Genomic DNA, 72,089 nt, shown 5'->3' with positions numbered 1-72,089 from the left:
TCAGCTTCTTTGCCACAGTAAATCAGACCATTCATGCCATAATATCTTGCAGAATCACAGATCCAGAAAATTTTTATGCCATACTTGGCAGGTTTACTGGGCATGTACTGAATGAATTTGCAACGTCCCCTAAAGGCAAGAAGTTGCTCATCCACTGTCACATTATCATTAGGATGGTAAAGCTTTGTACAGTTTTTGATGAAAAGATTCCAGATTTAGCTAATAGGGGCTAATATATCTGTTCCCAACCTCACAGGACGAGTTCTCTTATCATCAAAATGAAGGCTTCTCCGAATTTTCTCAAATCTATTGACTGACATTGTAGCTTTGTAGTGTGGATCTGAAAAAGGGTTCAGAAATAATTCTCTGATTGGAACATCGTACGATTTTGTACACCCTGCCAGAAGAGTAAGGGCAATATAACCATATAGTTCCTCTTTTATTATATTTTTCCATGGTTTTTTTTCTTCCTTAAGCGATATGTTTTCCTTCTAAGTAACAGTACAGACAAAAAGACTGAACATCACATGTAAACCAAGTACAGGCCTAAAAGGCCCCAGGTATGTGAATATGGGGCTGTCCCAAAAAAGAGTTGTTTTACCGAAATGCCTATAACATAAAAATATATGAACAACTGGAAATTACTAACAACTATATACCTGAGGAATACCTAGAGTTTCAAAATTCTAACTAAAGTAATCTTGCAGAAAATAGAAAACAAGTAACCTAGCAGGCCTGTGAGGCCCCAGGTATGCGCTCTAGGTTTAATCAAACTTAAAAAAAATTCCTGATTTAATGTGTCCACTTCAGAATGCTCTAATGCTTTGTTTCCATCCATTTCTGAGTGCTTCTTGAAGTACCCTGTGCCTGAGTCAACAATCCAACCCCTAAATATCTTTGGACCTCTACCATATTTGATTAGAAGACTATGTTCTTTTATTTGTAAGCCACATTCCACTTACAGTAAACAGTTGAATGATGTGTATTACCAAAAAACTGTATCTTTGTCTCATCTGTCCCCAAGACGCCTGCTTGCCCTCTAAAAATAGTGGAGGCAGCCTGCTGGCACTCTATAAATTGTGAGGGCCGCCTGCTGGACATCCAAATTTCAAACTTTACAGAATATATACGAAAAAGAAAATTTGACCACCTCAGATAGATATGTTATATTGCAGTAGCAATACTGGTGAATGTACACTGCTCAAAAAAATAAAGAGAACACTCAAATAACACATCCTAGATCTGAATGGATGAAATATTCTCATTGAATACTTTGTTTTGTACAAAGTTGAATGTGCCGACAACAAAATCACACAAAAATCATCAATGGAAATCAAATTTATTAACCAATGGAGGCCTGGATTTGGAGTCACCCCCAAAAGTAAAGTGGAAAAACACACTGCAGGCTGATCGAACTTTGATTTAATGTCCTTAAAAATAGTCAAAATGAGGCTTAGTATTGTGTGTGGTCTCCACGTGCCTGTATGACCTCCCTTCAATGCCTGGGCATGCTCCTGATGAGGTTGCGGATGGTCTCCTGTGGGATCTCCTCCCAGACCTGGACTAAAGCATCCGCCAACTCCTTAACAGCCTGTGGTGCAACGTGACGTTGATGGATGGAGCGAGACATGATGTCCCAGATGTGCTCAATCAGATTCAGGTCTGGGGAACGGGTGGGCCAGTCCATAGCTTCAATGCCTTCATCTTGCAGGAACTGCTGACACACTCCAGTCACATGACGTCTGGCATTGTCCTGCATTAGGAAGAACCCAGGGACAACCGCACCAGCATATGGTCTCACAAGGGGTCTGAGGATCTCATCTCGGTACCTAATGGCAGTCAGGGTACCTTTGGTGAGCACACGGAGGGCTGTGTGGCCCTCCAAAGAAATGCCACCCCACACCATTACTGATCCACTGTCAAACCGGTCATGCTGAAGGATGTTGCAGGCAGCAGATCGCTCTCCACGGTGTCTCCAGACTCTATCACGTCTGTCACATGTGCTCAGTGTGAACCTGCTTTCATCTGTGAAGAGCACAGGGCGCCAGTGGCGACTTTGCCATTCCTGGTTTTCTGTGGCAAATGCCAAGTGTCCTGAACGGTGTTGGGCTGTGAGCACAACCCCCATCTGTGGATGTCGGGGCCTCATACCACCCTCATGGAGTCTGTTTCTTATCGTTTGTTCAGACACATGCACATTTGTGGCCTGCTGGAGGTCATTTTGCAGGGCTCTGGCTGTGCTCCTCCTGTTCTTCCTTGCACAAAGGTGGAGGTAGCGGTCCTGCTGCTGGGTTGTTGCCCTCCTACGGCCCCCTCCACGTCTCCTGGTGTACTGGCCTGTCTACTAGTAGCGCCTCCAGCCTCTGGACACTACGCTGACAGACACAGCAAACCTTCTTGCCACAGCTCGCATTGATGTGCCATCCTGGATGAGCTGCACTACCTGAGCAACTTCTGTGGGTTGTAGAGTCCGTCTCATGCTACCACGAGTGTGAAAGCACAACCAACATTCAAAAGTGACCAAAACATCAGCCAGAAAGCATTGGTACTGAGTTGTGGTCTGTGGTCCCCACCTGCAGAACCACTCCTTTATTGAGGGTGTCTTGATAATTGCCAATAATTTCCATCTATTGTCTATTCCATTTGCACAACAGCATGTGAAATTGATTGTCAATCAGTGTTGCTTTCTAAATGGACAATTTGATTTCACAGAAGTTTGATCTACTTGGAGTTATATTCTGTTGTTTAAGTGTTCCCTTTTGTTTTTTTGAGCAGTGTATTTTTCACTATTGAAAGCAAGGCAAAAGTACAAAAACGTATCAAAAGCACTACGTGTGAACACAGCCCAAGGTGTGGAGGAGCATTTTTGTTTTTGGTTATTTATTTTGCCTTATATACAAGTCATTACCCTGGAAATAATGTTTCTTAACTTTTTTCCAGGAAAATCCATTTTAGCATAGTTTTTGTATGTGTTATTGTCAGTCCGTAAAAGAGGCGTAATACTTTGACAACATTGTTCAGAGCAGTGACCTGGGATTCAGAGATACTTCCAGGGGTCTTTCCCATGCTGTTCCCATGTCATGTCAGCACTGTTTCCATTGATTTGACCAATTTTTAGGCCCCCTCCAGAGTCCAGACCTCCAGGGGGTCGCTGGAAAAATGCTCGGGTTTCCCATTGACTTTCATTGAGCTCGTTATTCGCGTCAAGCACCCGAGCATTACGATTTACTCAGCCCGAGTAATGAGTACCTGAGCATTTTAGTGCTCGCTCATCACTAATCTTAACCTAAAGGTATGTTCACACTGTGTATTTTTCTGTTGTTGTTTGAGAGAGTCAACTCAAATAAATGGCAGAAAAAGCACTAGCAATAGGATCAAAAGAATGATCCTATTAATTTTATATGGGAAAGCAACTTGCTATTCATATTTTCTGGCTTTTGAACTAGAGATGAGGGGATCTCTTTGTGCAACCCAATACAAGTCAGTACACTCTGGCCGTGCAAATTTCCTAATCTGCCGGGATCCTATGCTCGTCTTATGATTTGCTGTGCTGGAGCGTCTTCACCTGTGCACCACACAGTTCACAGATGACATCACTCCAGGCCAGTGAATCAAACCGAGGAGCTTGGAAGGTCAGAAAATTCTGCTTCTGCCAAAGGCCAGAGTACATTAACCTGGACCATGGAATGGGGTTGCACGAAGCGATCCTCTCATCACAATTTTGAACGTCATTTAAATTTGTCAGGCTTTCAAAGATGCAAAGAATTTAAAAGAAGTTAACTGTTACATTCTTCTCATATTTTCTGTTATAAATACACTCAATACTTTACAATACAAGTCAGTGAGCATTTTGTCAGTGTTTTTGCTTCAAAACAGTAGCATTTTCTTAATTGTTTAATGGATTACATTTCATAAAATTTCCAACAATTACCAGTAAGAAGCATCCCCAAAAATACTAACAAAAATCCTGAAATAAATGGTGAAGTGAAAAACTACTAAAAAGAGCTCAGAAAATGACCAAACAACACGAAAAAAATACACTTCAGATTTACAAAGCTCCGGAGAGAAGGAGTGATTCCTGAAGTGTCTTCGGCTTGTTAAAGTGATATTTTTAAACACCAAATAAAAACAGTGTGAACCCCCCTCCCCAAGGGTAAGTTTCCACGTTCTGATTTTTTAGAAAGTTTTGAAGTGAAAGCCATGTATAGATCATAAATATAAGACACCAGAGACCTGTTTTCTTGAACCCACTTCTGGTGTTTGCCTTCAAAAACTGCATAAAAAACCTGCATGTGTAAATGTAACCCAAAAGTTTAAAAACATGATGCCCTAAGGTGTCACCCCTAGTAAGTTATTATCCCTTAAGCCACCTTTCTTAATGCAATACACAGAACACTGCAGTGGAAAGATTTAAAATGTTGGTGACTAATGAACAATAAAAAATGGAGTAAAAATAATCAAATAATGAAATCTGATGGCACTTTGAAAATATCATATAATTTAAAATATATCTCATATGTAATAAATATATTATCGAAAAATTGTACAATTAAAAAAATATATACAGTACAGACCAAAAGTTTGGACACACCTTCTCATTTAAAGATTTTTCTGTATTTTCATAACTATGAAAATTGTACATTCACACTGAAGGCATCAAAACTATGAATTAACACATGTGGAATTATATACTTAACAAAAAAGTGTGAAACAACTGAAAATATGTCTTATATTCTAGGCTCTTCAAAGTAGCCATCTTTTGCTTTGATGACTGCTTTGCACACTCCTTGGCATTCTCTTGATGATCTTCAAGAGGTAGTCACCGGAAATGGTCTTCCAACAATCTTGAAGGAGTTCCCAGAGATGCTTAGCACTTGTTGGCCCTTTTGCCTTCACTCTGTGGTCCAGCTCACCCCAAACCATCTCGATTGGGTTCAGGTCTGGTGACTGTGGAGGCCAGGTCATCTGGCGTAGCACCCCATCACAGCTCCTTCTTGGTCAAATAGCCCTTACACAGTCTGGAGGTGTGTTTGGGGTCACTGTCCTGTTGAAAAATAAATGATGGTCCAACTAAATGCAAACCGGATGGAATCTAATGCCGCTGCAAGATGTTGTGGTAGCCATGCTGGTTCAGTATGCCTTCAATTTTGAATAAATCCCCAACAGTGTCACCAGCAAAGCACCCCCACACCATCACACCTCCTCCTCCATGCTTCACGGTGGGAACCAGGCATGTAGAGTCCATCCGTTCACCTTTTCTGCGTCGCACAAAGACACGGTGGTTGGAACCAAAGATCTCAAATTTGGACTCATCAGACCAAAGCACAAATTTCCACTGATCTAATGTCCATTCCTTGTGTTCTTTAGCTCAAACAAGTCTCTTCTGCTTGTTGCCTGTCCTTAGCAGTGGTTTCCTAGCCGCTATTTTACCATGAAGGCCTGCTGCACAAAGTCTCCTCTTAACAGTTGTTGTAGAGATGTGTCTGCTGCTAGAACTCTGTGTGGCATTGACCTGGTCTCTAATCTGAGCTGCTGTTATCCTGCGATTTCTGAGGCTGATGATTCGGATAAACTTATCCTCAGAAGCAGAGGTGACTCTTGGTCTTCCTTTCCTGGGGCGGTCCTCATGTAAACCAGTTTCTTTGTAGCTCTTGATGGTTTTCGCAACTGCACTTGGGGACACTTTCAAAGTTTTCCCAATTTTTCAAACTGACTGACCTTCATTTCTTAAAGTAATGATGGCCACTCGTTTTTCTTTACTTAGCTGCTTTTTTCTTGCCATAATACAAATTCTAACAGTCTATTCAGTAGGACTATCAGCTGTGTATCCACCAGACTTCTGCACAACACAACTGATGGTCCCAACCCCATTAATAAGGCAAGAAATCCCACTTATTAAACCTGACAGGGCACACCTGTGAAGTGAAAACCATTTCCAGTGACTACCTCTTGAAGCTCATCAAGAGAATGCCAAGAGTGTGCAAAGCAGTCATCAAAGCCAAAGGTGGCTACTTTGAAGAACCTAGAATATAAGACATATTTTCAGTTGTTTCACACTTTTTTGTTAAGTATATAATTCCACATGTGTTAATTCATAGTTTTGATGCCTTCAGTGTGAATGTACAATTTTCATAGTCATGAAAATACAGAAAAATCTTTAAATGAGAAGGTGTGTCCAAACTTTTGGTCTGTACTGTACATAGACTTATAAACATAGCAAACAGTGAAGGCAAAAAGTTAATTGCAATCCATATGCAAGGGGAAGAGATTGGAAAAAAGAAACCTCACGCATATCACCAAGTGAACCCTGACTTATCCAGGGGTGATATAGTTTAATTATTTCATTAATTTAAAAAAAAACACTTGTAGAGATAAGCAGATCCCTTTGTGCAAGCTGAGCCTGGGTTTCTGGAAGGTAAGGAAATTTGAGCATTACCTATTAGTGATGGGCGAGCACTAAGATGCTCAGGTGCTCGATGCTCGGGTCAAGCACATTGGAATACTCAGGTGCTCGACCCGAGCAACGAGCCCAATGTAAGTCTATGGGAAACTTGAGCATTTTTAAGACGGCTCCCCCGGTGGTCTGCAGGGGGCCTAAAAATTGCCCAAATCGATGGGAACAGTGCTCAAATGACATGAGGACAGCATGGGGAAGACCGCTGGAAGCATTTCTGACTCCCAGGTTACTGCTGTCAACAACGTTGTCAGAGGTATTAAGCCACTTTTACAGACTCACAATAAAACATACAAAAACAAAAACAAAATGGATTTTCCTGGGAAATAGGTTAATGAGCATCCTTTCCAGGGTAATGACTTGTATATAAAGCAAAATAAATAACCAAAAACAAAAATGCTCCTCCACACCTTGGGCTATGTTCACACGTAGTATTTTTGATGCGTTTTTTCACTTTTGCATTGCTTTCAACCGTGACAAATGCATTCACCAGGAAATGTAATTTTAACATTTTACAACCTTATCTGGCCATGTGGTGTGTGAGATATCATCAGACACATCAGGTTTCATTTATGAAAGAGGGGCTCTGAAAGTCACAAAGCCTATTTTTATAGGGCCATCAGGCGGCCTTTACTATTCTTAAAGGGCCAGCATTAAGCCCTCACTAGTCTTAGAGAGTCATCAGCCGGCTATGTTTTATTGTTCCCATTAATAAAGAGTGTGTCTCCTATACTGTTATTGCGTATGTAGTGAGTGGCAGGGATGCCCAAAATTTGGACGCACCCCAATAGCACTTTGAAAATTTGGACGATCCCCAATACCCCTTTGAAGAGACTTAGAGGAGGGCCTCCTGAAAACAATGTTCCCATTATTAGGAAGTAGGTCTCCCATTGTGTTTGCCTATGCAGTGAATGCAAGGGTTGCCAAAAATTTGGAGGCACTCCAATGCCCCTTGGAAGAGACGTGAAGGTCAGAGGGTCTCCTTAAAACAATGTTCCTATTATTAGGAAGTGGGTCTCCCACTATGTTTGCCAATGCAGTGAATGCAAAGGTTGCTAGAAATTTGTAGGTACTACAATGCCCCTTGGAAGAGTCGTGGAGGTCAGAGGACCTCCTGAAAACAATGTTCCCATTATTGGAAAGTGGGTCTCTCATTGTGTTTGCCTATGCAGTGAATGCAAGGGCTGCCGAAAATTAGGAGGCACTCTAATGCCCCTTTGGAAGAGACGAGGAGGAGGGCCTCATAAAAAAATGTTCCCATTAGAAAGGAGCAGGTCCCCTATACTTGTAATGCCCATGCACTAAGTGCATGGGTTGACAAACATTTACCACTGGGGGGTATACATGAACATACTGTCTAATTTTTTTTTTACGGGCATCATAAACACCCTTTAAAAAAATTATGTGGGTGTTGCATCACGGACCACGGTCACCCCGGTGATATGGTGGTGGAGGAAGAGGATGAGGAGAAGGAGGAGGACAAGAGCAAATAGCCAAAATCAGGAAACGTATACCCATGTGTTGGTGTGAACAGGTGCATGGGAATACACCTCCCAAAAAAAGACACTGGATTTGAGTTTATGTTACGCTGCTATCATTCGGTAGTATTGAGAAGTCTGGCCCAATCCAGCCCTTGTTCATTTTTATAAGAGTCAGTCTGTCAGTATTTTCAATTGACAGGCGGATGCGATTATCAGTTATAATTCCACCAACGGCACTAAAAACCCGCTCTGATAAAACTCTGGTAGCAGGGCAGGCCAGGACCTCCAAGGGATAGAGAGGCAGTTCATTCCACGTATCCAGCTTGGATACCCAATAATTATAAGGCACACGGAGGATGTTTGTGAGGTCGGCAAGGTACTCCCTCAGCATCTTCCCAAACTTTGCATTCCTTGTGAGAGTACCCTCAGGGCTTGTGCGATGGGAGGGCCTGAGAAAATTCTCTCAGAACTTTGACAGTGTTCCCCTGCCTCAGCTGGATTGAAGCTGTGTCTCTCTTGCCTGTACTCCTTGGTTGTCCAACGAACTGTGACCTCTGCCGCCAGCATTTTCAGATGGGAATTTTTTTAATAGTTCAGCAACAAGGGCCTTCTGATACAGCTCCACTTTTGTAGACCTGTCCGCCTCAGGAATAAGAGATATAAAGTTCTCCTTGTAGCGTGGGTCTATAAGTGTCACCAACCAGTGATGACTGTCAACCAAAATTTTGAGAATGAGAGGGTCATGGGAAGGGCAGCGTAACATAAACTCAGCCATGTGTGCCAGACTGCTAACAGGCAAGACTTGTGTGTCCTCACCAAGAGGATGACTGACCATGCTCTCCTCCTCCTCCTCTCTGTCCTCTGGCCATCCATGCTGAACAGATGGTGTGACAGTTGTGCAGGTAGTACCATATATAGCGTATGAAACTAGCTCCTGTCCTTCCTCCTCCTCCTCTTCCCAATTGTCACCCAATGCACTTTGGGATGAGATGAGTCTGGGCTGTGTGCAATCATCCTGAATGGTTCCTTGCTCCATCTCATCGTGCTCTGCCTTCAATGCATCCTCTTTGATTGAGAGCAGAGAGCATTTCAGAAGACAGAGAAGCGGGATGGTGACGCTAATTATGCGTCATCGACGCTCACCATCTTGGTGGAGTCCTCAAAGTTTTGGAGGATGGCACATATGTCTGACATCCATGTTCACTCCTGAGGTCTTATGTGTGGAGTCTGAACTGAATACCGACGGCCTTGTTGATGCTGGTACTCAACAACTGCCCTCTTCTGCTCACAAATTCTTCACAACATCTGCAGTGTAGTGTTCTAATGTGTGGAGACATCACACACCAGTCTGTGAGCCGGAAGCTGAAAACGCTGCTGAAACATGGCAAGGGCGGCAGAAGCTGTAGGTGACTTTCTAAAATGGGCACACAGGTGGCGTACTTTAAGTAGCAGATCCATCAACGCTGGGTAGGATTTAAGAAACCGCTGAACCACGAGGTTAAGCACATGGGCCAGGCATGGTACGTGTGTGAGCTTGCCTCGACCTAAGAGCCGCCACCAGGTTCCGGCCATTGTCACACACAACCATGCCTGGCTGTAGGTTTAGCGGTGTGAGCCACAGATCTGCCTGCTCTTTCAGAGCTGTCCACAACTCTTCAGCATTGTGTGGTTTGTCACCTAAGCATATTAGCTTCAGCACAGCCTGTTGCCGCTTGGCCGAGGCAGTGCTGCAGTGCTTCCAGCTTGTGACTGATGTGGTCATTTCGGAGATGTAGACTGAAGAGGAGGAGGAGGCTGAGGAGGATGAGGTTCAGGAGCTGTAGACCGTGGGGGCAACCCTGATAGACCTGGGGCCCGCAATCCTTGGTGTCGGAAGGGCGTGTTCCGTCCCAAGGTCTGACTGGGTCCCGGCTTCCACTATGTTAGCCCAGTGTGCGGTCAGCGAGATGTACCGTCCCTGCTCACAAGCACTTGTCCACGTGTCCATGGTTAGGTGGACTTTCCCGGTAACTGCGTTGTTGAGGGCACGGCTAATGTTGTGGGACACGTGCTTGTGTAATGCGGGGACGGCACACCGGAAGAAATAGTGGCGGCTGGAGACCGAGTACCAAGGGACGGCCTCCACCATCAGATTGCAGAATGCTTCCGTCTCCATGAGCCTAAAAGGCAACATTTCGAGTGCAAGCAGTCGTGAAATGTGGGAATTTAGTAGTGTGGCCTGTGGGGCGTTGGCTGAGTATTTCCACTTCCGTTCCAAAGACTGGGGTATGGACAACTGAACACTTCGCTGGGAGAAGGATGTGGACGTGCTTCCTGATGCTGCTACTTGAGAGTGTGCAATGACATGTGCAGGACAGAAGGCATCTTCGCATGCACCATGGACAGGGGATTGGCTTGCATGCACAACAGTGGAAAAAGCAATGATGCCACCCGCAGACTCTGTTCTCGGACCCTGGGGTTCGGCCCACAAAGTCGGGTGCTTTGCTGCCATGTGCCTGATCATGCTGGTGGTGGTCACTCTGCTAGTTTTGCCACCCCTGCTGATGCTGGCCTGGCAGGTGGTGCAAATGGCCTTTTTGGGGTTATCGGCAGAGTCTTTAAAAAACAACCAGACTCGGGAAGATCTAACAGTTGTGCGGACAACTTACTTTGTGTTGGTGTTGCGGGGAACGGTTGCCTGCCTTCTATCTGTGGACACCACACTGCTTCTTCCTGTCTGTTGGAGTGCTCTGCCTACCTCCCCCTGTGAGCTGCTGTCCTCGCTCTGTACGTCCTCCTGCCAGGTTGAGTCAGTTACTATTTCATCCACCACCTTGTCTTCCACTTCCACACCCTGGTCCTCCTCCTGACTTTCTGGCAATTGTGTCTCATCATCGTCCACCTCTTGTGACACTTTCCCACCGTCGCCTTCGTGTGACTGTGGCTGCTCAAATATTTGGGCATCACTACATGCGATCTCCTCGTGCCCCACTTCAAGTAGACCGGGCAAGAGATGCCCGAATCTATAAATGGAAAATTGAACAGCTCTTCAGTGTGTCCAAGTGTGGGATCAGTTGTCTCTGGGCACTCAGCATGGTGGGAGGAAGGAGGATCAGGGTGAGGAATATGCGGTCCAGACTCACAGCTACTGAGACTTGACCGTGTAGAAGACAGGGTGGTGGTGGTGGCTAAGTGACTGCAATCATTATCCGCTATCCAACCACCAACCTTTTGACATTGCTCTGGATTCAATAGTGGTGTCCCCTAGGAATTTGGACAAGAAGGTCGGGCAAGAAGATGTGCGTGTTTGTTGTGCACAATTTCAGCTTGGCCTCAGCCACTGCATGCACCATCACCATCACGTCCAGTTCCCCGTCCCTTAGCACGCGCCTTTCCCATTTTAAATGAAGGACAATATCTTCCACGCTCACTACAAATGGCTGAATTTGAAGCGAAGTTATATGTAATCCGTGTGATGGAGAAACCACAGTTTTAAATACCTGGCCTGTAGGTAACTAATTTCAACAGCAAACCGGTGCCAAAAACTTTGCTGACACACTGAAAAAAAATTTGAATTGAGGCCAAAAATTTGAGTATTTTCAGCGCAATTATAAGTGAATGTGATCCGTGTGAAGGATAAACCACAATTTTAAATAATTGGCCCGTAAGTAACTATTTTGAACAGCAAACTGGTGTCAAAAGCTTTGCTGAAACGCTGAAAAATAATTAGAATGGAGGCCATAAATGGCAGAATTTTCAGCGCAATTATATGTGAATGTGATCCATGTGATGGACAAACCACAGTTTTAAATATCTGGCCTGTAGGTAACTATTTTGAACAGCAAACCGGTGTCAAAAACTTTGCTGACACACTGAAAAAAAATTTGAATGGAGGCCAAAAATGGCAGTATTTTCAGCGCAATTATATGTGATCCGTGTGACGGACAAACAACAGTTTTAAATAGCTGGATTTTTAGCGCTATAATATGGGAAGGACCTGGCTGTATTCTACAGTGCCAACAATCAAATGGTGTAGAAAAACAGTGTTCTCTGTATTGATTTTTAAGCAAACAATGAGGATTAAGATCCAAAAAAAATTATTCCTGCCACTGAGACCTGGGCCTTTGTCTAGAAATACCTAACAACAGCAGAAGTCAGAACTGGAATGGAGCCTCTTGTGCTATATGCACTTCAGTCTGCTATATACAGTGCCTGCCTGCCTGCCTATATACACTGCCTGCCTGATACCTCTGCAGATGAATTAGTCCTCAGAAGGACTGTTTGTTGGGATGGATATGTGTAATGTACTTGTTTTCTCTCTACACTACCTAATACACAACCAAATCTCTCCCTAGATCAGCAGCACCTCTCCTTATACTGCCTGATTGCAGAGTAGACTGACGAGCACAGCGGCGTCAGGTCTGATATAGACCTGATGACGCTCTGTGGCCAGCCAGTCACTGTAATGCCACAACCAACATGGCTGCAGCATTACAGTGAGTGGCAGGCAATCCCTGCAAGTTGATTGGCCCTCTTTAGTGCGCCAAACATGCAGGGAGGGGACCCGAGCATCCGCCCGAGCATCTTGCAAGTACTCGGTGAGTTCCTAGCATCTCGAGTACTGAGATGCTCGGGCGAGTACCGAGTACTTGCAAGTATGCTCGCTCATCACTATTACCTGTCCATGGCCAAAGACAATTGACCTGGACAGTTGGACAGGGTTTGCTCAAAGTGATCCGCTCGTCTCTAATCGCTTGTGCAACTAACCCCCACATATGCCCTCTCTGGCACCAAAAAAATTACACAGATAGGAGAACACAGTAATAAAATATCATAAATCGATATATATTTTGTTTCATCACTTCATTATATCACCTGCATTTCCAGCCTTGTAATAAAATTATAATTGTGGACTCTATGCTTCAGTTTTTTTAGTTATGCTATATATATTTATATTTTCAAATAATTTTACCCAATTTAGGTTCCTAATCTTAAATTGGAAATGTTTAAGATCCAAGAAAGCAAAAGGCTAAGTGCCCACGAAGCAGAAATGCTTTTAGCATCACTTGGAAAAGTGCTTGACAAACTTGGTCACACTATATAAATCCATGCAACCGGCATGGATTTATAAAGTGTGACCAAGTTAATAGTTAAAAAAAGAATAAAAATGGTAAGAAAAACCAAAAACATTATACTTACCTTCTGATGGCCCCCGGTCTCCTCAGCAATGCATCCTGGCTCCCCGGTGGCTCGCGGTGGTGTAAAAGGACCTTGCATGACTTCATTTAGTCATGTGACAGGTCACGCGACTACCAACGTCAGCGGTCGCGTTACCTGTCACATGACTAAATGACGTCATGGAAGGTCCTTTTACACCATAGCGAGCCACCGGGGAGCCAGGACACATCGCTGAGGAGACCGGGGGCCTTCGGAAGGTAAGTATAATTTATTTTAATTTTAATTCTTTTTTAACTACAGGTACTATGTTATCCGGGTCTGGAAGAGAGTCTCCTCTTCTCCAGACCCGGTTACCATCCACACATTGAATTGCTTAATATCCGCTGTGTCCATATACTCATGCGGATATTAAGCAATTCAATGCAATTCAATGGCGGTGATTACGCCGCGTATCCGCAGAAATAATGGACATGCTGCGGATTTTTCTGCATTGATAATCAGCAGCGTAAACTTCCACAGCATGTGCATAGCACATGCGGATTATCATTGGGGACCATGGGGCACGCATTACCAAGCGTTTTTTAAGCGTTTTCGCTGCGGAAATTCCACAGCAAAAACGCTTGAAAAATGCATAGTGGGAACGCAGCCTAAATCAGTCTCTAGTGAGCACCAGTGAGTTGGTGATCTGGAGCTACGTTAAATATGAGGACATGGCCGCATGGTGAATTACTACATGAAATGACTGGCTTAGCAAGAAAAGCAATAAAAACCTATATAGTATAAATAAACATACTTTGTACAAATGTAACTTTACAATATGTTGTATTCACTATACACTTTTAAAACAACTGAAAATTGCTTGACTATAAAATTATACTTTCAATTCTGCTTTCATTTTCCAACTGCATAAGTATGAAATTGCAAAAATGTAGATAAGAAAACCATTGCAAAATAATGAAGAAAGGAATGACATTTTAAATTATGACAAATGTGGGCAATATAACTGGGGTTTACTCTCAATAAAAAAGAAACAATTTTCTAGTTTTATTCTTTTCCTGATCGAGTAAAGTATTTGAGATTTAAAATTATTATTTTAACACTTGAGTGCTGATAGTTTTGCTACTATAACCTCACATGTAATGAACGATGAGAGAAAATTGTTAATCTCTCTCAGTTGAATAATGAAGCTATTCTTTGTTTGACTGGTAGGGTTGTATAGCCAATCAGAAAAAAAGTTTATCTTGACAACCCAATAAACTGCCTGACAATTGTGCATTTATCAATAGCAATGCATGAGTTTTCATACAAATTCTTATCCTGTATCCTTTATTTAGTGTGCAATGGTACTAACAATCATATTAGGTCGGTGATGACAATGTGAATTTACTTCAAGATATATACACTGCTCAAAACAATAAAGGGAATACTCAAATCACACATCCTAGATCTGAATGAATGAAATATTCTCATTGAATACTTTGCTCCGTACAAAGTTGAATGTGCTGGCAACAAAATCACACAAAAATCATCAATGGAAATCAAATTTATTAACCAATGGAGGCCTGGATTTGGAGTCGCCCCCAAAAGTAAAGTGGAAAAACACACTACAGGCTGATCCAACTTTGATGTAATGTCCTTAAAACAAGTCAAAATGAGGCTCAGTATTGTGTGTGGCCTCCACGTGGCTGTATGACCTCCCTACAATGCCTGGGCATGCTCCTTATAAGATTGTGGATGGTCTCCTGTGGGATCTCCTCCCAGACCTAGACTAAAGCATCCTCCAACTCCTGGACAGTCTGTGGTGCAACGTGACGTTGGTGGATGGAGAGAGACATGATGTTCCTGATGTGCTCAATCGGATTCAGGTCTGGGGAACAGGTGGACCAGTCCATAGCTTCAATGCCTTCATCTTGCAGGAACTGCTGACACACTCCAGCCACATGAGGTCTCACATTGTCCTGCATTAGGAGGAACCCATGGCTAACCGCACCAGCATATGGTTCCCTAAAGAATAAAGGAATCACACACAAAACTGCAACCAACGCAAACTACAGCGAAGTGAATTAATCCAAGAAATTCTATCACCAGCAGGAAAAAACAGTAGGAGAAGGTATTCAAAGCTGCACCTGAAAGGTGATTGGACAAACACAGTAAATGAAAAACAAACAGAAACAAAGATAACATAACAAAAACACCCAAAGAAAAGGTGAATCTGCTGTTGCTCTGCAGAAAGAGACGCCGAGCACAGAATCAAGGGTTCGAACCCTGAAGCATGATAAGATTGGTCTAATACCAACACCTAACATTACTGTTCTTGGCATAAAGAAGTGTAAGTCAAATACTAGTGCCAGGATAGAAAACGATTAATCTAAAAATGATCACTAAAATTAATTAAAATGCAGAGCCCTAATACATAAAAAAAATTCTAACATTAATATTCACCATTTCTACATTGTATAGAAGTGCTCTAGTCACTGGCAAGTTTAAGCCTGTGGCATTGCTATCAGTGGCTCAGCACAGGTAGCCATTAGAGATGTTTGAATCTGCCAAGATTTAAAGTCACCAAATTTTATCTGCAAATTTTGATTTGCAGTTAAAGATCCCATAATATTCTCTTGGGTCTCTACATAACAAACATAAAATATAAATAAAGAGAAGCCAACCTTAATATCACCACTCAGCTCTCTGGCCGAACTAGCTGTTCGATGTCCACCATCCAGTCCTTGGCACCTTTTCATACTCTAAAACAAGGTATTTTCACAATTTCCACAGCTCATCAAATTGATGGTTAAATGATTTTGCGCCAAATGAATTACAAAAATTCCATATTCCGGAGAATACGTATCATTTGTTAAAATACAGTAAAATTCAATTTCACTTGAAAAAATGCATCCATCTCTAGTAGCCACAATTATGTCACTAACCTTAAGCTTGTATGGAGTGTGTGTATGATAAATCCTTGCTTCACCCTATAATTCAATTGCATCCAAGGGCTTACTGTTTGCCATCACCGGGGATGCAACCACAACTTGGCTCATAGGGAAAATGATGCCCAACTGGACTCCCAGGCAGACACTGATTTTAACTATCTGTGCTTTCATGATGTGGATTAGATCTAGTAAATTACAGGCAGTTAAAGCACCACTCCAGCATTTTTTTTTATTTCATCGCTGGAGTGGTGCTTAAAATCCAAGTCACCCGCCCCCTGTGTGACATTTACCTTTCGGTGTTTTCATCTGTTTTCACCGCCGCTCAGTTCCGTCTCCTCCAGTTTGTGACCTACCAGTTGCTCCATTGTTTCATGGAGCGAGCTGAAGGTCACTAATCAATGTGAGTCTATGAGAGTCTCGTTCTGGCTCTCATAGACTTGAATTGAGAGCTTATGATGTACCTTCTGAGTTCCGGCTAGTCGAAAAACACCGGAGGGTTAGTATATGACTGGGAGTAGAGTCTGTACATTTAAAACACCACTCCAGCAGTGAAAAGAAAAATGCTGGAGTGGTGTTTTAAGATCTACAGTAGAGATGAGCGTTGTTCTACTCGAACTGTTCGCCAATCTCAAATTCGAGCTGTTTTGGGCGGTGTTCGAGCCGTTCGGCGAACACGAACAATTTGAGAAAAATTCGGCTGTTCGAGGTTATGTTCGATAACTGATCGTGCACCAAAATCATAACTGCATTTTTTCTCAGTAATGATGAAAATTAATGTTAATACGCAGTTTGAGTGTACAGCGGGGTGGGGGGAGGGGCAGGGGATGGATCTCTGCAGGAACAATGAAGATCTCCATTTTTTTTTCTCTTTCCCGCATTTACAGTGGGGAGGTGCAATCTGTCAGCCTATCAGCAGCGCACACACGGAGCGAAGTGCTTTTTTTCACACAAGCAAGGGCATGTGTCATTGGCAGTGTATGTCACATGTCCTTGCCCTATAAGACCAAGCCATTTTCCCCGTCGCCACCATTTTCTCACTGCTGCAGCTGCGTGTTAGACGGCACCGCTGTTGCTGTGTGCGCTATACCTTGTTAATTTCAAGCCAATTTTCGCACAAATCTACAGATAGCTTGGGAGTAGGGAATAGTTGTGATTGCAGTCCTTTTAAGGACTAGGTTACAGCATTTCCTATGACTTTTATCAGGCAGGTCTGTGCTCTTAAATAGATAGATTGTGGGAGTAAAGACTAATTGTAATTGGAGTCCTTTTCAGGACTAGGTTACATCATTTCCTATCAGTTTTTGCCAGGCAGGTCTGTGCCAGTGCTGTGCAAGTTTTTTTCACAGCATTTGGCTGAATCTAGCAAAGCTAATCCTTTTTGGCCTATTGCAGAGTGTGTTAGTCAGTGGAGTAGCCTATCTGTGTTGCAAGATATACCACCTGTGTATAGAATACCAATTTTTTTACTGCACCTAGTGAAGTAAAATCTTTTGGGCATAGCATCATTCTATTAGTCCATCTATACTGACCTCCATCAGGTTGCAAATTGAATATAATTTTTTTCTGCATCTAGCTCTGAAAAAATATTGGGCTTCTAGCTGTGTGTGGGACTTGTTGTATTAGTCAATCTATACTGACCTCCATCAGGTTGCAAACTGAATATATTTTTTTCTGCATCTACCTCTGAAAAAATATTGGGCTTCTAGCTGTGTGTGGGACTTGTTCTATAAATCCATCTATACAGACCTCCATCAGGTTGCAAACTGAATATATTTTTTTCTGCATCTACCTCTGAAAAAATATTGGGCTTCTAGCTGTGTGTGGGACTTGTTGTATTAGTCCATCTATACTGACCTCCATCAGGTTGCAAACTGAATATATTTTTTTCTGCATCTACCTCTGAAAAAATATTGGGCTTCTAGCTGTGTGTGGGACTTGTTCTATTAATCCATCTATACAGACCTCCATCAGGTTGCAAACTGAATATATTTTTTTCTGCATCTACCTCTGAAAAAATATTGGGCTTCTAGCTGTGCGTGGGACTTGTTGTATTAGTCCATCTATACTGACCTCCATCAGGTTGCAAACTGAATATATTTTTTTCTGCATCTATCTCTGAAAAAATATTGGGCTTCTAGCTGTGTGTGGGACTTGTTGTATTAGTCCATCTATACTGACCTCCATCAGGTTGCAAACTGAATATATTTTTTTATGCATCTACCTCTGAAAAAATATTGGGCTTCTAGCTGTGTGTGGGACTTGTTCTATAAATCCATCTATACAGACCTCCATCAGGTTGCAAACTGAATATATTTTTTTCTGCATCTACCTCTGAAAAAATATTGGGCTTCTAGCTGTGTGTGGGACTTGTTGTATTAGTCCATCTATACTGACCTCCATCAGGTTGCAAACTGAATATATTTTTTTCTGCATCTACCTCTGAAAAAATATTGGGCTTCTAGCTGTGTGTGGGACTTGTTCTATTAATCCATCTATACAGACCTCCATCAGGTTGCAAACTGAATATATTTTTTTCTGCATCTACCTCTGAAAAAATATTGGGCTTCTAGCTGTGCGTGGGACTTGTTGTATTAGTCCATCTATACTGACCTCCATCAGGTTGCAAACTGAATATATTTTTTTCTGCATCTATCTCTGAAAAAATATTGGGCTTCTAGCTGTGTGTGGGACTTGTTCTATTAATCCATCTATACAGACCTCCATCAGGTTGCAAACTGAATATAATTTTTTTCTGCATCTAGCTCTGAAAAAATATTTGGCCTTCTAGCAGTGTGTGGGACTTTCTCTATTAGTCCATCTATACTGACGTCCATCAGGTTGCAAATTAAAAATAATTTTTATCTGCATCTACAGTACCTCTGAAAAAATATTTGGGCTTCTAGCTGTGTGTGGGACTTGTTCTATTAGTCCATCTATACTGACCTCCATCAGGTTGCAAATTGAATATAATTTTTATCTGCATCTAGCTCTGAAAAAATATTTGGCCTTCTAGCAGTGTGTGGGACTTTCTCTATTAGTCCATCTATACTGACCTCCATCAGGTTGCAAATTGAATATAATTTTTATCTGCATCTAGCTCTGAAAAAATATTTGGCCTTCTAGCAGTGTGTGGGACTTTCTCTATTAGTCCATCTATACTGACCTCCATCAGGTTGCAAATTAAAAATAATTTTTATCTGCATCTACCTCTGAAAAAATATTTGGGCTTCTAGCTGTGTGTGGGACTTGTTCTATTACTCCATCTATACTGACCTCCATCAGGTTGCAAACTGAATATATTTTTTTCTGCATCTACCTCTGAAAAAATATTGGGCTTCTAGCTGTGTGTGGGACTTGTTGTATTAGTCCATCCATACTGACTTCCATCAGGTTGCAAATTAAAAATAATTTTTATCTGCATCTACAGTACCTCTGAAAAATATTTGGGCTTCTAGCTGTGTGTGGGACTTGTTCTATTAGTCCATCTATACTGACCTCCATCAGGTTGCAAATTGAATAAAATTTTTATCTGCATCTAGCTCTGAAAAAATATTTGGCCTTCTAGCAGTGTGTGGGACTTTCTCCATTAGTCCATCTATACAGGCCTCCATCAGGTTGCAAATTAAAAATAATTTTTATCTGCATCTAGCTCTAAAAAAATATTTGGCCTTCTAGCAGTGTGTGGGACTTTCTCTATTAGTCCATCTATACTGACCTCCATCAGGTTGCAAATTAAAAATAATTTTTATCTGCATCTACCTCTGAAAAAATATTGGGCTTGTAGCTGTGTGTGGGACTTGTTCTATTAGTCCATCTATACTGACCTCCATCAGGTTGCAAATTGAATATAATTTTTTTCTGCATCTAACCCAGCCAATAGTTTTGGCCTAATACCACAGTTTGGCCACTCAGCTCTGCTCAGTTCCCATCCATTGATTTTTTGTGCAAACAACTCCAGAGTTGTGAATTAGTTAACCACCAAAATGAGTGGAAAAAGGCCTGCTGCTGGTGGAAAGGGGAATAGGCGTGTTGGGAAGGGGAAAAAAGGTTGTGTCCGTGGGGTAGGTGTTAAAGCAACAGTAACATCTGCAGAAGAAAGACCATCTTCCAGCCAAACTAAAATGTCTACTTCTTTTAGCGGACAATGTGATAAGATCCCTTTCTTACGGCCACGCCAATCGCTACAAATTCCAGATGAGGCACAAAAACAGCAGGTGCTTCAACGGATATCAAGTGCTCCTTTAAGTGGGCTCTCCTCCACATCAACTTCAACATCACAAATACTCCAGTCCTCAAAGGTGTCACCCCAATCGCACTTGCTTCCTCACAGCTCCCAAATCTCCAGCTGCCCGTCTGAGTATGAGGTAGAACAGATGGTTGAGTCTGCAGAGCTGTTTACTCATACTATAGCCTGGGAATCAGAGGAAATGATCTGCATTGATGCCCAGAATCTTTATGAGTCAGATCCAGGACCAGACGCAGAAGGTTCTGACCATAATGTAGACCCTCATTCCCAAACTGTAACTCCTGTTGGTGGAGACAATGAGGAAGACGATGATAAGACTCAAATACCTGATTGGAGCGACAACTTTAGTTTTTTGTCAGGGCAGGAACAGGTTGGCTCTGAGGACGACGGGTGTGATAACGCACAGGGTGATGATGATGAGGTTGGAGATCCCACTTACTGTCAACCCACAGTCAGCCAAGAGATGAGGTCAGCAGAGGAGGTGGAGGAGGATGCTAGTGACGACGAGGTCAGGTTGCACCTTCCTGGACAGAGACGTAGTTCTGGAAGCACGTCAACAACTGCATCCTCAAACACAACTCTGCCTCTCACCACAAGTCGTGGTGGCTCTTCAGGTCGCATGGGTGCTAAGCCTTGCATAACCTGGGCATTTTTTCAGATCGATAAAGATGACCCAACTCGTGTTATCTGTAACATTTGTCAGCAAAAGCTAAGTAGAGGCCAAAAAATACATAGTTTGAGTACTTCATGCATGAACCGGCACATGGACATGAAGCATAAGTTGCAGTGGGAAGCTCAGTGTGCTACAATGCGGCCTAGCCGGCCGGGCCAACCACCGTCTGCCATATCTTGTGCATCCGCGGCCTCTTCATCCTCTGTGACTGGGGGGACAGCAGTCACACCTGTTTTGGGGCGCAGACCTGCCACCTCTTTACCCGCAACAGCCAGCGTGATAGGCAGGTCATCATTTTCTTTGGAGGTGGTAACACCAGCTGGTGTTGAGCGCTGTCCGACATCGATAGCACCACCTTTGGATCAAGGCAACCTAACATGTCCGCCTGCATCTTCCTCACAGACCGGCAGTTTGCCGGGGACACCCTTATCAACCCCGTCTAAGCACAATAGCCAGCCCTCGGTCCCTCAGATGTGGACAAGTAAAAGACCATTTCCTCCTAGCCATGAGAAAGCTAAGAGGTTGAATTTCACCATCTGCAAGCTCTTGGCTACAGAGATGCTGCCTTTCCGCCTGGTGGACACAGAGGATTTTCGAGACCTTATGTCCGTCGCAGTGCCCCAGTACCAGATGCCCAGTCGGCACTACTTCTCAAAGAAAGGTGTGCCTGCGCTCCACCAGCATGTCGCACACAACTTCACCGCTTCTTTGAGAAACTCTGTGTGTGACAGGGTGTATTTCACCACAGACACTTGGACGTGTAGGCATGGACAGGGGCGTTACATGTCACTGACTGGGCACTGGGTAACTATGGTGACAGCAGGACAAGGGGCTGCTGTCCAAGTCATGCCGTCCCCACGAGTTGTGCGTCAATCCTCTTTATGTCAAAGTTCCTCCACTGCTTCTGCCTCCTCAACCTCCTCTTGGTCTTCCACCTGCACCCAAAGCCTGTCTGGTCATGCCACAAGCTTTCTAACTGCGCAGAAGGGATCCTGCACACCTCCTTACTATGCTGGCAGTAGGGCTCAACGTCATCAGGCGGTTTTTACATTGAAATGTCTGGGAAATGTGAGTCACACAGCTGAGGAGTTGTGGTCAGCTCTGGAGAACCAATTTCATGAATGGTTGTCTCCACTGGACCTGAAACCAGGGAAGGCCGTGTGCGACAATGCTGCAAACCTGGGTGCGGCCCTTCGCCGGGGCAATGTCACACACGTGCCTTGTATGGCTCACGTGTTGAACCTGGTTGTCCAGCAATTTTTAGCCCACTATCCCAGACTAGATGGCCTTCTGCAGAGGGCACGGTCGCTGTGTGCTCACTTCCGCCGTTCGCATCCCGCAGCTCAGCGACTTACATCTCTACAGAAGTCGTTGGGCCTGCCACTTCACCGGCTAAAATGCGATGTGCCTACCCGGTGGAATTCAACTCTGCACATGTTGCAGCGACTGTGGCAGCACCGACAAGCCCTGGTGCAATACGTTCTGACGTATAGCCTGGGCCAACGAGATCCAGAGGTGGGGCAAATCACGCTGGAGGAGTGGTCTCAGATCAGGGACCTATGCACCCTTCTGCACAGTTTTGAAATGGCGACGAAGATGTTTAGTGCTGACGATGCCATTATCAGCATGACTATTCCGGTGATTTACATGCTGGAGCACATGTTATACAGAATTCGGAGTCAGGTGGTGGCACAAGAGGAGGTGGAGGAAGTAGAGGAGGAGGAGTTGTATGCGGAAGGGCTAACATCTGCAAGGTCCAGACTGTCGGCAGCACCAATGCGGCAGGCATGTGAGGGTGGGGGAGATGGTTTTACCAGGGCACATGGTAGCAGCCAAACTAGTGAGGAAGGTGCAGGAGCCCAGGAAGAAGTGGAGGACGAACTGATGGAAGACTCATCAGATGAGGGAGACCTTGATCACATTTCTGTTGTGTGAGGTTGGGGGGAGAGGACAGAGGAAGGAAGCATGATTGTTACCTCGCCACCAACACAACAGGGACTTGGTGCTCCTGGATGCGCAACACACATGAGTGCCGTCTTGCTGCACTACCTGCAACATGACCCTCGAATTGTGAGAATTAGAAATAATCCTGACTACTGGGTTGCCACACTGTTAGATCCCCGGTACAAAAGTAAATTTGCAGAAATTATTCCTGCCATAGAAAGGGATGCACGCATGCAGGAGTATCAGCAGAGACTGTTGCAGAATCTTACATGTGCTTTTCCACAAAATACCAGTGGTGCACGTAGTGAATCACACAGTTCCAACTTGCCAACCGTGGGACCGTCAAGTGTTCAGCACTCAAACCGTAACAGAACCACAGTATCTGCTGGTAACATCAATTTTGCGGAATCATTGCACCACTTTTTTAGCCCTTCCTTTGCAAGGCCACAGGAGACAAGAAGTCTGACACATAGTCAACGCCTAGAGACGATGGTACAGGAGTATCTCCAAGTAAACATTGAAGCCATGACTGTGTCACTGGACCCTTGCTCTTTTTGGGCTTCCAATCTGGATAAATGGCCGGAGCTAGCCACTTACGCCTTGGAGATCTTGTCATGCCCCGCAGCCAGCGTTCTGTCTGAACGTGTGTTCAGCGCTGCTGGTGGTGTGCTGACAGATAAGCGCACGCGGCTCTCCACTGATAATGTAGACAGACTCACGTTCATAAAGATGAACAAATCATGGATCCGAAACGACTTTTCTACCCCTGTGTCATCCTGGGGAGAGTAAAAGCTTGATGATTGGTTAAAATCACCCTACCAACCGTTTTAAGCTTTCAAATTACTAATCATGTTTATCTGTATCTTGGCTGGAAAATAATTTGGGCTTTGTAGCAGTGTGCAGCACTGATTCTATTAGGCCATCTATAATAAGCTCCACGAGATTTAAAATTACTAATCATGTTTATCTGTATCTTGACTGGAAAATAATTTGGGCTTTGTAGCAGTGTGCAGCACTGATCCTATTAGGCCATCTATACTAAAGCTTCACCAGATTTAAAATTAATAATAATTTTTAGCTGCATCTAGCCCGGAAAATAATTTTGGGGCTCCGAGATGCGCAAGACACATAAGTGCCTTCTTGCTGCACTACCTGCAGCATGACCCTCATATTGTCAGAATTCGAAGTAATCATGACTACTGGGTTGCCACACTCTTAGATCCCCCAAACTTTTCGATCAACCTTTTCATTTTAATAAAGACCAAAAAAATGGTCATTTTTGAAATTATAAGCATTAGCAGGTTGTTAGAAACTGAAATCAAACAGTTTTCAACTCAAAACTTTATTCTAGGTGATGTTACATTTTCACATAGGACCCCTTGTTCGAAAGGAGCTTCTGAACTCTCTCGTCCATTGAATTTGTCAGGTTTTGGATGGTTTCTGCTTCAATTGTTTTGCATGAGGACAGAATACCCTCCCAGAGCTGTTGCTTAGATGTGAACTGCCTCCCGCCATCATAGACACTCCTTTTAATGATGCTCCAAAGGTTCTGAATGGGGTAGAGGTCAGGGGAGCATGGGGGTCACACCATAAGTTTGTCCCCTTTTATGCCCATATCAGCCAGAGATGCAGATGTTTTATGTGCAGCATGAGATGGTGCATTATCATGCAAAAAAATGATCTTGCTGTGAAATACACGGTTCTTCTTCTTGAACCATGGCAGGAAGTGCTGTTTGAGAAAATCCACATACATTATGGAGTTCATCTTTAGCGCCTTCAGGGATCCTAAAGGGGCCGACAATCTCTCTCCCCATGATTCCAGCCCAAAACATTACTCCACCTCCTCCTTGTTGGCACTGTAGCCGTGTTTGCGTGGGGTGTCCATCAACCAGCCATCCTCCACTCCATCCATCTGGACCATCGAGCGCTGCACGGCACTCATCCGTGAACAAAACAGTTTTGAAATCAGTCTTCATGTAATGTTTGGCCCACTGGAGCCGTTTCTGCTTGTGTGAAGTGGATAGAGGAGGTCGACAGGATGGCGTATGCACAGCTGCAAACCTCTGAAGGACCCTGCATCTTGTTGTTCGGGGGACGTTGGAGGCACCAGCAGCTTCAAAAACTTGTCTGCTGCTATGACAAGGATTTTTTGCCGCTGCTCTTTCAGCCTGACGTAATTGCCTGTAGGAAAGAGTCCTCAATTTGCCCTTATCAGCACGCACACGTGTGTACTGTGAATCAGCTACATACTTCTTGATTGCCAAGACACTTTATCCTGATCATCGCACAATGTTGATTGTAGTCATGCCTTGACCTAAACACTCCACAATTTGTTGCTTCTCAGCAGCCGACACATCCTTTTTCTTTCCCATTTTGGCAGAAAATGTAGGCTGCTTAATAATGTGAGACAGCCTTCTTAAGTAGTCTTGCCTTTCATTGGACACACCTGCCAAACTAATTAGCACAGGTGTCTGCAATTGCTTACAGTGATATAAAGAGCCCTGACACACATCACCATCATTGAGTTTAACTGACAAACAAACAAATTCTTCCCTTATCACTCCTAAACACTTTTTGCATAATAATTTGGCACACAGTGTACATGTGCTTTTCCACAAAACACCAGTGGTTCACGTAGTGAATCTTACAGTTCTAACTTGCCAACTGTGGTCTGTATGGAGTTGTTCAATAAAGGGCCCAAAATTAAGATAACATAGATGGGAGAGGTCTCTATGAATAGGAATTCCTAAGTATTTGATACCCTGTGAGGGCCAGGCAAAGGGAAAGTTGGACTGGATGGAATCCTATATGGATTTGGGGAGAGAGACATCGAGGGCCTCAGACTTCGCTGCATTGATTTTAAAATTTGACCATGTAACAAAGTGATCTATTTCAGCCATAACAGCATGGATGGATATGTGTGATTGAGTGATATATACTAGGACATCATCAGCAAATAGAGAGCACTTGTACTCGGTGCCTCCCACCTCAATCCACCTAATATTGGGGTTATGGCGAATTGATGAGAGCAGGTGCTCCGTCACTAGGATGTATAAGAGAGGGGACAGAGAACATCCCTGCCTTGTCCCATTGGTGATTGTGAAAGGTGATGAATATGTTCTGACGCGCCCCCTGGGCCTTGGGACACCCGGAGCCGGACCCTTTTTGGTGGATGCTGGTGGTTGTAGTCTCCGTGGCGGCGACCCGGTTCCGTGGCTCAGGGCGGACAAACCAGTGGCGGAACTATTTATGTGGTTTTGATGTTTAAATGTCCGACTACGCCACCCGTGGATTGCGGTCAGAGTGAACCGCCGCTCCAGGGCAGACCGCTGAGGCTGGTGTTGTGGGTGCAGCAGAGCGTAGCATAACTCCCCACGGGAGGAGTATAGCCTCAGGGCAGTGTATGCGGAGGATGGGGGTGATGGTGCAGGGCAGCAGCAGTAACGACACGGAGTCAGTGATGCAGTCCAGGGCCTTTACTCACAGTTCTTATTATCCAGACCACGTCTGCAGGTAACGGCTGCCCACGTCGTACTGTGCTCACCAGGTGAGGGGCTCAGACAACTCCCAGATAACTTTGGAGCGCTTCACAGGACCCCCTTTGTGTGTCCTTTGTCTGGCCTTTCTTACCAACCCTTCTGTCCGGCTGCCTCGGGCCTCCTCTGTTAGAACCTTGCTCTTAGGTTTTTTCCTTTGCTGGTCACATGACCTTGTTGGCCTATTTAATCCTGCTCCGCCCTTCTGGCTTTGCTGGACTTCATTGTATAACTACTTTCTAGCTAGCCTGTGCTCTGTATCTAACTCTGTTAGTTTGCTTGGTCTACGGACCTCTATGTTCTATATATTTTGTTTGTTCGTCTGTCTGCTTCTATTTCTGTTAGGAGGTGTCCCATTTTCCTCCCAGTCCTTAGTACTTGTAGGGATTCCTTCCCCACATCTATAGGTCTCCGTACAGACTAGCTTAGGACTTTAGCAGGTCTGATCGCAGGATCAGGTTCCCTGTTACATCATAGGGATTCAGCTGAGTTCTATCGTAGGGACAGATCTCCTCTCTTTCCTTAGCTCTGGTAGCAGAACATAACAGTAAGTCCAGCCTGCAAATTCTCTAAGGAAAGATTTTTCTGTTCCATCATGGTGTCGGTTCAGGATTTGGCTCATCGTCTGCAGGGACTCTCTCTGGAGGTGGCCGAGCTCCGTCAGCACATGAGTAACTGTCCTGGAGCACATTTCTTGGAGCCTAAGGTATGTTTGCCGGATTTATTTTTTGGTGAACACCGAGAATTTTTTTCATTTAAAAATGCTTGCTTATTGTATTTTCGTTTGAGACCCAAGTCCTCTGGGGATGAATCCCAGCGCATAGGGTTCATAATGTCACTTTTGCGCAAAGAGCCTCAGGAGTGGGCCTTTTCTTTGCAACCTAGTGATACATGCTTCAGATCAGTGGATAGTTTTTTTTCTGCTTTGGGACTATTATATGATGATCCTGACCGTGTCGCATCAGCTGAGACTGAGTTGAGACGTTTGAAACAGGGATCAGGTAATGTGGAAAAATATTGTACTCATTTCCGTCATTGGTCTACTCAAACAGGGTAGAACGATTCTGCTCTGAAAAGTCTATTTCTTGCTGGGCTCAATGAAAGGGTTAAAGACCTGCTAATTGCTTATCCTACACCTGAAGATTTGCAACAGGCTATGCAATTAGCTATACGGGTGGATAGGAGACTGCGTGCAAGGGTTAATGAGAGCAAATCCTCTGCTATGTCAGTTTCTGGTTATGAGAATGTGTGTACTAACAGTGGTGAATCGATGGAGATTGGAGCGATGGCACCTCGCTCTCAAGAAAAAGACCGTAGATTTTTTGAAGGCTTGTGTTTCTATTGCGGAAAATCTGGTCATTTGATTAAAGGCTGTGAGCTTCGTATGAAGAAAGAAAAAAAAATAGTCAGTCATGCCCGTATTGCCTGTTTAAATTCCAAGGGTGTATTTTTAGCTGCTTCCACGATTGCTCAGGAAAAATTAATGGAATTTCGGGTGTTTGTTGATTGCGGGTCTACTCTGAATGTAATTGATGGGGGATTCTTGGAAAGACTCAATTTAAAACCCGAACCTTTATCATCCCCCATTGCTGTGGTTTCTGTGGATGGTTCCCCTTTGAAGAATATTACTCTCAAGGTCTGTGAATTTCCTCTCACTATTAATGGTGTTCACCATGAGAAATTGGATTTGGTAGTTTTGAATAACTTGCCTTCTCCAGTAATATTGGGATTGCCCTGGTTAAAATTTCACAATCCTGTACTGGATTGGTCTACCAGTGAAATTAAATCCTGGAGCCATAAATGTTATGACAAGTGTTGTAACGGGCGTATTGCAGCTTTGGATAGGGGAGAATTGCCTGTTCCTATTCAGGATTTTTGGAGAGTTTTTTCTGAGGAGGAGTCGCAGGTTTTGCCTCCCCATAGAGACTATGATTGTTCTATTGAATTTGTCCCTGGAGCGACTCTTCCTAAAAGTCGTTTATTTAACCTTACTATTCCTGAGAGGAAGGCTTTGGAGGAATACATACAGACAAGTTTGGCCGCCGGTCACATTAGGCCTTCTAAGTCTCCTGTGGCGGTTGGATTTTTTTTTGTAAAAAAAAAGGACGGCGGTTTACGTCCTTGTTTGGATTTTCGTGAGATTAACAAAATTACTGTACGCAATCCTTACCCACTGCCATTGATTCCTGATCTGTTTAACCAGTTAATGGGGGCCAAGTGGTTCTCTAAAATTGACCTTAAGGGGGCATACAATCTGTTGCGCATGAAGGAGGGTGACGAATGGAAGACTGCTTTTAACACTCCTGTGGGTCATTTTGAGAATCTGGTTATGCCTTTTGGTCTTACTAATGCTCCTGCATTTTTTCAGAATCTTATTAATGACATCCTTAGACCTTTGATCGGCAAAAATGTGGTTGTGTATTTGGATGACATTTTGATTTATTCGCCGGATCTGGAGTCTCATTGGCGAAGCGTACGTGAGGTATTACAGTTATTAATGGACAATTCGCTTTTTGCTAAGCTGGAGAAATGTGAGTTCGCTGTACAGAGAATTAGTTTTTTGGGTTACATTATCTCCAGCGATGGTTTTGAGATGGACCCGGTGAAAGTTCAAGCTGTACAGGAATGGCCTAGGCCTATTGGTTTGAAATCGATTCAGAGGTTTTTAGGTTTCGCCAATTATTACAGAAAATTCATAAAAAATTTTTCTAGTATTGTCAAACCTCTGACCGATCTCACCAGGAAAGGTGCTGATGCGGTTCAGTGGTCTTCTGAGGCCATTGAAGCTTTTGTGTATCTCAAGGAGAGGTTCACCTCTGCTCCCATCCTTATGCAGCCTGATGTGACTAAGTCGTTTTTGGTTGAGGTTGATGCTTCCTCTGTGGGGGTTGGCGCAGTATTGTCTCAGGATAACGGGGATGGATTACATCCCTGTGCCTTTTTTTCAAAAAAATTTTCGGAGACTGAACTGAATTACGATATTGGTAATCGGGAATTGCTGGCTATTAAACTCGCATTTGAACACTGGCGCCACTTCTTGGAAGGTGCTGAATTTCCCGTTCAGGTTCTTACGGATCATAAAAATCTGATATATCTTGATGCTGCCAAGCGCCTGAATGCCCGTCAGGCTAGGTGGGCACTGTTTTTCTCGCGGTTTAATTTCTCCGTTACTTACATCCCTGGTACTAAGAATGTTAAGGCGGATGCCTTGTCTCGCAGTTTTTCTCCCATAGTCGGTGCTGAGAAAGAGGAGAACATTTTACAAGAAGGTGTTGTGATAGCTGCTTTGGACTCCGTTTTGGAAGATGAGATTCTAAAAGCACAGGAGAATGCCCCATCTAACACTCCTCATGGGAGGTTGTTTGTGCCTGGGACCTTTAGGAGAGATTTGTTTGTTGAGTGTCACGAGTCTCGGTTGGCAGGTCATCCCGGAATCTCTGAGACCAAGAGACTGGTGGGTCGCAGTTTTTGGTGGCCTGGATGGCAGAAGGAGGTCATTAAGTGGGTGCGTCAATGTACTATATGTGCTAGATCTAAGTCCTCACATACTCCTGCTGCGGGGTTGCTTTGTCCTTTGGAGGTTCCCAGTGCTCCTTGGACACATTTGGCTATGGACTTTATAACTGACCTTCCCCCCTCTGAGGGTTTTACTGTTATCTGGGTGGTCGTGGACCGTTTTAGCAAGATGTGTCACTTGGTTCCCTTTGTCAAACTGCCCTGCACTAAAACTCTCGCTAAGGCCTTTGTCAAGGAAATTGTCAGACTTCATGGCGTTCCTACTGACATTGTTTCTGATAGGGGTCCTCAGTTCGTGGCTCGTTTTTGGCGTGCCTTTTGTGACAGGTTGGGAGTTCATTTGTCGTTCTCATCCGGATATCATCCTGAATCTAATGGCCAGACAGAAAGGAAAAACCAGGATGTTGAGCAGTTCTTGCGTTGTTTTGTGGCAGACAATCAAGAGGGGTGGTCTGAGTTTCTGCCACTTGCTGAATTTGCTCTGAACAATCATACATCTTCTTCTGCTGGTTGTTCGCCTTTTTTTGTTGTTCTGGGAGACATCCGTCGTTTGGGTCGTTCTCCAAGTTGGGATCTGCCGTGCCTGAGGAGGAGAATTTTTCCGGTGATTTGGAGAGAGTTTGGACGGATGTGCGTGGTAATCTTCAGGAGGCCAACAGAAAATCTAAAGACTACTTTGATAGGAAACGACAGGAGGTTTTGTTCGCTGTTGGTGACATGGTTTGGTTGTCCTCTAGGAATCTGCGGTTGAGGATTCCTTCTAAGAAATTGGGTCCCAAGTTTGTAGGGCCCTTTAAGGTGCTTCAGGTTGTCAACCAATCTGCTGTTAGGTTGGAGGTTCCTACCTCCTGGAGAATTAATCCGGTATTTCATGTCTCTCTGTTAAAAAAAGCTGTTGTGTCGGATGGTGACGCCTCTGCCTCTGTTCCTCCGGTGGTGGAGGATGGGGAATATGAAATTTCTCGCATCCTTAACTCTAGACGGTATAGAGGTAGTTTGCAGTATCTTGTGGCCTGGAAAGGTTTCGGACCCGAGGATAACTCTTGGGTGAGGTCAGATGATGTTTCCGCGTCCAGACTTATCAGAGCGTTTCACAGGAGATTTCCTGATAAGCCTGGTCCTAGGGGATCCGGAGGATCCTCTTAGAAGGGGGGGTACTGTTAGAACCTTGCTCTTAGGTTTTTTCCTTTGCTGGTCACATGACCTTGTTGGCCTATTTAATCCTGCTCCGCCCTTCTGGCTTTGCTGGACTTCATTGTATAACTACTTTCTAGCTAGCCTGTGCTCTGTATCTAACTCTGTTAGTTTGCTTGGTCTACGGACCTCTATGTTCTATATATTTTGTTTGTTCGTCTGTCTGCTACTATTTCTGTTAGGAGGTGTCCCATTTTCCTCCCAGTCCTTAGTACTTGTAGGGATTCCTTCCCCACATCTATAGGTCTCCGTACAGACTAGCTTAGGACTTTAGCAGGTCTGATTGCAGGATCAGGTTCCCTGTTACAGGGATTCAGCTGAGTTCTATCGTAGGGACAGATCTCCTCTCTTTCCTTAGCTCTGGTAGCAGAACATAACATCCTCTTGGTAAACTTGGCGCCAGTTTCCCTGACCCTATGTGGTGCCTTCCTAGCGGGTGTAGCGAGGGGCTGCGCCACATAAAATATCACAGCCTCCTGTTTCTAGCTGAGGGTCGTTTCCTGCCTCCACTAGTTTCGGGGACTGGTCTCCCCCTTTGGCCTGACCCCTCCACGCAGGTGGATTCGGGCGTGCGGTGGCGACTCACCCGTCCGCACCCCTGGGATCCCTTCGTTCCTCGTTCCTGGAGCCTTCTCCGCTCCTCTTCCTTCCTTCTCCCTCTTCCAGGCCTGGGCCTCTGTTACTAGGCCCGCCTCCAGAGCAGAGCTCATGCAGAGCCCCTGCTCCCTGCCACTTCTGCTCAGACTTCTCTGCACTGAACTAAGATGGTGCCCACCTTTTATACTCCCTTCTCAATGCACCCAGGAACTGCTTCCTCCCTTCTCCTGCACTACAGGGTTCCCCTTCCTCAGTGTTCTCTCCCCCCACTCCAGCCAGGGACAGGGACTGTCGTGCCCATCTCAGGGGCATATTGGTCGCCCTGCCCCATGGCAATGTGGTGCAATGCATGCAGATGTCGGGTCCTGATCCACACTACATCCTTACCTGAGAGTGAGATATCACACCTCTGGGTGAGGTGCAATACCTCTGTAGCAACCGAGCCCTCAGGGTGCTACAGTTCCATTTATCTTCAGCCTAGGTGACGTATTGCGATACAGGGCCGTGATTTTGGCTATAAAAGGGTCCCCTAGACCCCTACCCCAAGCTTTTTAAGAGAATCATATATGGCGTGCCAGGAGACTCTATGGAATGCTTTCCCAGCATCCAACGAGAGTATCTAATTACAAATTTTTAACTGCATCTAGCCCAGGAAATACTTTGTGCCTAGTAGCAGTGTCTGCTAGTCAGCGGATTATCCCGGCTGTTAAGCAAGCTACACCACCTGTAGTTTGGACACTTAATTTTTTCAAAGGAAATGCTTCGGGACCACGGGATACTCAGTGAAGAGCATCAGGAGGCACCCCAAGGCATAGGGGCTGGGACTGGCAGTAGGATGCCTTGCGGTGGACAGCCGAGCTCGATCCTTATAAAAGCTTTTTAACTGCAGCAGCTTTAGTGGATGCTACTGGAGCTGGAATTATGCGGCTGCTGGCATGAGACTTGCCCTCCAATAGATCCTTGTAAATGGATTTAAAGTGTATTCATTCAAATTAGAGAGACAATTTAAATTAAAAAGCTTAGAGCTGCCTCCACCACAGGGGGGCTCGCTCGACCCACCAGCGGACAGGCACCAGTATTGGGAGAGGGGGGCTGGCCGTCAGGGTTCACCGCGGCTCTGGCACAAACCCGGCGACGCGGAGGTGGCACGGGCAGGAGCGGACTGAACGTGTCGGCTTCTCACTTTTTGGATTTTAGAAGGGCATGACATGCCTATATCTGTGTCTCCCCCTCCTTTTACTCCTCCACCTCTTTTCTTTTCGCATGACTATATGTACTTGTCACTTTTCCATGTGTTAGTTGTGTCTTCTGAGCAGTTTGTCAGCTTTTGGACACCTTTGAAGGTCTTTTCTATGTGTTTCTATGTGTTTTTGTTTGCCTGCCATTGGTTTTAACGGTGTTCGAAGGTGTTCGACGAACAGTTCGACGAACAGTTCGGCGAACACACGGGTGTTCGACGAACCGAACCGAACTCGAACACTACGGGGGTGGCTCAACACTAATCTACAGCTCACCAAGCTTGGTATTATGCAGTGGAAGGTAGGTAGCATGATTATGTCAGATCATCATGCCTCCTGCGCCTGGCTGTAGGTTGAAAGGAGAAGAAGAAGAAGGAAGGTCTCGGCACTTGTCATGAGAGCACAGTGAGGAGAGATTGGTTTTTTTTATTGAAAATTGGATCATCGGACGGTACAGATGGGGTCATCATTAGTGTTATATACTAATTTTAAAGTCAGAAAGGGGAAATTCCTTCTTTTTTCTTATAGGGGGAAAAAGTGTCATTATTATTATTACATGGGGTGAAGGCAGCATTATTATTGTTCCATGGGATGAAGAAGGATTTTTTATTATTTTATTGAGGCACAAAGAGGGGTATTATTGTATTGGGGGACAGAGAGAACATTATTATTTTATAGAGGCACAAAGAAGCATTACTGCATGCAGGCACAAAGATGGACATAATTATTGTGTATGGGACAAATGGGACATTGCAAAAAAAGACCTGACTTTTGCATAGAGGTATAAAGTGGCCACTATTCCAGTGTGGAGGCATAGAGGGCTCACTATAACTGTGTGAAGATAAAAAGGATAGTTTTGCTGTTAGTTGTGAGGACCACAAAACTGGAGTATGCATGACAATTCTGGATGGAATTTTTACTGTGTAGGGTACAATTTAGTTTATTTACAGATGGGTAAAAATGATGAGCCAAAAATTTCTACATTTCTGTGTGTTACCTTCTGCACAAACAAGATGTAAATAGTATGAAGTTGTAATAGCATTCTGGGATGGATACAGAAGAACAGGGAAAAATAATTAATTTGATCACAGAGAACTTCTCCGGTGAGTTACTGGAATTATATGTACAGCACATAATACACATACAATCATGGCCAAAAGTGTTGGCACCATTGAAATTGTTCCAGAATATGAAGTATGTCTCTGAGAAAATTACCGCAATAACACATGTTTTGTTATACACATGTTTATTTCCTTTGTGTGTATTGGAACAACAACAAAAAAACTGAGAATCAAAGGTAAATTGAACATCATTTTACACAAAACCCCAAAAATGGGCCAGACAAAATGGTTGACACCTTTCCAAAATTGTGGGTAAACAACTTTGTTTCAAGCAGATGATGCTAATTCAAACTCACCTATGAAAATCACAACTGAAACCAAATAAAAAGGGAACTCAATCAAAAAGTTGACTCAATCTTTGCATTGTGTGTCTGTGAGTACCACACTAAGCATGGAGAACAGAAAGAGGAGAAGACAATTGTCTGAGGACTTGAGAACCAAAATTGTTGAACAATATCAACAATCTCAAGGTTACAAGTCTATCTCCAGAGATCTTAATGTTCCTTTATTCATGCAACTTAATCAAGAAGTTTATAATTCATGGCACTGTAGCTAATGTTCCTGCATGTGGATGACAGAGAAAAATTGATGAAAGGTTTGCCAGAAAGAAAATGCGGAATAGTCTGGATGGTGGATAAGCAACCCAAATTAACTTCGAAAGAAATTTGTGCTATCCTGCAAGCTCAGGGCACCTCGGTGTCAGCTCAAACTATCTGTCGACATTTGAATGAAATGAAACGCTATGGCAGGAGACAAAGAAGGACCCCACTGCTGACACAGAGACATAAAAAGCTAGACTACAGTTTTAGAAGATTATCAAAGAATTGTGGGTCGAAATGTAGTGCCCATTGTCAGAAAGATGGGTTTGCGTCCTAGTATAGGGGTTTTCAAGCAGGAAATTGACCCCAAACATACTTAAAGAAGTGGATTGAAAAATGTGCTGGAGAGTTTTGAAGTGGCAAGCAATGTATTTGGACCCTTCATATGAGATATGAGAGAGCAGTTTGCCAAAGAAGAATGGTCCAAATTTCCAATTTGAGAAGCTTGTTGATGGGTATAGGAAGCGATTGATTGCAGTTATTTATTCCAAAGGGTGTGCAACCATATATTAAGATGAGGGTGCTAACAATTTTGTCCAGCCCATTTTTGTGGTTTTATGTGAAATTATGTTCAATTTGCTTTTTTTTCTTTGTTTTTTTGTCTTGTTCCAATACACACAAAGGAAATAACACGTGTATAACCAAACATATGTAATTGCAGTAATTTTCTTGGAGAAATTCTTCATTTTAAAGAACAATTTCAAGGGTGCCAACACTTTTAGCCATGATATATATAACATACAGTGCACCTACTTTCAACTGGTATTTACTCCTATATGGTCCTGTATTGTGGTAATATTGTGTGAAGGAAGTAATTGTAAGGTAGAACAAGTATGCATCCACATTCTGCCTCCACACAAAGCAGTGGCATACCACCAATAGCGGCTGGCCATGCCACTGCTATGGGGCTTGGTAATGAAGGAACCCGCACCGGGCCCCTAACGCACCGGGCCCTCACTGCACCAGGCCCTGCCTCCATCCGTTAGCACTCGCACTACTCGGCCGACTGCACAGAATGAAGAGGGTGGAATCATCTGCTGATGCCCCCTCCTCCATCCTTGTTGCTCGCGCTGACGGTCGGATGGGGGGCCCAGTGCGAACAATGATTATGGAGGAGGGAGTGTCAGCAGATGCTTTCACCCCATTATTCTTCCTCGGCGTCTGATGTCTCAGAGCAGCGGGCACGATGACGTCATTACAGGGAGCCCACTGCTATGAGATGTCCGGCGCTTCACACCAAACGCTAAGGAGACTAGAACATCGGGTGGAACCAGCGGAGTTGAGTACTGTATATATTTTTTTTAAATCAGTTATCGGTGGCCATAATACAGAATGGGGGGTGCATTATATTGTGGGGAGGACCAATGGGGAGTGCATTATACTGTATGGAGGACGATGGGGGTGCATTATTCTGCATGGAGTACCATGGAGAGAGCATTTTATTGTATGAAGGATCATGGGGGTGCATTAAACTGTATGGAGGACCGCGGAGGTGCATTATCCTGTATGGAGGACCATGGGGGTGCATTATACTGTATGGAGGATCATGGGGGTTCATTAACCTGTATGGAGGACAATGGGGGGTGCATTATATTGTATATTGGGGCAATGAAAGAGGAATCTAGGACTTCAGCAGGAGTAATATTACTATGTAAACTCTGGAAAGTTGTGAGATATGCTCTTCTTTGACCCCAACAATTTTTTTTGGGGGGGTCCAATTAGAACTTCTGCTATTTGGGCAATGGAGCCCATGATTTCTATGTATGCCCCTGACACAAAGGGTATAGCATCTGCCAGCTCTTATGCAGGACTTAGGACCACAGGGGGAATCTCCTGAAAGCATGCTAGAGGTGTCAAATATGAATAAATTCAGGTCATCAATACATGGACTATACAATAACACTGGCTAATGTCTCTGGAGATATTTTGGGAATTTTGTATATTATTATAGTAGGACCATTTTACCTTTTCTGACGTACGGCTGTGACAGACTACACGTATTGTATATACAGTTAGGTCCATATATATTTGGACAGAGACAACATTTTTCTAATTTTGGTTCTAGACATTACCACAATGAATTTTAAACAAAACAATTCAGATGCAGTTGAAGTTCAGACTTTCAGCTTTCATTTGAGGGTAGCCACATTAAAATTGGATGAAGGGTTTAGGAGTTTCAGCTCCTTAACATGTGCCACCCTGTTTTTAAAGGAACCAAAAGTAATTGGACAATTGACTCCAAGGCTATTTCATGGACAGGTGTGGGCAATCCCTTTGTTATGTCATTCTCAATTAAGCCGATAAAAGGCCTGGAGTTTATTTGAGATGTGGTTCTTGCATTTGGAAGGTTTTGCTGTGAAGTAAACATGCGGTCAAAGGAGCTCTCCATGCAGGTGAAACAAGCCATCCTTAAGCTGCAAAAACAGAAAAAAACGATCCGAGAAATTGCTACAATATTAGGAGTGGCAAAATCTACAGTTTGGTACATTCTGAGAAAGAAAGAAAGCACTGGTGAACTCATCAATGCAAAAAGACCTGGGCGCCCACAGAAGACAACAGTGGTGGATGACCGCAGAATAATCTCCATGGTGAAGAGAAATCCCTTCACAACAGCCAACCAAGTGACCAACATTCTTGAGGAGGTAGGCGTATCAATATCTATTTCTACCATAAAGAGAAGACTGCATGAAAGTAAATACAGAGGGTTCACTGCACGGTGCAAGCCACTCATAAGCATCAAGAAGAAAAAGCCTAGACTGGACTTTGCTAAAAAACATCTAAAAAAGTCAGCACAGTTCTGGAAGAACATTCTTTGGACAGATTAAACCAAGATCAACCTCTACCAGAATGATGGAAAGAGAAAAGTATGGCGAAGGCATGGTACAGCTCTTGATCCAAAGCATACCACATCATCTGTAAAACACGGCGGAGGCAGTGTGATGGCTTGGGCATGCATGGCTGCCAGTGGCACTGGGTCCCTAGTGTTTATTGATGATGTGACACAGGACAGAAGCAGCCGAATGAATTCTGATGTATTCAGAGCCATACTGTGTGCTCAGATCCAGCCAAATGCAGCCAAACTGATTGGTCGTCGTTTCATACTACAGATGGACAATTACCCAAAACATAAAGCCAAAGCAACCCAGGAGTTTATTAAAGCAAAGAAGTGTAATATTCTTGAATGGCCAAGTCAGTCACCTGATCTCAACCCAATTGAGCATGCATTTCACTTGATAAAGACTAAACTTCAGACAGAAAGGCCCACAAACAAACAGCAACTGATAACCACCGCAGTGAAGGCCTGGCAGAGCATCAAAAAGGAGGAAACACAGCGTCTGGTGATGTCCATGAGTTCAAGACTTCAGGCAGTCATTGCCAACAAAGGGTTTTCAACCAAGTACTAGAAATGAACATTTTATTTACAATTATTTAATCTGTCCAATTACTTTTGGTCCCTTTAAAAACAGGGTGGCACATGTTAAGGAGCTGAAACTCCTAAACCCTTCATCCAATTTTAATGTGGCTACCCTCAAATGAAAGCTGAAAGTCTGAACTTCAACTGCATCTGAATTGTTTTGGTTAAAATTCATTGTGGTAATGTCTAGAACCAAAATTAGAAAAATGTTGTCTCTGTCCAAATATATATGGACCTAACTGTACATACATATACCCTTTCTTTCCCCTTTTTCCTTGGGAGAATTATGTGTTTATCCGTATATGCCTTCCTCTATTATGATAAGATAGGTTGTTTTGTGATGACCATCACTTATAGATAAATACCGTATTACTCCATGTGCATACGGATTTCATACATTACTTGCTAACATGTTTACCATTAACATGTTCCTTGTTATCTTTATGTGTGTATATTCCTCATCAGTCTGAGGGCTGCTGCTGAGATCGCTGTACTATTTCACATGTTTGTTTATGTTAGTGATGTATAATACCATTGTTTTGTGTTTTTAAGTGTTTATAATCCCCTGTCCCCTTTTTTGTGTGTAATAAAGTTTTGAATGAATGTACATTATACAGTTGTGCATATCTACATATGTGGTGCTTTTTCTTGCTTCTTACAAGAGGTGTCGAATATGGCAGCTTCACAGAGCTAGTGGATGATTGTAACTGAAAGAATATTTCCTATTGTCTGTATATAGAGAGGAAGGGAAGGAGGAAGACACAGGTATTTGAAATGCCACAACTTGGCTCATCGTCCATTCACAGACAGCATCTTTTAAATGGACCAATCTGGGTCATCCAGGAAATATGAGCCTATGGTCAGGACTATTAAAAGCTGTGTAACACAAAGAGAAAGGGTTTATATATGGTGGCTGCTTAAGGGCTGATGTAATTCATGATTCACTTCTCCTTCCCTCAAGAAAACAAGATAACTGCAGTTGGAAACATTTGGATATTTGTGTTATTTTCTCCCTTTTCATTTTATAGCTATTTTGCATATTTCTGTGTAATTTTATTTTTATCTTTTATTGTAAGCACTGTATATTTTTATATTAATATTTCTATTAAAGCTTATTGATTCTTGTATTCTCTAAATAACCTATAGCCTTTAAGAGAGTGCGTGACCTTTTTGATTGTGTGTTTGATGAGTGATGGCAGCGAGTTAAGAAATCGGGGTGTGCTGAATGAATGTGTCAGGGTGTGATTTATGCTCACTTTATGGCCTAAAACAGAGAGTGAGTGCTGGATTGAGTGAGAGGAGATAATTTAACCCTTGCAGGAGCACTCCACATCACGTGCTGAGAAGTGTGTATGTGACATATTGGTCTTTGCACAGTTGTTTTTCTTAGTGATCAGTATGTTGGTATTTTACTGTTGCTATCTGGTAGTAGTATGTGGTCATGGTGAGGGGTATTATTTGTTCCTTATATAGTAGTATTGTTGGTAGTATTGGTATTAGAATATGAATTGTGTCCAGTAACAGTTTGGTGATATATTCACTTATATAGTGGTATTATTTTCTAACTTTAAAGGGGTTGTTCAGATTTGGTGTTTAACACTGCAGTCAATCTTTGTGACTGAAGACTTATGAATTCTCACAGCATGCACAGTGTGTGCTGTTAGGATTCTCCAGTGCTGATGCCAATGCTGAGAGCGGGCAGGTGCATGACTGCAAGTATGCAATTTGCATACATGTGGTCACATGCTGACTAGACATGCGTGGCTTCACTCAATACAAGTGAATTGTTTGTGAGTTTAGACATGTCTAGTGTCAAGTCTGAATGTGGTCAGAAGTAGGCAAATTGCAAACTTGTGGTCACATGACCACTCGCTCTTTGTGTCACACCTAGTGTTGAGCGAGTATGTTCTGTTAACCCTTTCGCCGAGTATGCTTGGGCTGAGCTCCGAGTATTTACAGTTGCTCGGTGATATGTTTGAATCGGTCCCGTGTGCATGATTTGCGACTGTTTGACAGTTTTAATACATGTGAGGAATGTCTATTTCTTACACATTCCTCACATGTAATAAAGCTGTCAAACAGTTGCAAATCATGCACACGGGAGCGATTCAAACATATCACCGAGCAGCTGTAAATACTCGGAGCTCGGCCCGAGCGTACTCGGAACAGAACATACTCGCTCAACACTAGTCACCACCAAAAAATCCTGACAGTACGCTCTCTGTGCCCTGAGAGGATTCACTATTTTGCAGTCATATGGTGTGACTACAGACTTGAACCCCAAGCCTGAACAACCCCATTTTAAGACTGTGTTGTTTATACACTTGTCAACATTGAATTTGTAACACCATAAAGGAAAAATCATGGAGTAGGGAAATCAACAAATAAATAGACATGTTTATGAAATGCAGATGATGAAAAATATGAGAATGAGCACCGCGCTGAGACATAGACGCACTGACATGAACTGGCATTGTACAAATTACAATCTTACCTAGGTCTATATAGGACAAACCTACTAAATTGCTAAATCCAAAACCAAAATATGATATGCACAATATAATCAAAAGATACATATACAATTTTTATTGAAGCATAATTAAAAGACAATTAAATAGACATGCAATGGCAGGCACATACATAGCTAGGTGAGAAATCAAACCATGAAAATAAATATTTCACACAGTACTAAGTAGTGGTACTAATCTACATCTTTGCATTGAAGATAGGTAGTCAGGAAAAATATGAATCAAGCAAGCCAAAAGTAACATTAATATGTATAAAGAAAGACAGGAAAAAGGGAAGGATTACATATGATAGAGTACATACGAACACATACACAATAGTGTTTGTAAAAGCCCACCTAGAGGTAAAAACACACCCCATGCTTTAATAAAAATGAACATTTTTTTATGTACCATTGCAGCCTTGCTATGAATGACATTATTAAAGGGACAATAGGAATAAACGATACTAGTCATGCGCCGCCCTAGGCTTGCTTCTCTTTCCACTCCTCTGGTGGCCGACAGGTTTCACAATATGAGAGGGACCTTTCAAACACCTGCTACGGTGTTGGACTAGTCTCATCTCTGACCATGGTCTCTACTGGATCTACTTTCTCTGAAATGCTGCAATGTTTCAGAGAAAAATATACATGGTTGATATCATGCAGCCAGGCTCTGAATCATGCTGTCCATGCATTCGGCAGCATGAATCAGGTGCTAAGTTCCCTTTAATAGATGTATGAATAATATTCTGCTATGCTGAATGCACTTGGGCACACAAATCATCAACATTAATTTCTGGCAATTCCCTTTGCAATTGCCAACCAATGATATCCCAGATGTGCTAAATGGAAGAAAAGTCAGGAGACGCTACAGGTCATGGTGGCATGTTTAGGCCATGGAAGCTGCTCAGATTAGCAGAAGAAACATACAGCCTGTCACTGTCATGATAAAAAACACCTCTTGGGACACTGTAGAGAAATAACTGTACCACTCAGAGGCATAGCTAGGGGTTCATCTCAAGGGGCAAAACATCTGAGTGGGCCCCTAACCTGGTAATACTGATTACAACTAGGGTGGCGCACCCTAATTGTAGGTATAGGGGAACCCCCCGCAGATGACCAAGCTGTTGCTGAAAATAAATCATTATACAAAGACCAACACCATTATTACCACCATAGTGTGATAGATATCAGTCCTGGCAACCATATAAGAGATTACAGTACAGTTATACATAGTGGCTTACATGTGACCTTGATTCTTACGAAGTCAATCTCTTTTCTTGTCTTTTCCATCTGGCCCAGATCGGCATAACAACTTCATTCATGACTTGTCTGCAGAGATTACAATATAGACACATTTGACATCTCACATTTCCAGCACCAGACGCCTCTATTCCCAACCTGCACAAACTCCTCATCCTGTTTTTACTCCAATACTGAGCCGCTGCTGTTGTGTGTGTCCCTATTACTGCATCTGCTGTTTGGCACAATAACACCGCTCCTCTTAGTGCAACACCTTGTGCCCCTTGCAAAGTAAAATGCCTCCTTTGTGTACTCTAGATGGTAAAATTGCCCCCTAGAAAATATTAATGCCCAGTGCAAGTGCCCTTGAAAACAGTGTCTACATTTTGCCCCTAGAAAATAATAATGTCCCAAGTGCACCTTTAACGATCACAGTACTCTGAGTGAGGCTATGACAATAATGCTTCTTAAGAGCCCACTTAGCATTTAATAATATCCACTGAATTTCCCCATGTACAGCTCCCCTATGCACAGTTTAATATCTACTAAAAAGAGAGCCTAGAGATGATGAGGAGGATCCCCTCCAACTAGGACATAGTTACTTATAGAGGCAAGGAGGGAGCAATAGATCACAATAATTTATATATCAAAAAAAAGTTTATTTTATCAAAAGTTAAAATATGTTGTGGTATAGATATTCTCATACATATGGATACAGGACATAAACTTTAGTACAAAAGGTTTTTAAATGAGACCTATGAGCCAGACTACTATGTTGTTCCTACCCTAGATCTATAGTCCGAAGTAAAGGATTTTAATAATATAGAAAAGATATAGGAACCTTCCTTATAGTCTCTATATTAGGTCCAATTAGAGTGGTACCATTTAGAATATTCTAAGGGCAGTGCCAGAATATACAGTTTAGAAAGGTATATTACCTGTAGACATAGGGATGTGGTCTTGGATGGCTCACTTGTTAATATGCCCAGAGCTTATACACAGTTTAATATGCCCACAGCTCCCGTCTACACAGTATGATGTCTCCACAGCTACCCTATACACAGTATGATTTCCCCACAGGTTACCCATATACTGTATATATTGGTGTACAAAAGTGTTTGCCTCCCTCCTAATTTGTTATGTAGGCTTGGATTTCTTTTTCCCTTAGTAATAAAGACCTCCATTTAAAAATTGCATTTTTTGATTGCTTGTGTTATCTTTGTCTTATATTTACATTTGTTTTGTGATCTGAAACATTTAAGTGTGACAAACATGCAAAAGAATAGGTAATCAGTAGGGGGCAAACACTTTTTTCCCTCCAGTGTATAAATATATATATGCCATTGCACATCTCTGACCCCTGCTGTTAGAGACAAGTGATGGCTATTTATTTTAGCTGGTATCTGCCTATTTTGGAGAGAATTCAGCTCCTGAGCCCTCACCACACACAATCACCCTTCCTATTACATACATGTACTGTACAGACCAAAAGTTTGGAGACACCTTCTTATTTAAAGATTTTTCTGTATTTTCATGACTATGAAAATTGTACATTCACACTGAAGGCATCAAAACTATGAATTAACACATGTGGAATTATATACTTAACAAAAAAGTGTGAATCAACTGAAAATATGTCTTATATTTTATGTTCTTCAAAGTAGCCACCTTTTGCTTTGATGACTGCTTTGCACACTCTTGGCATTCTCTTGATGAGCTTCAAGAGGTAGTCACCGGAAATGGTTTTCACTTCACAGGTGTGCCTAGTCAGGTTTAATAAGTGGGATTTCTTGCCTTAAAAATGGGGTTGGGACCATCAGTTGTGTTGTGCAGAAGTCTGGTGGATACACAGCTGATAGTCCTACTGAATACACTGTTAGAATTTGTATTATGGCAAGAAAAAAGCAGCTAAGTAAAGAAAAACGAGTGGCCATCATTACTTTAAGAAATGAAGGTCAGTCAGTTGAAAAATTGGGCAAGCTTTGAAAGTGTCCCCAAGTGCAGTTGCAAAAACCATCAAGCGCTACAAAGAAACTGTCTCACATGACGACCGCCCCAGGAAAGGAAGACGAAGAGTCACCTCTGCTTCTGAGGCTAAGTTTATCTGAGTCACCAGCCTCAGAAATCGCAGGTTAACAGCTGCTCAGATTAGAGACCAGGTCAATACCACACAGAGTTTTAGCAGCAGACACATCTCTACAACAACTGTTAAGAGGAGACTTTGTGCAGCAGGCCTTCATGGTAAAATAGCTGCTAGGAAACCACTGCTAAGGACAGGTAACAAGCAGAAGAGACTTGTTTGGGCTAAAGAACACAAGGAATGGACATTAGACCAGTGGAAATCTGTGCTTTGGTCTGATGAGTCCAAATTTGAGATCTTTGGTTACAACCACCGTGTCTTTGTGCGATGCAGAAAAGGTGAACGGATGGACTCTACATGCCTGGTTCCCACCGTGAAGCATGAAGGAGGAGGTGTGATGGTGTGGGGGTGCTTTGCTGGTGACACTGTTGAGGATTTATTCAAAATTGAAGGCATACTGAACCAGCATGGCTACCACAGCATCTTGCAGCGGCATGCTATTCCATCCGGTTTGTGTTTACTTATACCATCATTTATTTTTCAACAGGACAATGACCCCAAACACACCTCCAGGCTGTGTAAGGGCTATTTGGCCAAGAAGGAGAGTGATGGGGTGCTACGCCAGATGACCAGGCCTTCACAGTTACCAGACCTGAACCCAATCGAGATGGTTTGAGGTGAGCTGGACCGCAGAGTGAAGGCAAAAGGGCCAACAAGTGCTAAGCATCTCTGGGAACTCCTTCAAGATTGTTGGAAGACCATTTCCGGTGACTACCTCTTGAAGCTCATCAATATAATGCCAAGAGTGTGCAAAGCAGTCATCAAAGCAAAAGGTGGCTACTTTGAAGAACCTAGAATATAAGACATATTTCAGTTGTTTCACACTTTTTTTGTTAACTATATAATTCCACATGTGTTAATTCATAGTTTTGATGCCTTCAGTGTGAATGTACAATTTTCATAGTCATGAAAATACAGAAAAATTTTTAAATGAGAAGGCATGTCCAAACTTTTGGTCTGTACAGTATGTGATGTTGGATTACAGGCTTAAAGCTCTAGAGCCTTAAAGTAAAATTCAAGACACAGTCACCATCCACCATATACCATTTAGAATACGGGAGTCTTTTTATGTGGCAACAGGGTCTGATTCCTTTTAAAACGTCTACACCTCTATAGTTATGCCCGTATGCAATTTTGAGACATTTTTTCAGCTGATGAATACATGTATTTCAGTTGACAATATTGGTCATGTGGTAATTTTTATGCATAATATTTTAGATATTGTACCAAATTTTCAACCCATCTTGAGATGTGAGTTTCTATGACTTGCAGCAATACAGCGTAGCATATCCTCAACATGTTTGAAATATATTTCTCATGTTTTTGCAGTTTTTGTTTCTTAGTTAAGAGGGTTAACAGAGTATAATAGGTTTTATGTCTTTTAATATAACTACATAAAGAAATCTCTTGTCATGCTGTGCCCAAAGATTTCAATTTAGTTGCTCATCAAAAGTAAATATTTCACCCTTGTGAGATGAAAAGTAAAATGCACTGAGAAACATCTAGGTTAGTTACAGTCTCTTGGGATCTTTAAAAAAATGCTCTCAGGCATAAATGTTTAATCTCATCCATGTCTAAAGAGGGAAGATTTTGAGGACTAAAATTAAAGTAACCCTCAAATGGGATGAATGGTCTCTTGGGATAAAAATACAGTAAGCAAGGACTGAATGCAAATCTTTGTTTTATTCTTTATTTTCAATAATACCTTGTTAATCAAACAAATGTAATGAAAAACACTATTCCTGCTCAAAAATGTTGTGTCTGGAGCAATTATATGTTACGCCCAACAGTGGTGCAAGTGGATTTGTGGACCAACTGTGCCAGAGGGCCTGGCCTGCCTAGGAGGGGTATATCTAAGGGGCTACCAGGTGTTCACTGGAGCTCCTAATGGTGGAGACAGACTGAGCTGCAGGTAGCCGCCAGGTACCACTCCTAGGCAGAACTGCAGCTACTGACCCCAGGAGTCAGGTTATCTGACACTGATTAGGGCAATGTTCAGACACACCAGTCTATGATATTGGATCAGGGACCACCTACACACAGCCGGGGGACAATGTTCAGGTACCAGCCTCACTGGGACCAAGGGACTTTAGGGGCAAGACTGGTCACGCTAAGACCAGAAGACAATGTTCAGGCACTGGCCACATTGGGACTGAGGATTCAGATTCAGGACACTGGCCACACCGGGACCAGGGATTCAGGTTCAGGACACTGGCCACACCGGGACCAGGGATTCAGGTTCAGGACACTGGCCACACCAGGACCAGGAATTCAGGTTCAGGACCTGGCCCCACCGGAACCAGGAATTTGGGTTTAGGACACTGGTCTCACCAGGACATGGGGACCTCACAACTGCACTGGTAGAACACCATACTACCTAATGACTAAACTCGTTGCTTGGTGACTTCCTAAGGGGGCGGGAGTCTTTTATACAGGATGACTCACAGCAATAGGCTTGGAGCCATCTTGCAGGTGAACTCATTATGCTGAATGCCTCTCAGCAACAAGCTGAGGGCATTCAGAATATGAACATGCTGCCCCTTTAAGAGCAAGGGAGTGTGCCCTAGTACACACTAGGCGCCACCGGGAACTGCGGTGCACATAGCAGAGGACAGGGAGCGTGCTGGGGACCATGTAGAGGACCCGAGCGGTGAGTAAGCTAGCGTCTCTTCATGGAGGGGGAAGGGGACACCATAGCCATAGCACTACATTAAACAGTGTGGTGGCTACTTTGAGGGGCTGTTATAAAGTGTGGGGGCCATTATACAGTTTCAGGGTAACTGTGGGGCCACATACAGTGTGGTGGCCATTATGCAGTGTGAGGGTAATTATACAGTGTGGGGACTACTGTGAGGCCATTATACAGTGTGGGGGCTATGATATAGTGTGAGGACAACTGTGGTGGTCATTATACTGTGTTTTGGGGGCCCATTGCTGCCATATGGGTCATCCTTTGAAGCTAAACTTTATGTTGAGTCTCAAAGAAGACCATGATTTTTAATATTTGCAGCAATACTGTGGTATAACAATATATAGGATTAGTGATCTGACAATTGCATGTTCAAATTACCTGTGGTGACTAAAAATTAAAAAAGCTATTAGAAAATATAAAAGTTTATTTTGCCTCACTTTTCCCCCATTAAAAATTTAAAAGTAAAAAACAAATAGAAACACGTTTGTAACAGACCGCTCTGTTAAAACATTAAATTAAGTAACCGATAAGTAAATGCCGTAACAAGAAACAAATCAAACTGCCAGAACTGCATTTTTTCAGTCACCAGTCCTCCCTAAAAAAATGCAATAAAAACACATCAAAACATTGTATGTATCTCAAAATGATATCAATAAAACTGTCAGCTCATCAGGCAAAAAACAAGCTCTCACAGCAGAAAAATAAAAATGTTATAATATTATAATAGGTCTTGGAAAATGCTAACAGAGAGAAGAGGTTTTTTTTTTTCCTTTTTTACAAATTCCTAAATTTTTTCTCTCCACAAAAAAATCGATAATGAATAATGATCCATTAAAACAAAATCCCAAAAAAACATGACAGAATTACATTTTTTCTACAATTTCACAGCAGTTGAAATTTTTTTCTCATTTTCTAGTACACTGAATGTTGAAGCAAATGAAGTAAATCAAAACTGCAAATCGTTAAAAAGCAAGACTTTTATGGCTATGCCAATGGAAAAACAAAAAAGTTATGGCTTTTGGAAAAAGGAAAGAAAAAAATCAAAAGCGCTAAAAGGAAAATTTGTTGAGAACTGAAGAGGTCATACAGTTGAAAAGAGTTCCCTAAATTCCATCCCAGATTCTTCTAAAGAATATTGTCCACACAAAACTGGATTTTGGCCAGAAATTCTCCTGAAAATAGAGCAACAGTTATTTCTACTGCTTATTTATAGTGATAGGGCCAGATTTATCAAGACCGCTATTGTTCATGCTGTTCTTGAAGAGGGGGCTTGCTGGTGTCAGATACTTCTGATTCATGAAACAGGAGTGTCTGACAAGTTTTATACCTCTTTATGTGCCACGCCAAAAATCTAACTCCAAGCAGGTACTGGAAAGGGATTTCTGGCATACAGAATGCCACAGCTTGTAATTAATTAGATGAGCTGGGCATCCCATCCCTGCCACCCCCACCTCCCGCCCCAGTGGGATTCTATAAAAATTAGAATCATCCCACCTTTTCCCCCATTAAAAAAAAGAAAATACTTGGTATCGTCATGTCCCAAAAAATTCAATCTATAAAACAAAATTATTGAAACCCTATATTAAACACAGAAAAAAAAAGCCCGACCACAGAGTTATTTTTTTGGTTGCTGTACTTTCCAAATAAAATACAGTAAAAAGCTATCAAAACATTGCATATAACTCAAAATAATATAAATAAAAATATCAGCTCAGTGTGCAAAAATAACCTTCTATCCAGCTCCACGGACAGAAAAATAAAAACATTACGGATCTCAGAGCAATTTTTTTTTAGCAGTAGCAAAAGCAGCCGTGGCCTTGTCCATCTAACGTCAGTTAATAGCATAATTGTCCTGATTATTGGAGGCAGCGGAGTGCTGGTTCCTGACAAACTGGTGGCAGCCGTGGGAAACAAAACTTTAAAAACAGTCTCTGAATAGCGAGCTTTTTTTGTAGTTTCACATTCATTGGATTTTTTTTCAGTTTCTCTGTAAATATATGGTAAAATGAATAATGTTATTCAAAACTACAGTTTGTCCCACAATAATACAGGCCCTCATTTGGCTTTGTCGACTTAAAAATAAGAAAGTTATGGGTATTGGAAGAAGGTGAGGAAAAATAAAAAGCGGTAAAACAAAAATTTTTCTTAAGTAGTTAAAGTGGGGAGCATTATCTTTGATGAATTAAAGGGAATCTGTCAGCAGGTTTTTGATACCTCATCTGAGAACATCATGATTTAGGCAAAGAGTCCCTGAATCCAATAATGTATCACTTAGTTTACTGTGTGCAGCAGTTCTGAAACAATCAGAGTTTTTAGAATTAGCAATGCAGCAGAGCTGAAAAAGCTAAACCCTACTAAATCACAGTTAACCCTGCCCACAGCAGGCTCTCTGTTAACATACTCTACATACTCTATAGACAGTGAGCTGCTTATCAAAGAAGGGGGCGAAGTCAGACTTGGAAGAGAGTGCCAGCTAGCCACAGCAATGAAAATTATCAGGTGATTAAACCTTCAGTCTAAGTAAACAACAGCACACAGCCTTACAAATGACAAATCGTTGAATTCTGTGTTTTAACTCCTACCTTATGCTGTCCTCAGATTACATAGCAAAACATGCAGACAGATTCCTTTTAAGAAACTAGATCTATTAATGGCACTTACTCTACCTGAGTCAGTGGAAATAATCTAACTCACTTGAACGCGTAACAAAACTTTCTGTGCAAATTAGGTCAGGAGAATGTGTAAGTTGAGTAGTACATGATCAAACTTACTCCTTGCAAATTGTGCCCCTTTCACTTGTAGCTTCATACTTAAGGATGCTAATATCCATGGTGGAGCAGGAAATCATCAGCCCCATCACACACACTTATAAGACTACTTTTACTTTATACTAGGCACTGAAGGCACTTTTAGGGCTCATTCAGATATTCCTTTATAGGTATGTGTCTTTATTCTTTTTATCCAGATAGAACACATGCTCATTATAGTCTATGTTCACGTATTTATTTTCTTATTTGAGGACTGAATCTGCATAAAAAAAAGATGACTAGCCCATTATTGATCAATAGTAGTGATGAGCGAGTGTGCTCACCATTGCTCGGTACTCGCCCGAGCATCATGCTGCTCGACATGCTCGGAGCATGGTGAGTATTTCCAGGGTTGCTCAGGTGGGAGCTCTGGTCCCCACCCTGCATCTTTGGCGCTTTTTAGAGAGGGATTGTCTGCCACACACTGTAATGCGGTAGCCATGTTGTTTGAGGCATTGCAGTGAATGGCTGGCCGCATACCATCATCAGTAGTGATGAGCAAGCATGTTCGCTACTGCTTGGTGCTCACCCGAGCATCTCACTGCTCGACATGCTCGGCGCTCGCCTAGTATTTCGGGGGTTGCTCGGCAGGTGCTTGGGTCTCTTCCCTGCATGTTTGGAACTCTTTAAAAAGCCAATAAACATGCAGGGATAGCCTGCCACTCACTGTAATGCCGTAGCCATGTTGATTGTGGCATCTCAATGATTGGCTGGCCGCATAGTGTCATCAGGTCTATATCAGACCTGGCGCCGCCATGCTCGCCACAGTAACTCCGAAATCAAACAGTGTAGGGAGAGCTGCAGCTGTTTCTAGTTAGTGTAGGTGTACAGACTATATTAGAGACACATATTCATCTCAACAGTCCTTCTGAGGACTAATCCATCTGCAGAGTTATCAGGCAGGCAGTGTATATGTGGCGCCCAGGGGATGGGGACTACTCGGCGCCTGGGCCTTAATGCCTGGTCTTGGGGGATGTCGCGGTGGTCGGCTCCCAGGCCCGTACCCTGGGGTCTCTCTTAAAAAAGGGGAAAATAAAATGTCAAAGTTCGTGACGCCACCTGTGGTGTCTGGTGAGGATCACCAGCGCTGCGGCAGTCCACTGAGGCCGGGGTTATGGCAGCTTTGATGGTGTAGCTCCCCACAGGTGGAGCTAGGCCTCAGGGCAGTGATGTTTGACAAGGTGCACGATATGGCGGTGACCCAGCCGGGTCCAAGGAAGAACAGGGGACTCACACGGTTTGCTTCTGTACCTTTTACTGGTGGAAATGCAGGTACCGTCCAGAGGACTGTAGGGTGAGGGGTGCACTGCAGGACTCTCCCCAGTGAGCAGGTGTAGGGCCTCCTGTTTCTTCGCCTCTTAGTGTTAGTCTCTGGCCTGCCTGGAGCTAGGCCTAACTTAGTCTCTGTTCTGCACCAGCTGATCCTGTGGTAGGGCCTTCTGTTGGAGTACACACTCCCTGGTATATAGGGCCTCGGTAACTCCTGACCCTGGTATAACAGTCAGCGTTTGGTATTCCTGGGACATGTATTCGCCAGGGGTTCTGGTTGTCTTCGGCTGGGTGTAAAGAATCCCTGCAGACTTGGACCCAATGTCTGGTATATAGTTTCTGGGGTGAGCTGGTAAGGCTCCTCTGCCCCCAATGCTACTCACTCCTCTAGCCTTCGGCCTACTCGGGCCCTCACCAGGCTATACACACTGGCAGTTAGTTGGCTGCCTCTTCTGCTGATCTCTGAGCATCAGCAACACTCCTAGCTCACTTAACTTGAGCTGCTTGAGTCTGACTGAGCTCCACTGCAGACTGACCTGTTTCTCTGTGTCTCACTCTGCAGGAACTGGCTGTGGGCTCCAGACTGTTCTGTCTCCACTAACTTCCTGAGGAGAACTTACTCACAGACTGACTCCTTCTGTGTCTGAGCAGGAACTGCTGAATCACTCCACCTTCCCTATTTATATCCCTATCCGGGCTCCCTCTGGTGGTCTGAGGTGGAAAGTGGAGGTGTGTGTATGCTGTGAGGGCCTCTTGTGGAGAAAACCTGAAATGCACCCCTCCAGGATCTGTGGCTCCATGCACAGCAGGGCGTCACATATTTAGGCAGGCAGGCAGGGTATATAGCAGACTGCAGTGCACATAGCGCAAGAGGCTCCATTCCAGTTCTGCCTTCTGCTGCTGTTAGATATCTCTAGACAAAAGCCTAGGTCTCAGGGGCCATGAATAATTTTTTTTGGATCTTAATCCTCATTATTTGCATAAAAAGCAATCCAGAGAACACCGTTTTTCTGCGCCATTTGCTTGTTGGCACTGCAGAATACAGCCAGGTCCTTTCCACATTACAGCGCTAAAAATCCAGCTACTTAAAACTATGTTATCTCCATCACATGGATCACATATACGTTTTCAGAAAATACTGCCATTTCTGGCCTCCATTAAAAAAAATTTTCTGTGTGTCAGTGAAGCAATTGACACCAGATTGCTGTTCAAAATAGTTACCTACAGGCCAGGTTTTCAAAACTGTGTTTTCTCCGTCACACGGATCACATATATGTTTTCAGAAAATACTGCCATTTCTGGCCTCCATTAAAAATTTGTTTCAGTGTGTCAGTGAAGCAATTGACACCAGATTGCTGTTCAAAATAGTTACCTACAGGCCAAGCATTGAAAACTGTGTTTTTTCCGTCACACGGATCACATATATGTTTTCAGACAATACTGCAATTTCTGACCTCCATTAAAGATTTGTTTCACTGTGTCAGTGATGCAATTGACACCAGATTGCTGTTCAAAATATTTACCTACAGGCAAAGTAGTTAAAACTGTGTTTTCTCTGTCACACGGATCACATATACGTTTTCAGAAAATACTACCATTTCTGGTCTCCATTAAAAAATTATTTCAGTGTTTCAGCAAAGTTTTTGACACAGGTTTGCTGTTCAAAACAGTTACCTACAGGCCAGGTATTTAAAACTGTGTTTCCTCCATCACACGGATCATATATACGTTTTCAGGAAATACTACCATTTCTGGCCTCCATTAAAAATTTGCAGCAGTGTGTCAGTGAAGCAATTGACACTAGATTGCTGTTCAAAATAGTTAACTACAGGCCAGGTATTTAAAACTGTATTTTCTCCGTCACACAGATCACATACACGTTTTCAGAAAATACTGCCATTTCTGGCCTCCATAAAAAAATTGTTGCAGTGTGTCAGTGAAGCAATTGACACCAATTGCTTTTCAAAATAGTTACCTACAGGCCAGGTATTTAAAACTGTGTTTTCAACGTCACACGGATCACATATACGTTTTCGGAAAATACCGCTATTTCTGGCCTCCATTAAAAATTTATTTCAGTGTGTCAGTGAGCAAATTGACACCAGTTTGCTGTTCAAAATAGTTACCTACAGGTCAGGTATTTAAAACTGTTGTTTGTCCGTCACACGGATCACATATAAGTTCGCTCCAAATTCAGTCATTTGTTGTGAGTGTGGAAGATATTGTCCTCCATTTAAATGGGCAAGGTACGTGGCAAGTGACAGGGAACTGGACGTGATGGTGATGATGGTGCATGCAGAGGTCGAGGCCGTGGGCAAGCTGAAATTGTGCCATAACAAACACCCACATCTTCTCGCTCCACCTTCCTGTCCCAATTAATAAGGGACCACAGAACACCACTATTAAACACAGAGCAGTGTCAAAAGGTTATTGGTTGGATAACAGATAATGCTTCCAGTCACTTAGCCACTACCACCACCTTGTCTTCCACACAGTCAATTCTCAGTAGCTGTGAGTCTGGACCGAATATTCCTCACCCTGAACCTCCTTCCTCCCACCATGCCGAGTGCCCAGAGACAACTGATCCCACACTTGGACACTTCGAAGAGCTGTTTACTTTCCCATTTATAGATTCGGGCCTCTCGCCCTGTCCACTTAAAGCCGGGCAAGAGGAGATTGCATGTAGCGTCGCCCAAATATTTGAGCAGCCACGGTCACACGAAGGCAACGGTGGGAAAGTGTCCAAAGTGGTGGACGATGATGAGACACAATTGCCAGAAAGTCAGGAGGAGGACCAGAGTGTGGAAGTGGAAAACGAGGTGGTGGATGATATAGTAACTGACCCAACATGGCAGGAGGACATGCAGAGCGAGGACAGCAGAACACAGGGGGAGGGAGGCAGAGCACTCCAACAGGCAGGAAGAAGCAGCGTGGTGGCCACAGAAAGAAGGCAAGCAACCGTTCCCCGTAACATCAACACAAAGGAAGTTGCCAGTACAACTGTAAGGTCTTCCCGAGTCTGGTTGTTTTTTAAAGACTCTGCCGATAACCCCAAAAAGGCCATTTGCACCACCTGCCAGGCCAGCATCAGCAGGGGTGGCAAAACGACTAGCCTGACCACCACCAGCATGATCAGGCACATGGCAGCAAAGCACCCCACTTTGTGGGCCGAACCCCAGGGTCCAGAAACAGTGTCTGCGGGTGGCACCATTGCTTCTTTTGCTGTTGTGCATGCAAGCCATTCCCCTGTCCATGGTACATGCGAAGATGCCTCCTGCCCTGCACCTGTCGTTGCACACTCTCAAGTAGCAGCATCAGGAAGCATGTCCATGTCCTTGTCACAGCGCAGCGTTCAGTTGTCCATACCTCAGTTCTTGGAACACAAGCGCAAATACGCAGCCAACGCCTCACAGGTCACAGTACTAAATTCCCACATTTCACGACTGCTTGCGCTCAAAATGTTGCCTTTTAGGCTAGTGGAGACGGAAGCATTCCGCAACCTGATGGCGGCGGCGGTCTCTCAATACTCGGTCCTCAGCCACCACTATTTCTCCTGGTGTGCCGTCCCGGCATTACACAAGCATGTATCCCAAAACATTAGCCGTGCCCTCAACAACGCAGTTACCGGGAAAGTCCACCTAACCACGGACACGAGGACAAGTGCTTGTGGGCAGGGACGGTACATCTCGCTGACGGCACACTGGGATAAAATAGTGGAAGCCGGGACCCAGTCGGACTTTGGGACAGAACACGTCCTCCCGACGCCGAGGATTGCGGGCCCTAGGTCAATCAGGGTTGCCCCCATGGTCTACAGCTCCTGCACCTCATCCTCCTCAACCTCCTCCTCCTCTTCAGCCTCCCTCTCCGAAATGACCACATCAGTCACAAGCTGGAAGCACTTCAGCACTGCCTCGGCCAAGCGGCGACAGTCTGTTCTGAAGCTAATATGCTTAGGTGATAAACCGCACAATCCTGAAGAGTTGTGGACAGCTCTGAAAGAGCAGGCAGATCTGTGGCTCACACCGCTGAACCTACAGCCAAGCATGGTCGTGTGTGACAATGGCCGGAATCTGGTGGCGGCTCTGAGGTGAGGCGAGCTCACACACGTACCATGCCTGGCCCATGTGCTTAACCTTGTGGTTCAGCGGTTTCTCAAATCCTACCCGGAGCTGCCGAATCTGCTTGTTAAAGTATGCCGCCTGTGTGCCCATTTTAGAAAGTCACCTACAGCTTCCGCCGCCCTTGCCGTGTTTCAGCAGTAATTGCTGCTTCCGGCTCACAGACTGGTATGTGATGTACTCACGCGTTGGAACTCTACACTGCAGATGTTGGGAAGGATTTGTGAGCAGAAGAGGGCAGTTGTTGAGTACCAGCATCAACAAGACCGTCGGTATTCAGTTCAGACTTCACACATAAGACCTCTGGAGTGGAAATGAATGTCAGACATAAGTACCATCCTCCAAAACTTTGAGGACTCCACCAAGATGGTGAGCGGCGATGACGCCATAATTAGCGTCACCATCCCGCTTCTCTGTCTTCTGAAACACTCTCTGCTCACAATCAAAGGGGATGCATTGCAGGCAGAGCACAATGAAATGGAGCAAGGAACAATGCAGGGTGATTTCACCTAGCCCAGCCTCATCTCATCCCAACGTGGATTGGGTGACAATGAGGAAAAGGAGGAGGAAGAGTAAGAACAGGAGCTAGTTTCATGCGCTATAGACAGTACTACCTGCACAACTGTTATGCCGTCTGTTCAGCGGGGATGGACAGAGGACAGAGAGGAGGAGGAGGAGAGAATGGTCAGTCATCCACTTGGTGAGGACACGGAAGTCTTGCCTGTTAGCAGTCTGGCATGCATGGCTGAGTTTATGTTATGCTGCCTTTCCCCTGACCCTCGCATTCTCAAAATTTTTGGTGACAGTCATTACTGGTTGGTGACACTTCTAGACCCACGCTACAAGGAGAACTTTATATCTCTCATTCCTGAGGCGGACAGGTGTACAAAAATGAGGCAGTACCAGAAGGCCCTTGTTGTGGAAATATTAAAAAAAATTCCCATCTGATAAACCTGGCTGCAGAGGTCAGAGTTCGTTGGACAACCAAGGAGTATAGACGAGAGAGACACAAATGCAATCCAGCAGAGGCAGAGGAACACTGTCAATGTTCTGGGACAGTTTTCTCAGACCCTCCCATCGCATAGGCCCTGAAGTGCGGGGTACTCTCACAAGGAGTGCAAGTTTGGGAAGATGCTGAGAGACTACCTTACCGACCGTACCAACGTCCTCCATGATTCCTCTGTGTCTTTTAATTATTGGGTATCCAAGCTGGATACGTGGAATGAACTGGCTCTCTACGCCTTGGAGGTCCTGGGCTTCCCTGCCGCTAGAGTTTTATCAGAGAGGGTTTTTAGTGCCGTTGGTGGAATTATAACTGATAAGCGCATCCGCCTGTCAACTGAAAATGCTGACAGGCTGATTCTTATAAAAATGAACAAGGGCTGGATTGGGCCAGACTTCTCAACACCACAGAATGATGGCAGCGTAAAATAAACTAAAATCCAGTTTCTTATTTTGGGAGGTGTATTCCCATGCACCTCTTCACACCCACACATGGGTATATGCTTCCTGATTTTAGCTATTTGCTCTTGTCCTCCTCCTTCTCCTCATCCTCATCTTCCACCACCATATCACCAGGTTGACCGTGGTCTGTGATGCAACACCCACATAATTTTTTTAATGGATGTTTATGATGCTAGTAAAAAAAAAAAAAATGATACAGTATGTTCATGTATACCCCCCAGGGGTAAATGTTAGTCAGCCCACACACTTAGTGCATGGGCATTACAAGTATAGTAGACCCGCTCCTTTCTAATGGGAACATTTTTTATGAGGACCTCTAAGTCTCTTCCAAAGGCCATTGAAGTGCCCCTCCCGCCCAATTTTTGGCAGCCCTTGCATTCACTGTATAGGCCAACACTATGGGAGACCCTCTCATTTCTAATGAGAATTTTTCATTACTGTGGTCCTGCTCTATGTGTCTTTAAATTTTTAGTGGGGTTTTTCCTAAAATTGGTCAGCCTTTGGACTCACTGCATACCCTATAACTGTATAGCAGACTCTCAGCTTTCTAATGGGAATTTGTCGTTACTGTGGCCCTGCTCTATGTGTCTTTAAATTCTTAGTGGGGTTTTTCCTAAAATTGGTCAGCCGTTGGACTCACTACTAGAGATGAGCGTTGTTCTACTCGAACTGTTCGCCAATCTCAAATTCGAGCTGTTTTGGGCGGTGTTCGAGCCGTTCGGCGAACACGAACAATTTGAGAAAAATTCGGCTGTTCGAGGTTATGTTCGATAACTGTTCGTGCACCAAAATCATAACTGGATTTTTTCTCAGTAATGATGAAAATTAATGTTAATACGCAGTTTGAGTGTACAGCGGGGTGGGGGGAGGGGCAGGGGATGGATCTCTGCAGGAACAATGAAGATCTCCATTTTTTTTTCTCTTTCCCGCATTTACAGTGGGGAGGTGCAATCTGTCAGCCTATCAGCAGCGCACACACGGAGCGAAGTGCTTTTTTTCACACAAGCAAGGGCATGTGTCATTGGCAGTGTATGTCACATGTCCTTGCCCTATAAGACCAAGCCATTTTCCCCGTCGCCACCATTTTCTCACTGCTGCAGCTGCGTGTTAGACGGCACCGCTGTTGCTGTGTGCGCTATACCTTGTTAATTTCAAGCCAATTTTCGCACAAATATACAGATAGCTTGGGAGTAGGGAATAGTTGTGATTGCAGTCCTTTTAAGGACTAGGTTACAGCATTTCCTACGACTTTTATCAGGGAGGTCTGTGCTCTTAAATAGATAGGTTGTGGGAGTAAAGACTAATTGTAATTGGAGTCCTTTTCAGGACTAGGTTACATGAGTTCCTGTTAGTTTTTGCCAGGCAGGTCTGTGCCAGTGCTGTGCAAGTTTTTTTCACAGCATTTGGCTGAATCTAGCAAAGCTAATCCTTTTTGGCCTATTGCAGAGTGTGTTAGTCAGTGGATTAGCCTATCTGTGTTGCAAGATATACCACCTGTGTATAGAATACCAATTTTTTTACTGCACCTAGTGAAGTAAAATCTTTTGGGCATAGCATCATTCTATTAGTCCATCTATACTGACCTCCATCAGGTTGCAAATTAAAACTAATTTTTATCTGCATCTACAGTACCTCTGAAAAAATATTTGGGCTTCTAGCAGTGTGTGGGACTTGTTCTATTAGTCCATCTATACTGACCTCCATCAGGTTGCAAACTGAATATATTTTTTTCTGCATCTACCTCTGAAAAAATATTGGGCTTCTAGCTGTGTGTGGGTCTTGTTCTATTAATCCATCTATACTGACCTCCATCAGGTTGCAAACTGAATATAATTTTTTTCTGCATCTAGCTCTGAGAAAATATTTGGCCTTCTAGTAGTGTGTCGGACTTTCTCTATTAGTCCATCTATACTGACCTCCATCAGGTTGCAAATTAAAACTAATTTTTATCTGCATCTACAGTACCTCTGAAAAAATATTTGGGCTTCTAGCTGTGTGTGGGACTTGTTGTATTAGTCCATCTATACTGACCTCCATCAGGTTGCAAACTGAATATATTTTTTTCTGCATCTACCTCTGAAAAAATATTTGGCCTTCTAGTAGTGTGTCGGACTTTCTCTATTAGTCCATCTATACTGACCTCCATCAGGTTGCAAATTAAAAATAATTTTTATCTGCATCTACAGTACCTCTGAAAAAATATTTGGGCTTCTAGCTGTGTGTGGGACTTGTTGTATTAGTCCATCTATACTGACCTCCATCAGGTTGCAAACTGAATATATTTTTTTCTGCATCTACCTCTGAAAAAATATTTGGCCTTCTAGTAGTGTGTCGGACTTTCTCTATTAGTCCATCTATACTGACCTCCATCAGGTTGCAAATTAAAAATAACTTTTATCTGCATCTACAGTACCTCTGAAAAAATATTTGGGCTTCTAGCTGTGTGCGGGACTTGTTGTATTAGTCCATCTATACTGACCTCCATCAGGTTGCAAACTGAATATATTTTTTTCTGCATCTACCTCTGAAAAAATATTTGGCCTTCTAGTAGTGTGTCGGACTTTCTCTATTAGTCCATCTATACTGACCTCCATCAGGTTGCAAATTAAAACTAATTTTTATCTGCATCTACAGTACCTCTGAAAAAATATTTGGGCTTCTAGCAGTGTGTGGGACTTGTTCTATTAGTCCATCTATACTGACCTCCATCAGGTTGCAAACTGAATATATTTTTTTCTGCATCTACCTCTGAAAAAATATTTGGCCTTCTAGTAGTGTGTCGGACTTTCTCTATTAGTCCATCTCTACTGACCTCCATCAGGTTGCAAATTAAAACTAATTTTTATCTGCATCTACAGTACCTCTGAAAAAATATTTGGGCTTCTAGTAGTGTGTCGGACTTTCTCTATTAGTCCATCTATACTGACCTCCATCAGGTTGCAAACTGAATATAATTTTTTTCTGCATCTAGCTCTGAAAAAATATTTGGCCTTCTAGTAGTGTGTCGGACTTTCTCTATTAGTCCATCTATACTGACCTCCATCAGGTTGCAAATTAAAACTAATTTTTATCTGCATCTACAGTACCTCTGAAAAAATATTTGGGCTTCTAGCAGTGTGTGGGACTTGTTCTATTAGTCCATCTATACTGACCTCCATCAGGTTGCAAACTGAATATATTTTTTTCTGCATCTACCTCTGAAAAAATATTGGGCTTCTAGCTGTGTGTGGGTCTTGTTCTATTAATACATCTATACTGACCTCCATCAGGTTGCAAACTGAATATATTTTTTTCTGCATCTACCTCTGAAAAAATATTTGGCCTTCTAGTAGTGTGTCGGACTTTCTCTATTAGTCCATCTATACTGACCTCCATCAGGTTGCAAATTAAAACTAATTTTTATCTGCATCTACAGTACCTCTGAAAAAATATTTGGGCTTCTAGCAGTGTGTGGGACTTGTTCTATTAGTCCATCTATACTGACCTCCATCAGGTTGCAAACTGAATATATTTTTTTCTGCATCTACCTCTGAAACAATATTGGGCTTCTAGCTGTGTGTGGGTCTTGTTCTATTAATCCATCTATACTGACCTCCATCAGGTTGCAAACTGAATATATTTTTCTCTGCATCTACCTCTGAAAAAATATTTGGCCTTCTAGTAGTGTGTCGGACTTTCTCTATTAGTCCATCTATACTGACCTCCATCAGGTTGCAAATTAAAACTAATTTTTATCTGCATCTACAGTACCTCTGAAAAAATATTTGGGCATCTAGCAGTGTGTGGGACTTGTTCTATTAGTCCATCTATACTGACCTCCATCAGGTTGCAAACTGAATATAGTTTTTTCTGCATCTACCTCTGAAAAAATATTGGGCTTCTAGCTGTGTGTGGGTCTTGTTCTATTAATCCATCTATACTGACCTCCATCAGGTTGCAAACTGAATATATTTTTTTCTGCATCTACCTCTGAAAAAATATTTGGCCTTCTAGTAGTGTGTCGAACTTTCTCTATTAGTCCATCTATACTGACCTCCATCAGGTTGAAAATTAAAACTAATTTTTATCTGCATCAACAGTACCTCTGAAAAAATATTTGGGCTTCTAGCTGTGTGTGGGACTTGTTGTATTAGTCCATCTATACTGACCTCCATCAGGTTGCAAACTGAATATATTTTTTTCTGCATCTACCTCTGAAAAAATATTTGGCCTTCTAGTAGTGTGTCGTACTTTCTCTATTAGTCCATCTATACTGACCTCCATCAGGTTGCAAATTAAAAATAATTTTTATCTGCATCTACAGTACCTCTGAAAAAATATTTGGGCTTCTAGCTGTGTGCGGGACTTGTTGTATTAGTCCATCTATACTGACCTCCATCAGGTTGCAAACTGAATATATTTTTTTCTGCATTTACCTCTGAAAAAATATTTGGCCTTCTAGTAGTGTGTCGGACTTTCTCTATTAGTCCATCTATACTGACCTCCATCAGGTTGCAAATTCAAAATAATTTTTTTCTGCATCTAACCCAGCCAATAGTTTTGGCCTAATACCACAGTTTGGCCACTCAGCTCTGCTCGGTTACCATCCATTGTTTTTTTGTGCAAACAACTCCAGAGTTGTGAATTAGTTAACCACCAAAATGAGTGGTAAAAGGCCTGCTGCTGGTGGAAAGGGGAATAGGCGTGTTGGGAAGGGGAAAAAAGGTTGTGTCCGTGGGGTAGGTGTTAAAGCAACAGTAACATCTGCAGAAGAAAGACCATCTTCCAGCCAAACTAAAATGTCTACTTCTTTTAGCGGACAATGTGATAAGATCCCTTTCTTACGGCCACGCCAATCGCTACAAATTCCAGATGAGGCACAAAAACAGCAGGTGCTTCAACGGATATCAAGTGCTCCTTTAAGTGGGCTCTCCTCCACATCAACTTCAACATCACAAATACTCCAGTCCTCAAAGGTGTCACCCAAATCGCACTTGCTTCCTCACAGCTCCCAAATCTCCAGCTGCCCGTCTGAGTATGAGGTAGAACAGATGGTTGAGTCTGCAGAGCTGTTTACTCATACTATAGCCTGGGAATCAGAGGTCGACTCCAGCGCTTCTGTGAATCCAGACGAGGAAATGATCTGCACTGATGCCCAGAATCTTTATGAGTCGGATCCAGGACCAGACGCAGAAGGTTCTGACCATAATGTAGACCCTCATTCCCAAACTGTATCTCCTGTTGGTGGAGACAATGAGGAAGACGATGATAAGACTCAAATACCTGATTGGAGCGACAACTTTAGTTTTTTGTCAGGGCAGGAACAGGTTGGCTCTGAGGACGACGGGTGTGATAACGCACAGGGTGATGATGATGAGGTCGGAGATCCCACTTACTGTCAACCCACAGTCAGCCAAGAGATGAGGTCAGCAGAGGAGGTGGAGGAAGATGCTAGTGACGACGAGGTCAGGTTGCACCTTCCTGGACAGAGACGTAGTACTGGAAGCACGTCAACAACTGCATCCTCAAACACAACTCTGCCTCTCACCACAAGTCGTGGTGGCTCTTCAGGTCGCATGGGTGCTAAGCCTTGCATAGCCTGGGCATTTTTTCAGATCGATAAAGATGACCCAACTCGTGTTATCTGTAACATTTGTCAGCAAAAGCTAAGTAGAGGCCAAAAAATACATAGTTTGAGTACTTCATGCATGAACCGGCACATGGACATGAAGCATAAGTTGCAGTGGGAAGCTCAGTGTGCTACAATGCGGCCTAGCCGGCCGGGCCAACCACCGTCTGCCATATCTTGTGCATCCGCGGCCTCTTCATCCTCTGTGACTGGGGGGACAGCAGTCACACCTGTTTTGGGGCGCAGACCTGCCACCTCTTTACCCGCAACAGCCAGCGTGATTGGCAGGTCATCATTTTCTTTGGAGGTGGTAACACCAGCTGGTGTTGAGCGCTGTCCGACATCGATAGCACCACCTTTGGATGAAGGCAACCTAACATGTCCGCCTGCATCTTCCTCACAGACCGGCAGTTTGCCGGGGACACCCTTATCAACCCCGTCTAAGCACAATAGCCAGCCCTCGGTCCCTCAGATGTGGACAAGTAAAAGACCATTTCCTCCTAGCCATGAGAAAGCTAAGAGGTTGAATTTCACCATCTGCAAGCTCTTGGCTACAGAAATGCTGCCTTTCCGCCTGGTGGACACAGAGGATTTTCGAGACCTTATGTCCGTCGCAGTGCCCCAGTACCAGATGCCCAGTCGGCACTACTTCTCAAAGAAAGGTGTGCCTGCGCTCCACCAGCATGTCGCACACAACATCACCGCTTCTTTGAGAAACTCTGTGTGTGACAGGGTGCATTTCACCACAGACACTTGGACGAGTAAGCATGGACAGGGGCGTTACATGTCGCTGACTGGGCACTGGGTAACTATGGTGACAGCAGGACAAGGGGCTGCTGTCCAAGTCTTGCCGTCCCCACGAGTTGTGCGTCAATACTCTTTATGTCAAAGTTCCTCCACTGCTTCTGCCTCCTCAACCTCCTCTCGGTCTTCCACCTGCACCCAAAGCCTGTCTGGTCATGCCACAAGCTTTCTAACTGCGCAGAAGGGATCCTGCACACCTCCTTACTATGCTGGCAGTAGGGCTCAACGTCATCAGGCGGTTTTTACATTGAAATGTCTGGGAAATGTGAGTCACACAGCTGAGGAGTTGTGGTCAGCTCTGGAGAACCAATTTCATGAATGGTTGTCTCCACTGGACCTGAAACCAGGGAAGGCCGTGTGCGACAATGCTGCAAACCTGGGTGCGGCCCTTCGCCGGGGCAATGTCACACACGTGCCTTGTATGGCTCACGTGTTGAACCTGGTTGTCCAGCAATTTTTAGCCCACTATCCCAGACTAGATGGCCTTCTGCAGAGGGCACGGTCGCTGTGTGCTCACTTCCGCCGTTCGCATCCCGCAGCTCAGCGACTTACATCTCTACAGAAGTCGTTGGGCCTGCCACTTCACCGGCTAAAATGCGATGTGCCTACCCGGTGGAATTCAACTCTGCACATGTTGCAGCGACTGTGGCAGCACCGACAAGCCCTGGTGCAATACGTTCTGACGTATAGCCTGGGCCAACGAGATTCAGAGGTGGGGCAAATCACGGTGGAGGAGTGGTCTCAGATCAGGGACATATGCACCCTTCTGCACAGTTTTGAAATGGCGACGAAGATGTTTAGTGCTGACGATGCCATTATCAGCATGACTATTCCGGTGATTTACATGCTGGAGCACATGTTAAACAGAATTCGGAGTCAGGTGGTGGCACAAGAGGAGGTGGAGGAAGTAGAGGAGGAGGAGTTGTATGCGGAAGGGCTAACATCTGCAAGGTCCAGAAGGTCGGCAGCACCAAGGCGGCAGGCATGTGAGGGTGGGGGAGATGGTTTTACCAGGGCGCATGGTAGCAGCCAAACTAGTGAGGAAGGTGCAGGAGCCCAGGAAGAAGTGGAGGACGAACTGATGGAAGACTCATCAGATGAGGGAGACCTTGATCACATTTCTGTTGTGCGAGGTTGGGGGGAGAGGACAGAGGAAGGCAGCATGATTGTTACCTCGCCACCCACACAACAGGGACTTGGTGCTCCTGGATGCGCAACACACATGAGTGCCTTCTTGCTGCACTACCTGCAACATGACCCTCGAATTGTGAGAATTAGAAATAATCCTGACTACTGGGTTGCCACACTGTTAGATCCCCGGTACAAAAGTAAATTTGCAGAAATTATTCCTGCCATAGAAAGGGATGCACGCATGCAGGAGTATCAGCAGAGACTGTTGCAGAATCTTACATGTGCTTTTCCACAAAATACCAGTGGTGCACGTAGTGAATCTCACAGTTCCAACTTGCCAACCGTGGGACCGTCAAGTGTTCAGCACTCAAACCGTAACAGAACCACAGTATCTGCTGGTAACATCAATTTTGCGGAATCATTTCACCACTTTTTTAGCCCATCCTTTGCAAGGCCACAGGAGACAAGAAGTCTGACACATAGTCAACGCCTAGAGACGATGGTACAGGAGTATCTCCAAGTAAACATTGAAGCCACGACTGTGTCACTGGACCCTTGCTCTTTTTGGGCTTCCAATCTGGATAAATGGCCGGAGCTAGCCACTTACGCCTTGGAGATCTTGTCATGCCCCGCAGCCAGCGTTCTGTCTGAACGTGTGTTCAGCGCTGCTGGTGGTGTGCCGACAGATAAGCACACACGGCTCTCCACTGATAATGTAGACAGACTCACGTTCATAAAGATGAACAAATCATGGATCCGAAACGACTTTTCTACCCCTGTGTCATCCTGGGGAGAGTAAAAGCTTGATGATTGGTTAAAATCACCCTACCAAACGTTTTAAGCTTTCAAATTACTAATCATGTTTATCTGTATCTTGACTGGAAAATAATTTGGGCTTTGTAGCAGTGTGCAGCACTGATCCTATTAGGCCATCTATAATAAGCTCCACCAGATTTAAAATTAAAAATAATTTTTAGCTGCATCTAGCCCGGAAAATAATTTTGGGGCTCCGAGATGCGCAAGACACATAAGTGCCTTCTTGCTGCACTACCTGCAGCATGACCCTCATATTGTCAGAATTCGAAGTAATCATGACTACTGGGTTGCCACACTCTTAGATCCTCCAAACTTTTCGATCAACCTTTTCATTTTAATAAAGACCAAAAAAATGGTCATTTTTGAAATTATAAGCATTAGCAGGTTGTTAGAAACTGAAATCAAACAGTTTTCAACTCAAAACTTTATTCTAGGTGATGTTACATTTTCACATAGGACCCCTTGTTCGAAAGGAGCTTCTGAACTCTCTCGTCCATTGAATTTGTCAGGTTTTGGATGGTTTCTGCTTCAATTGTTTTGCATGAGGACAGAATACCCTCCCAGAGCTGTTGCTTAGATGTGAACTGCCTCCTGCCATCATAGACACTCCTTTTAATGATGCTCCAAAGGTTCTGAATGGGGTAGAGGTCAGGGGAGCATGGGGGTCACACCATAAGTTTGTCCCCTTTTATGCCCATATCAGCCAGAGATGCAGATGTTTTATGTGCAGCATGAGATGGTGCATTATCATTCAGAAAAATGATCTTGCTGTGAAATACACGGTTCTTCTTCTTGAACCATGGCAGGAAGTGCTGTTTGAGAAAATCCACATACATTATGGAGTTCATCTTTAGCGCCTTCAGGGATCCTAAAGGGGCCGACAATCTCTCTCCCCATGATTCCAGCCCAAAACATTACTCCACCTCCTCCTTGTTGGCGCTGTAGCCGTGTTTGCGTGGGGTGTCCATCAACCAGCCATCCTCCACTCCATCCATCTGGACCATCGAGCGCTGCATGGCACTCATCCGTGAACAAAACAGTTTTGAAATCAGTCTTCATGTAATGTTTGGCCCACTGGAGCCGTTTCTGCTTGTGTGAAGTGGATAGAGGAGGTCGACAGGATGGCGTATGCACAGCTGCAAACCTCTGAAGGACCCTGCATCTTGTTGTTCGGGGGACGTTGGAGGCACAAGCAGCTTCAAAAACTTGTCTGCTGCTATGACAAGGCTTTTTTGCCGCTGCTCTTTCAACCTGACGTAATTGCCTGTAGGAAAGAGTCCTCAATTTGCCCTTATCAGCACGCACACGTGTGTACTGTGAATCAGCTACATACTTCTTGATTGCCAAGACACTTCATCCTGATCATCGCACAATGTTGATTGTAGTCATGCCTTGACCTAAACACTCCACAATTTGTTGCTTCTCAGCAGCCGACACATCCTTTTTCTTTCCCATTTTGGCAGAAAATGTAGGCTGCTTAATAATGTGAGAGAGCCTTCTTAAGTAGTCTTGCCTTTCATTGGACACACCTGCCAAACTAATTAGCACAGGTGTCTGCAATTGCTTACAGTGATATAAAGAGCCCTGACACACATCACCATCAATGAGTTTAACTGACAAACAAACAAATTCTTCCCTTATCACTCCTAAACACTTTTTGCATAATAATTTGGAACGCGGTGTACATGTGCTTTTCCACAAAACACCAGCGGTTCACGTAGTGAATCTTACAGTTCTAACTTGCCAACCGTGGTCTGTATGGAATTGTTCAATAAAGGGCCCAAAATTAAGATAACATAGATGGGAGAGGTCTCTATGAATAGGAATTCCTAAGTATTTGATACCCTGTGAGGGCCAGGCAAAGGGAAAGTTGGACTGGATGGAATCCTATATGGATTTGGGGAGGGAGACATCGAGGGCCTCAGACTTCGCTGCATTGATTTTAAAATTTGACCATGTAACAAAGTGATCTATTTCAGCCATAACAGCATGGATGGATATATGTGATTGAGTGATATATACTAGGACATCATCAGCAAATAGAGAGCACTTGTACTCGGTGCCTCCCACCTCAATCCACCTAATATTGGGGTTATGGCGAATTGATGAGAGCAGGTGCTCCGTCACTAGGATGTATAAGAGAGGGGACAGAGGACATCCCTGCCTTGTCCCATTGGTGATTGTGAAAGGTGATGAAAATGTTCTGACGCACCCCCTGGGCCTTGGGACACCCGGAGCCGGACCCTTTTTGGTGGATGCTGGTGGTTGTAGTCTTCGTGGCGGCGACCCGGTTCCGTGGCTCAGGGCGGTCAAACCAGTGGCGGAACTATTTATGTGGTTTTGATGTTTAAATGTCCGACTACGCCACCCGTGGATTGCGGTCAGAGTGAACCGCCGCTACAGGGCAGACCGCTGAGGCTGGTGTTGTGGGTGCAGCAGAGCGTAGCATAACTCCACACGGGAGGAGTATAGCCTCAGGGCAGTGTATGCGGAGGATGGGGGTGATGGTGCAGGGCAGCAGCAGTAACGACACGGAGTCAGTGATGCAGTCCAGGGCCTTTATTGACAGTTCTTATTATCCAGACCACGTCTGCAGGTAACGGCTGAACACGTCGTACTGTGCTCACCAGGTGAGGGGCTCAGACAACTCCCAGATAACTTTGGAGCACTTCACAGGACCCCCTTTGTGTGTCCTTTGTCTGGCCTTTCTTACCAACACTTCTGTCCGGCTGCCTCGGGCCTCCTCTTGGTAAACTTGGCGCCAGTTTCCCTGACCCTATGTGGTGCCTTCCTAGAGGGTGTAGCGAGGGGCTGCGCCACATAAAATGTCAGAGCCTCCGGTTTCTAGCTGAGGGTCGTTTCCTGCCTCCACTAGTTCGGGGACCGGTCTCCCCCTTTGGCCTGACCCCTCCACGCAGGTGGATTCGGGCGTGCGGTGGCGACTCGCCCGTCCGCACCCCTGGGATCCCTTCATTCCTCGTTCCTGGAGCCTTCTCCGCTCCTCTTCCTTCCTTCTCCCTCTTCCAGGCCTGGGCCTCTGTTACTAGGCCCGCCTCCGGAGCAGAGCTCATGCAGAGCCCCTGCTCCCTGCCACTTCTGCTCAGACTTCTCTGCACTGAACTAAGATGGTGCCCACCTTTTATACTCCCTTCTCAATGCACCCAGGAACTGCTTCCTCCCTGCTCCTGCACTACAGGGTTCCCCTTCCTCAGTGTTCCCTCCCCCCACTCCAGCCAGGGACAGGGACTGTCGTGCCCATCTCAGGGGCATATTGGTCGCCCTGCCCCACGGCAATGTGGTGTAATGCATGCAGGTGTCGGGTCCTGATCCACACTCCATCCTTACCTGAGAGTGAGATATCACACCTCTGGGTGAGGTGCAATACGTCTGTAGCAACCGAGCCCTCAGGGTGCTACAGTTCCATTTATCTTCAGCCTAGGTGACGTTTTGCGATACAGGGCCGTGATTTTGGCTATAAAAGGGTCCCCTAGACCCCTACCCCAAGCTTTTTAAGAGAATCATATATGGCGTGCCAGGAGACTCTATGGAATGCTTTCTCAGCATCCAACGAGAGTATCTAATTACAAATTTTTAACTGCATCTAGCCCAGGAAATACTTTGTGCCTAGTAGCAGTGTCTGCTAGTCAGCAGATTATCCCGGCTGTTAAGCAAGCTACACCACCTGTAGTTTAGACACTTAATTTTTTCAAACGAAATGCTTCGGGACCATGGGATACTCAGTGAAGAGCATCAGGAGGCACCCCAAGGCATAGGGGCTGGGACTGGCAGTAGGATGCCTTGCGGTGGACAGCCGAGCTCGATCCTTATAAAAGCTTTTTAACTGCAGCAGCTTTAGTGGACGCTACTGGAGCTGGAATTACGCGGCTGCTGGCATGAGACTTGCCCTCCAATAGATCCTTGTAAATGGATTTAAAGTGTATTCATTCAAATTAGAGAGACAATTTAAATTAAAAAGCTTAGAGCTGCCTCCACCACAGGGGGGCTCGCTCGACCCACCAGCGGACAGGCACCAGTATTGGGAGAGGGGGGCTGGCCATCAGGGTTCACCGCGGCTCTGGCACAAACCCGGCGACACGGAGGTGGCACGGGCAGGAGCGGACTGGCCGTGTCGGCTTCTCACTTTTTGGATTTTAGAAGGGCATGACATGCCTATATCTGTGTCTCCCCCTCCTTTTACTCCTCCACCTCTTTTATTTTCGCATGACTATATGTACTTGTCACTTTTCCATGTGTTAGTTGTGTCTTCTGAGCAGTTTGTCAGCTTTTGGACACCTTTGAAGGTGTTTTCTATGTGTTTCTATGTGTTTTTGTTTGCCTGCCATTGGTTTTAACGGTGTTCGAAGGTGTTCGACGAACAGTTCGACGAACAGTTCGGCGAACACACGGGTGTTCGACGAACCGAACCGAACTCGAACACTACGGGGGTGGCTCAACACTACTCACTACATATCCTATAACTGTATAGCAGACTCTCTCCTTTCTAATGGGAACATGTCGTACCTTGTTACTATGGCCCTGCTCTATGTGTCTTTAAATTTTTAGTGGGGTTATTCCTAAAATTGGTCAGCCGTTGGACTCACTGCATACACTATAACTGTATAGCAGACTCTCTCCTTTCTAATGGGAATTTGTCGCTATTGTGGCCCTGCTCTATGTGTCTTTAAATTCTTAGTGGGTTTTTTCCTAAAATTGGTCAGCCGTTGGACTCACTGCATACCCTATAACTGTATAGCAGACCCTCTCCTCTCTAATGGGAATTTGTCATTACTGTGGCCCTGCTCTATGTGTATTTAAATTCTTAGTGGGATTTTTACTAAAATTGGTCAGCCTTTGGACTCACTGCATACCCTATAACTGTATAGCAGACTCTCACCTTTCTAATGGGAATTTGTCTTTACTGTGGCCCTGCTCTATGTGTCTTTAAATTCTTAGTGGGGTTTTTCCTAATATTGGTCAGCCGTTGGACTCACTGCATACCCTATAACTATATAGCAGACTCTCTCGTTTCTAATGGGAACATGTCGAACTTGTTACTGTGGCCCTGCTCTGTGAGTTTTTAAAGTGTTTGTGGGGTTTTTCCCATATTTTGACAGCTCTTGCAGTCACATCATGAGCATTACCACTATAGGAGACCCGCTCCTTTATAATGGGAACATTTTTTTTACTGAGACCCTCCTCTATGTCTCTTTAAAGGGGTATCGGGGTCCGTCCAAATTTTTGGAAGCCCTTGCAGTAACTGGATACGCAATACCAGTATAGAAGTCCCACTTGTTAATAATGGGAACAACAAAGCATAGCCTGCTGATGGCTCTCTAACAATAGCGAGGGCCGACTGCTGGCCTTTTAAGAATAGTAAGGGCCGTCTGATGGCCCTATAAAAATAGGCTTTTATGACTTTCAGAGTCCCTCCATCATAAATAAAACAGGATGTGTCTGATGATTAGTGTTGAGCATTCCGATACTGAAATATCGGGTATCGGCCGATATTCGCGGTATCGGAATTCCGATACTTAATTCCGATACTATTGCAATATCGTATACCGGAATCGGAAGTTCCCATAATGCAATGAGACATTTTCATTTTATTCAGCCAATGAGGATCCTAAGAAGTGTGGGCACATCCTGTTAGGCATGTAGGCATCTTAACTAATGGCATGGCTGTGATTGGCTGCTGAAATGATGTCATGATGCACTATAAAAGCCACCGCCGCCATTTTGAGCTCACTCTGCTGTGAATTCAGTTAGGGATAGGACGCTGTTGTTCTGAGGGACAGTTTTAGCTACCTATTTGCTCTATACTGCTTTACCCAAGCTACTTTCTAAATCACTGTGCCTTGCAGTGCTAGTGCACAGTTCCCTGTGCTGTTCACCGCTATCTGCAAGGTCTGTGTGTGTGAGTGCAGCTCACCCTGTAGTGTGTGCTTCAGCCAAGTCTGGTTGTAGTGCACTCAGTGTGTGTCACTGCCTCATACATTGTCCTTTTTTGCCAATTCATAATTTTTCCTGATATCTCCTATTAGTGTGGTGGTTCCATCTGTATTCAGCTAAATTGGTTCCAAACACACTATATAGGAGTAGATAGAGAAATTTTTTTCCGTCTTGCAGCACTAGTGCACAGTGCTCTGCATCTGTACTGTTCACCGCTGTCTGCAAGGTCTGGTGTGTGAGTGCAGCTCACCCTGTAGTGTGTGCTTCAACCCCGTCTGGTTGTAGTGCACTCAGTGTGTGTCACTGCCTCATACATTGTCCTTTATTGCCAATTCATAATTTTTCCTGATATCTCCTATTAGTGTGGTGGTTCCATCTGTATTCAGCTAAATTGGTTCCAAACACACTATATAGGAGTAGATAGAGAAATTTTTTTCCGTCTTGCAGCACTAGTGCACAGTGCTCTGCATCTGTACTGTTCACCGCTGTCTGCAAGGTCTGGTGTGTGAGTGCAGCTCACCCTGTAGTGTGTGCTTCAACCCCGTCTGGTTGTAGTGCACTCAGTGTGTGTCACTGCCTCATACATTGTCCTTTATTGCCAATTCATAATTTTTCCTGATATCTCCTATTAGTGTGGTGGTTCCATCTGTATTCAGCTAAATTGGTTCCAAACACACTATATAGGAGTAGATAGAGAATTTTTTTTCCGTCTTGCAGCACTAGTGCACAGTGCTCTGCATCTGTACTGTTCACCGCTGTCTGCAAGGTCTGGTGTGTGAGTGCAGCTCACCCTGTAGTGTGTGCTTCAACCCCGTCTGGTTGTAGTGCACTCAGTGTGTGTCACTGCCTCATACATTGTCCTTTATTGCCAATTCATAATTTTTCCTGATATCTCCTATTAGTGTGGTGGTTCCATCCATATTCAGCTAAATTGATTCCAAACACACTATATAGGAGTAGATAGAGGAGCCTTTCTGCAGCATTGGGCCCTGCAGCCCCAGCCAGATTAGTATTAGCCTATTTTTTGCAGCCTCATCTATTGCATTGTAGGTTACCTTCCTACATTGTAATAGCTACAAAAAGTTTGTGATACTATCGTTATTACATCTTTAGGCACATCCAGTGTCTTTTTGTGACAAAAAAAACCTAAATAAAGTTCACCAAACACTCCACTTTACAGTTGTGTAGGCCACATTAGCTCATATTAAAGTCTAGTCCACACTTTATAAAATTAGTGTTTCTTATACCTGTTAGCAGCTGTTCAGGAATAAGCACACTAAGCCCTTAGTACTTTTCTGCCTATCTTTATCAGTCTACCAAGATGAAGAAGGCAGGGAGTAAGGCATGTGGTCGTGGTCGTGGGCGTGGGCGTGGAGTTTCTGCAGGGAGAGGACGTGAGGATTCTGTGCCTGCAGGGAGAGGACGTGGGGATTCTGTGCCTG

This window comes from Phyllobates terribilis, unplaced genomic scaffold, assembly GCF_046119375.1.
Source record: "Phyllobates terribilis strain yellow unplaced genomic scaffold, ASM4611937v1 Scaffold_4__5_contigs__length_816908805, whole genome shotgun sequence".
Classification (NCBI taxonomy): domain Eukaryota; kingdom Metazoa; phylum Chordata; class Amphibia; order Anura; family Dendrobatidae; genus Phyllobates; species Phyllobates terribilis.
Note: the sequence above shows the minus strand (reverse complement) of the source record.